The sequence below is a fragment of the Humulus lupulus genome, chromosome 9 (assembly GCF_963169125.1).
Source record: "Humulus lupulus chromosome 9, drHumLupu1.1, whole genome shotgun sequence".
NCBI lineage: Eukaryota > Viridiplantae > Streptophyta > Magnoliopsida > Rosales > Cannabaceae > Humulus > Humulus lupulus.
In genome coordinates this window covers 61,186,647-61,258,735 of record NC_084801.1, presented here as the reverse complement: position 1 = coordinate 61,258,735, position 72,089 = coordinate 61,186,647, and the positions used below count along the sequence as shown (strand labels likewise).

Below are 72,089 nucleotides of genomic sequence, written 5' to 3'. Positions count from 1 at the left end.
GCATGAGTTTTAGACAAACTTACGACTTGTGAGTTCCCTTTTTTCAATCCTCAGAGACTTAGCTTGTTTCTCAAGCGCTGGGTCTTCGGGAAGTGAGCTAAATTCTCAGACGTACTTTTTAGGTACAAGGTTCTAGATTTTATGGCACTAGATTTACCCCGTATTGGTTCCTCTTGATGAGTTCTCTAGGCTTATCAACTCTCGCCAACTTTGTGACACTAGGTTTACTCTAAGGAACCCCGTATAGGTTCCTCTTAGTGAGTTCCCTAGGTCTTACTTCGCGAGTAGTTATTCTCGTAGGATGACTCAACTCCTTGCTTATGCCCCCAAGTGATCAGAGACTGAGGTCTTTGTTTACTTGTCCGGATCTGTGAGCGAGTACATCCTCAGGTAGTAAAAATTTAACAAATAAAATAAAAATACATGCATGTTTTCTGAATTTCATCTATCGTGTTTTGTGCACACGTTTTTCATTGATTGCCCATGGGAAACATATGAGTAAAAAAAAATAGAAAAGCACATAGATGCTTACATTACTAGTAATATCGCGCGAAGGTGATTAACATTCCAGGCGTGAGGAATATATCCCCATTCAGTCGAGCCAATTTGTCTGTCCCAAGACAGATAGTGCTCTTGACTTGTTAAGGTCCTTCCCAGTTTGGGTCGAATACTCCCGCACTTGGATCTCGCGTTGCCAAGAAAACTCGTCGCAACACCAAGTCCGCGACCTCAAACTTTCAATCCTTCACTTTAGAATTGAAATACTTGGCAACCTTTTGTTGGTTAAAGATACTCTGAGCTGAGCAGCTTCTCAGAGTTCTTCAACTAGGTCCAATGATTCTAAAAGTAGATCGTGATTGGTAGTCAGGTCATACGTAGTTCGTCGATGCTTGGTGATGGCAGCCTCAACTGGGAGCATGGTTTCATATTCGCAGGCCATGTAGAAGGGTGAATGGCCAGTGGATGTCCTAGGGATTATATGATAACTCTATAGTACTCTAGGCAGCTCCTTGGGCCAAGAACCTTTTGCCTAATTGAGAGTTTTCTTTAAAGTGAATTTAAAAGTCTTATTGACAACTTCCACTAGTATGTTTGCCTACGGATGAACTACAAAGGAGAAACTCTTGATGGCTCCATGCCTTTCGCAAAAATCTTTGAACATATCACTGTCGAATTGTAGGCCATTTTTAAAGACTATCTTCCTCGGGATCCCATAACGGCAAATAGTGTTTATGATGACGAAATCTAGTGCCTTCTTTGAGGTGATAGTAGCGAGAGGTTCAACTTCACCACTTTGTGAAGTAGTCAACTACCACAATCACGTACTTTACTCCTCCCTTTCCCATTGGCAAGGAACCTATTAGGAGGAGCTCGAGAGATGTTAGCGTGCCGCTGGCATTTGTCGCATCTTTTAACATACTCTAGCGAATCACTATTCATCATGGGCCAGAAATATCCTTGTTGCAAAATCTTTCTGACGAGACTTTGCCCCCCAGTGTGGTCTCCATAGAACCCTTTGTGCATTTCTCAGAGGATGAGTTTTGCTTTCTATTAAGGCACACACCAAAGTAGTGGCAATGAGTATCCTTTTATGTATAATTTGTTGTCATTGACCATATAATAAGGAGCTTGATAGAGTAATTTTCGAGCCACTTTTTTTGTCCTACGGTAGTTCTTCGAAGACAAGATATTTCATGATCGACACCATCCAACTGTCCTGAGGCTGGATTGTGTCCACTTCCTCAGGCTCTATGATGCTTGGAGAAGCCAGGTAATCAATTGGGACCACATTGAGCATATCCACATCCTTAGTAGTGGCTAGCTTGGATAGAGCATCGACGTTGGTGTTCTGTTCCCATGGAACTTGTCGGATGGTATATTTCTTGAAGTTGTGTAGCATTTCTTGGGCCTTGGCCAGGTAGGCAGCCATCTTGGTACCTCATGCTTGATACTCTCTGAGTACTTGATTTACAACCAACTGAGAGTCACTGTATATTTTGATTCCTTAAGCATTAAGTTCTCGGGCAACTCGTAATCTTGCTAAGAGAGCTTTATATTCTGCCTTATTGTTCGAGGTATCAAATCCAAATCTCAGGGCATCGTGAATCCTTGCCCTTTGGGTGATACCAAGATTAGCCATGCTCCGACCATGTTCTCGTTGGACGACCTGTCCACATAAAGCTTCAATATAGGCCTAATAGACAGGGCTTCCTCGGGCACTTCAGTTATTCATGTGCACTCTACAATGAAGTCTGCTAATGCTTTTCCCTTAACATCAATTCTCAGGTGGTATGATATGTCGAATTGACTAAGAATGACTGCCCACTTGAGGAGTTTCCTGGAGGACTCTGGCTTCTAGAGGACTTATCTCAAAGGTTGGTTGGTGACTAATTTGATGGGATTTTCTTGGAAATAAGGTCGAAGCTTCCTTGAAGCTATCATAAAACAAAAAGTCAGTTTCTACATGAGTGGGTATCTGGATTTTTCTCCAAAGATTTGCTTCCTAACATAATAGACTGAATGTTGGGAGCGGCCCTCCTTGTGTATTAATGTCGTGTTGATGGCATGCTCCTTGATGGCTAGGTAGAGGAGTAATGGTTCTCCATCTACTGGCTTTGAAAACAGCAAAGGATTTTCCATGTGCGCCTTAAGCTGTTGGAAAGCTTGCGCACACTCTTCTGTCTACTCAAACTGCTGACCTCCTCGGCGGGTGTTGAAGAAAGGGATGCACTTATTAGTGGCCTTCAATACAAAGCGGTTGAGAGTTGCTATCTAATCAGTAAGACTTTCCACATCTTTGTGCTTCCTGTGGGACGAGATCTCAATCAGTGCTTTGATCTTCTTTGGGTTCGCTTCTATTCCTCCGGCACTCACAATAAATCCCAAAAATTTCTTGAAGGCTACATCGAATGTGCATTTTCGCGGATTCAACTTCATCTCAAACCTGTGGAGGAATGAGAAATATTTTGCCAAGTCTTTTGACGTGCTTTGAGGATGTTTTGGACTTGACCACCATGTCTTCCACATAAACCTCCATGTTCCGACCAAGCTGGTTCTTGAACATCTTGTTCACCAATCTCTGATAAGTGACCCCTGCATTTTTCAAGCCAAACAACACCACCATGTAGCATGTATGTTAGAAGAGAGAACCTGAGACTAGAGGAGAGACTAGCCTCACCACAATCTCAAGAATGGGCCCCAGACGTGCAAGGGGAAGTTAGAACAATAATCAGAGGTCCTGGATTCAGTGGAGATTCGTGAAAAGGAAGAGATCGATTCGCCCGAGAGGCTAGACGTAGCCCACCTCCTTGCACAATGAGCTTAGAATAGTGTCCCCCAAAGAGCTTTAAGGGGAAAAACGATTTGATAACTTTCACAGAGAAAGACGCCCGAGGCGTGCGCTTCCCTCACAACAATCTTCTGGTGTGGACCGTCCAACTAGCTAATATGAGAATACACCGGGTTTTAGTGGACAATGGTAGTTCGATAGATATCTTATATCACCCAGCCTTAGAGAAGATGGGCCTAGGCATCAGAAATCTGAAACCATGCAACACCTCCCTATATGGATTCACTAGAGACTCGATACAAATTTTGGGAAAGATCGAGTTAGCCCTCACCATGGGAGAGCAACCCAGATAAACCACTGTTATGTCAAATTTCATTGTTTTCGATTGTGCCTCAACTTTCAATGCGATATTAGGGAGACCTTCCCTGAGAGAATTGAAAGCAGTGACCTCCATTTATCATATGTCCATTAAGTTCCCCACACCGGGAGGAGTGGCAAGCTTGAAAGGAGAGCAAAGAGAAGACTGAGAGTGTTACGACACCTCCCTTAGGACATCTCCCAAACCACGGAAACCCATGGCAATGGAGATACACGGGGAAATAAACCTACAATAATTAGACCCCTGAGTCACAGAGGAGATCAGATTTCAAACCTATGAGAGAGAGAGAGATAGATGGGCTACGCCTAAAAAACTAGAAGTTAGAGGAAACAGTACAAAAAATGCTAGAAGTACTCAATGTCATGGCACAAGCATAGTCTGACGTACAGTTCACCATGTGCCTAGGGGAAGAACAGGGAAGGAAGGAAACAACCTTCCCCAATGGCAGTGGAAGGACACTACTTTCAAGGAGCAGTTCTATAACGCCCTGGTTACCCCAGAACAGTTACGGTGAACCAGAAATTTGACTCGCTACCCGAGTCCTTTGGTTAAAAACGTGCATCTAAGTGTTATTAACAGGCTAAGGTGGAAAACCAATGAAAAGGAAATGATATATTTTATTAAGTACATAAAACTGTTCATGGGCCCATAAATTTTTTTACAAGTTATTTACAACTCAAAAAGGTCATTACTGTTTCAAATTTACAAACCTGCCGACCTAAGCGGCAAAAATAGGGTAAACCCCCTAGTTCCTCTGAGAACTCCTTGGCTGTGGTGGTCAAGCGGCCGCATATGTACACAGCACCACTTAAGCTCTCCACTCAAGGCTAGGTGAACTTTTCTTTCCCTTTACCTGCACCACATAGCACCCATGAGCCAAGACCCAGCAAGAAAACACAATAATGCATATAGATATTAACAACTGATTATTATTATAATCACACAGAGCTTATAGCTCTTAAACAGGTGAGTGAATATCACTTGAGGCTCTGGTAAACCATAATGAGTGACTGACAAGAAAGCCACTAATTTAAACAGATGAGTGACTGCTGGGTAAGTCACTAACTTAAACAGTTGAGAGACTAATGGGTAAGTCTCTAACTTAACAAATGAGTGACTGATGGGTAAGTCACACAAGCGCTTTTAGTTTTCATCGAACTTGAGGTCGGTCCGGCATTAACGCTCTTCTGAGTGATTTAATGCAGATGTCGATTAGATCTAATCTTTATTGGTTTGCGTTGAATACGCTAAGACTCATAAGTCAGCACCGTGTGACCAGTGCCCAGTACCACTGCCGAACTTGACTAATAAGTCCCAGCTTCACAGCTCATACGGACACCTTTGCCAAATCTGACTAATTAGTCAGTACCATGCACAAGTGAGCAAGATTTGATAAGCATTCAATAATCAATCCATGTCCACATTTACACAATCAACATGCCTCAAGAATAACCATGCATGTCACATATGGGGTGCGGTTTTCTTACCTCTGATTCGAGCGAGAATGAACAAAAGAACAACCCTTGAGAACGATCTGACTTTTAGTCCTTTAGCGGTCACCTAGTCATAACCAAATATGGGACACCGTCAATAAAATGCACATCAAAGGTTGCCAAACCAAGATCTAGCCTCCGGGACATAAATCCCCACTAATCCGGGTAGTAGGAACGATCCTGAGGCCTAAAACCATGTTCCCGGGGCCAAAACACTCAAATGGGCTCAAACCTATCCAAGGGCAGCGAACCTAACACCTTGGGCCTCGGCCCCCAGCCACTCCAGGAGTAAGGGCCGCGACACCCTACACCTAGGGCCGCGGCGCCCAACAAAGGCAAAATCGTTCCACCAGCTTCTTCGAGCTAGGGCCGCGGACCCCAACCCAGAGCCATCCCCAAACACGTTCTCCTTCATCCCAAACCCTCCAAAAACATACCTAAACACTTCTAAATCATCAAATCAAAGTTTCCAAGCTTCCCAATGATCCAAAACCATCAAATCCCAAGACTCAAACGAACCAAAAACTCAAGGATTCACAAAATCCAATTCCAAGCTTACAAACTCTAAAATCTCAAAACATAAAACTTAGATTACCTTTGATTGGGTTGTTTCTCGTCAAATCCTTCGGTCAAGAAGCTTCTAATCTTTCCTAGGATCTCTATGCCTCGATCCTTGCTTGATTCCGACTCCTAGAACTCGAGATTCTTCGAAAATGCTTCGAACGGTAAAATGAACTAACGGGAAAGAACGAGAGGTTTTCTAACGTACGTTCTATTTGACAAGCTACTTCAAGCTTAAGTAACCTCAAATAAAACCTAGTGCTCGGGGTCCCGAAAACACCCCCGGGGACATTATAGTCAAACCCTCCAGAATTTCATCCTGATCTCAATAACTCACAATTTATCATCAGATAACATTCTCATTACTCAATATTCCAATAAAAGACCCCCGTCATGACAAAACCGCTAATTCATAATATAAGATCGTCTCATGCCGAATAGCTCGAATATATCTCCATAATAATGGGATCTCATTCACAACTTACAATATGCACCCAAATATACAAATATGCCCTCAACGGGCCAAATTACCAAAATATCATAAAAATCAAATGTGGACCCACATGCATGCATATAACATCATACTATAATATAATTCACATAAACATGCCTATTATCATTTAATGGCATAATAAAACAGTTATGGCCCTCCCGGCCTACTAATCCAGCCATTAAACCGCATTAGGGATTTCAGGGCATTACAAGTTCCCTACGTTAGGAGCACCACAGAGGTTCCATGCCAAAGATATGACCAAGATACTGGGAGCAAACACATGGTGTGAACACCTCCGCCTCCTAGAATACACCGATGGATGAGAAAGACATGTGTCAACATAGAGAGGATGGAGTAAAGGGAGAAAGGGTGCTCACATATTCTTTCATGAAGAAGAATAAAACACAAGCTCCGCCCACCAAAAACCTTCTAAACTCGTTAAACATGAGGAGGAAGGAGCTGGACACAACAATTAATGATCTTAGAAGAAGTAGTTGTTGCACAAAGATGAAAGCTAAGAGCCAATGAGTTCAATGAACAATCTCCACTTTCGAGTGAGATCCAAGCATAACCTCTCCCATCCCACTTCAAAGAACCACACATGGCGCCTCATGAAAAGGAATTCTTCCGGCAACACCGTACCTTACTTGACTACACGACACCCACTACAGGCCTCATCTATGTAAAGCTAGATGAAAATGAAAGTTTGAGAAAGTACATTCAACATAGAGGTAGCTAAAGTGGAAAAGTTATCTAAGGACGAGCTAAAAATGGCCATCATCGTAGGGGTACATCTGAAGAGCAGAATGTGGGGTAGAATGCTCAAAGATAAAGGACATATGTGACTTCTATGAAAGGGCTATAAAGTACATCTGTAACGCCCTAAACTCCAGGGACCGTTACGGTGTGCCTTGTAAACAGTGCTAAACTCGCTAATCGAATCATTTGGCCAAAATAGTGCAACTAAGTATAATTAGCGGTTTAGGGATTAAATTTTTTCGTCAAGATATAACGTTTCATTAGAATGTTTATTATATACATTGGGATCCCAAAAATATAATTTAAAGGACTATTACAAGAAAATATTTACAACTAGCCGATCTAAGCGGCAAAACATGGTTTAACCCTAGTTCCTCTTCAAACCTTGCCGTGGTGGTCGAGCACCTGCATATGTACACATCATCACCTAAGCTCTCCAACTCAAGGATGGTCCAACTTTATTTTGCCTTTACCTGCACCACATAGCACCAGTGAGCCAAAGCCAAGCAAGAAAACTCAATATGTTCGTGAACAGTCATATCATGACATCAAATCATAAGGCACACGCCTAGCAGATATCGCCCTATTCAAGCAGGAAAATGAGTTAACGTAATGATGAATATACAACATCAACCGATGATCATAATAATCATCCCCGGCTTTTAGCTCCAAATAGAAGAGTGACAGTTGTAGTAGTCACTAAGGTGGGTTCCGTTCCCAATACCCATGTGACGATAGGGTCACCGGGGCTTTATAGATAAGTGATCATTTCACTAGCTTAAACAAGATAGGTTTTTGATGAACTAGTCACCAAGATAACCTACCGTATGACCATAGAGTCACAACCATGGGATTCCGCTCCCTAGCCATGTGACAAGCAGTCACCTAGGCCTTTGGCCCTGGCACTGAGTAACTAGCCTAGACTAGTCAAGCGCTTATAATTTTCATCGACCTTAGGGTCGGTCCAGAATCAATGCTCCCAGAGTCATTCAACGCTGATATCGATTAGATCTAATCTTTTATTGGCCCTACATTCATGACGCTTATGCCATTTCTGACTCTCAGGTCAGTAATACGCAACTAGTGCCGACCCTGACTAGTCAGTGCCATACACAAGTAAGCAATGCTACCAAACATATATCATATGTCAAATATCCGAATATAGGGCATTCAACATGCTTACTTAACAATTGCTAGCATAATTAGGACCATGCATAAACACAGAGGCTCAAGCTCTGAATAATCTCATATTCAATATTCATAGCATGCCCTAATCACATGTTTCATGTGAAACACATGCATCACATTTACTCACTTCACATGCCTCAACAATAACCATGCATGTCACGTTCAAACATCCAACATGCATCAAGAATAACCATGCATGTCATATATACCATGCCAAATTGTCAAAACCTTCAGAATTTCCCCCTGATCTTACTAACTCCCAATTTATCACCAAATATTAATTCCCATTACCCAATAACCCGATAATGCTCTAAATACCCCTTGACTCACTCCGAGTCAAGAATAAATCCCGTTGTGACTTTCCCACAAGCTTACTCCTAGGATCGTCTCGTGCTGGGTAACCCTAGCATAACCAAAGAATAATAAAGCACCACACACATATCACATATATGCCAAATATGCCTGAAATGGCCACCCAATTACTCAGAAATTGGTTCACATGCATATTTAATACACCTAAACATGCATATTATCATTTAATAACACAATAAATCAATTATGGCCCTCCCGGCCTCCTAATCAAGGTCCTAAACCTTATTAGGAAATTTGGGGCACTACAACTATCCCCTCCTTACAGAAATTTCTTCCTCGAAATTTATCTGAACAACCTGGAATAAGAATTTCGTACAACTGATTCCAGTTCCCAGGTCGTTCCCTCAACCTCACTGATTTTGTAACATATCTTAACCAAAGTATAACTTTGTTCCTCAAAACCTTATTCTTTCATTCTCATATCTGGACTGGCTATTCTTTACAGGATATCTTAGCCACAAATCCCCAGATTCTCATAACTGAACTCATGAGTTTCTTTTAACCCATGTCCTCAACATGGAAATAGACAATACACTGTGTAAAACTAACAGTGCCAAAGATAAGGTTGATCCAAAGTCAACCTAACCGATCCTATCCAGGACTCAAATTTTCATAACAAGCTAGGGCTTAACTTGCCCTTAACTCTTCATCCCTTTCCATGGTGATAATTTTAAAGAAGATTCAATCTTCTTCCTGGAACTCCATGTTCCAACTTTTCAATTCAGTAAAACTTTTCCATTTACTCTGAGAAGTGAGCATCCAAGCTTCAACCTCTAATTGTAACGACCCCAAATTCGGTATTAAGGCTTAGGGCCTGAGATAGCGTGCCTGGAGGGCATAATGGAATTCTGTGTGGGTCTTTAATGGGTTTTATGCATGATTATGATTTAGTGCATGTCTTATGATTATGTGATTAATTGTGGTGCATGATTATGTGAATTAATATGCATGTAGACCTGATTGAGCATATTTGTAATTTGGCCATGTTGGGCATGACTATGTTGATACCTGTGATCTATGACTCGAGACGATCCTAGAACGAGCGGGTTAGCGGGAAGTCAAAGTGGGAACCTGTACCAGGCTTGGGTTAAGCTTGGGGAGTTAATCGAGGATTTGGGAATGTATTTGGTGATTTATTAGGCATTGGGTAGCGAACGGGAATTATTAGGAACACTTGAGGAATTAGTGGGAATTTGGGTATTATGACTAAAATGCCCTTTATGGACATAAAGGCTTAGAATTGATAAGAAAGGGTATTTTGGTCATTAGGCTTGCAAGAGATAAAATAAAGGAGGCCTTTATACTTAGTGGATTTAGTAGAGAAAATTTTAGGCTGAAAAGAAAGAAAGAAAGAAAGAAGAGAAAAGAAGAGAGGGAAAGCTGAAGGGTTGGCTTTGGAAGATTTGGTTTGTGGTTCTCCCACCCTTTTTCTTTGATTTTTCTTGAGGTGAAGCTCAGTGGTAAGCTAGGTTTGTGGATTTGCAAGAGATTAGCAAGATCAAATCAGAGATTTGAGGTAAGTTCTTGAGGTTTTCGGTTTTAGGGTTTTGTTGGTTTTGAACTGTGTTTTTGAGCTAAATGGATGGGGTTTTTGGGGAAAACAGGTCAAGGCTGTAAAGGTGCAAGCCAAGGAGGTCTAGGGTGCAGTTCAAGGTCGAAATTCCACCCACGGTATGATTTCTAAGACCCTATCCTTGTTGTTTGATTGATTTTTCTGGTTTTGGGGTTCATTGGGTTAGATTTTGAGTTGTGGGTTGCTTGAGCTTGGGATTGAGTTCTTGGGGTGCTTGGGATGAGTGTGTGGTGTATATATGTTTTTTTTTTGGGCTTGGGAAAGAGTTGGACAAGTTTGGGTTCGAAATGGGGGAAGAAAATCGCAAGATGCGATTTTTGGTTTTGCTGTGCTGCAACTAGCACTACAGCGCTAGGCAGGGGGCGCTGTAGCGCTAGCCCCTGTCTGGTGAGGGTGGTTCTGCTTGTAGCGCTACAGCGCTACCTTTTGAGCGCTGTAGCGCTGCACTATTCACAGAGGGGATTTTTGGGCTTTTGTGAAGGGATTTTGACCTAGGGTTCGGGGCTCGATTCCGCCACTTTGTTTTGGGGATTTAGGACTTCCCGGGGGCTCGGGATTAGTCTCGAGGCTAGGTTTTGGACTTGAGGATTGGTGATGACTTTGACTTGTGGATTTTGCTTAGGTAAGCGCTAGGGCTCGGGTAAGATCGTGCTCAAGGAGTCAGGTTGATCAAGGCTACTTAATCTAAAGGTAAGAAAACCGTAACACCCGAGTTTAGGGCATGGCCCCACTGTGTGATTGTAGGGCGTGGCCCCGGATTGTATTACGTGCAAATGCTTAACCTTAAATGAACCATGATGTGTGTGAATGTTTATTTTGAATGTACTATATGTGTTATTATGATGAAACGAGCGGCAGAAGCCGGGTACGGCATAGGCCGGGGCGGCCGTGGGCCGAAAGTAACACAGCACATGGGATGCTTATATTCAGGGTGGGACCCAAGGGATACATGAGTTATCCTCGCGGTGAGAACCGAAACTCCAGGCTTTGGTAAGGCCTTGGGAGTGGCATGGCCGTACTTGTTTATTATGGTGGTTTTCCTATGTATCAGTGAATTATTGCCAGCTATTTGCTTTGCATATGTTATGTGTTATTTGGGTTTTCTTGCTGGGCTTCGGCTCACGGGTGCTCCGTGTGGCAGGTAAAAGCAAGGAGTCAGTCAACCGGCCATGAGTATGGAGAGCGTGGAGGCGGCGCGTACATGTTCGGCCTGCCCGACTGCTTTGGTTGGGGGCATTTTGTATATGGCTGTATTTAACCATTCTTTTGATAGATGATCAAGTGTAAATCTATTTTGGTGTTGTAAACATTTTGTAAACCTTATTTTGGGATCCCAGATGTTTTATATTTAACGTTTTCAATGAAGTTGACCATTTTAAAAGAATACAGCCTTAAACTCTGGTTTAATCACACTTTTGGTTTTAGGAACCACTTTGAGTCAATTAAACGCACAATTTCTGTTTTAAACTCACTTAGTAACGGCTCTAAGGTAGTAGGGCGTTACACTAATAATCTCAATAGTCCCCTGAACTACCTCAGGATCCAAATATAACATCTCATCCTTCTCATTCCAATGAATTGGTGATAAACATTCTCTATCATACCTTATCTTGTAAGGTACCTTTCCAACACCGGATAACTCTCTTTCTTTCCCTCTCTAATTTACCATCAGTCTGAGAATAATAAATTGTACTGAATCCCATTGATATACTTATTGCCTTTCTTAACCCTTCCAAAACCTGGAAGTTGTAATAAAGTCTCCATCTAATAAGATAGACCTTGAATTTTCATGAAGGTGCACTGCCTCTTTCACATAGAGATCTGATTACTAATCAACTGCATTATTCATCCTTGCTGATAAAGATGAATTCACTTGAAACACTGGTCCACAATGACCTAAACCAATTCATGCTGACCCACTAACTTGGGAAATCCCACTGCAAAAAATATCGCGATGTTTCCTTATTTCCATTACAAAATACTCAACGGCTGCAATGGCCCCACTGATTCCTGATACTCTGTCTTGACCTGCTAACAGGTTAAGAACTTTGCCACACATTCCATTATGCCCCTCTCCGTCTCAAGCCACCACTATAAAGCTTTCAAACTCTGATACACTGATATGATGCCTGAATGAAGAGAATAAAAGAATTGCATGAGATTCATCCGGAATCTCCCAATTAACCCCAGTGTCCATCAGATTCCAAATCTGATCCTTATATCTCAATAAATTCATACCTGACACTGTTTAATCCTTAGATAATCCAGCTAAGACTTTCCACTCAATCTTTCTTATTCATGGTTCACTTAATCATCTTTCCTTATAGTCCTTTCCGAAATGATAGTTTCAAACATAAAACTGACCACCTGGCCCACTAGAAACTCTACTCTAGTTCTGGTCAGATACTTTAACCAACATGTTGCATAAGCAATCACTTCTCCTGCTACCGAGGTGTCATAACAACCTACTAACTGGTTCTGATCTACAAGAAGACTCAAAACTATTTCCCAAGGCAACTGTAATATCCTTACCACTCCAAGGAAACTCCTGCCCCTAAGGCATTCCTTGACCTTAGCAAATTTCCACAGTAAATACACCACAATACCATCGTCCAAGATGATCACAAATCCCATTCAAATAAATCTTTGAATGCTCTGTTCATCTAATTCATAAACACTTGGCATTAAACAAATTCTCAAAACCTACTCAGCACTCCCAGTGCCCTTATCTGATATAAAACAGTCTTCTACATATCCTTCTCCCTGATCTCTACCTGGTAATAACCAGATCCAAGATTCACCTTAGAGAATACCATCTTACTCAGTAATTGAACCTTAAGTTCTTACAACCCCGTTGAACCATTCAAAAAAATTCCCTAAACCTGAATCCATTCCTGCACCAATCCAATCACCATTCTATCTTTTTCACATAAAGGAACCCTGACAAATCTCCTGGAAGCACATCCAGAAACTCACAGACTAATCCAGTCTGTCCTAATCCCACTGACACAATCTAAGTGATATCCACCACACTAGCTAAGAGTTCCATGCATCCCTCTGCCATAACACTTTAGATCTCATTACAGATATCATAAGCATACCAAATCCATGCACAGTGTCAACTGTCACAATGCTTTCCATTCTCAAGCTCAAGAGCTACTATTCTTTTCTTGTCGTTTAAAATTGCCCCACATCTACTTAACCAATGCATATCCCAGATCATACCAAAGCCAGTCATAACCAGCTTTATCGAAACCACTGATGAGCCCTTTTCATCGTGATCCAACTCATCTCTTAAGTCACCAATACAGTATTGCCTTCCCATCACAACATAACCATGTGACCTGCATAACAACTCCATGTTTCTCTATATGCAACGAACAAAGAAATAGCATGGATCCAAAACCAGCCAGCATAATTCAAAAATCAGAACTAGAAAACTGACCTGCCACCCCTGAGGAACTAGTCTCAGTCTCAGACTGCCTCAGAATAAACACTCAAGCTAGAGTCGAGCTGTCCATCCCCTTTGGCTCATCCTCTCTTAGCACTGGGAAATTCTTCACAATATGCCCAACCATGCCACATGCAAAACATGCCTTTGCTCGGCATTCTCCCGGATGACGCGTCTTGCACCGAGTGCAGATTGGATAAATTTTCTTCTAGCTTTCATTCTTACTTGATCCAATAAGTGGAGGTACCACTATCCGAGTTCCGTGCTCCCTAGCACTCTTATTCTCATTTCTCCTGCTCTCAACAGCAAGAGCCTTCTCTACCATCTGAGCATAGGTAGAGATTTCATACACTGGGGCAATTCTATTGCCCTAAGCTATTCCAAGGTTCAATCCCTGAACAAACTTTTCCTTCCGAGCTACATCTGTGGGTACCATGTCTAAAGAAAATTGGCCAACCCATCAAATCTGTTAACATACTCAGTCACTGTTGCATTACCCTGAACGAGATTCAGAAACTCATTCATCTTAGCGGTCTTACCTACATCACAATAATACTTTTCATTGAACAGCTGCCTAAATTCTTTTCAGTCCATCACAACAGTATCTCGTGTCTGGGATACTACCTCCCACCACGTCTGGGCATCATCCCGCAAAACAAATGTCGAACAAGCCACCCTATCGTGACCTACCAGTCCCATACTATCAAGAATGGAACTGATCATGCCCATCCATTGCTCAGTTCTGAATGGATCTAGGCCTCCCTCGAAGACTGGAGGGTAATACTCCTGGAATCTTCCACAGAGAAATTCCCATCTGTTCTCAACCCTAGGATGATCCAATGCTGGTGCCACTCCTGGCACAACAGAGGAAGAGGTGCACCCAAACAGATTCTGTTGTTGCTTCAAGCACCTAACCTCTTCCTCATGCTTCTGCAATCTTGATTGCAAATCTGTAAGCATTTGCTGGAAACTCTGAAGGGCAGACGACGAACTCAACCCCTGACTAAGACTCCCAACCTCAGTGTATCCACCACCAAGCCTCATTATCTGCCTTGGATATAAACCTGCTAATTGAATCTGCAGTCAATAACTTGACCCATTAATCATGATGAGTGTGGATGCCGAAAATCCACCAAATAAGAAAAACACACAAAAGAAGTTTCTAGTCCCATAAAGAAGTAAATAGCTAAGGGGCACCAAGGGCGCCAAGTACGCAATGAAGGCAGAAGGTAATTATAGGCCATCGAAGTGTTAGACACTCGCAGAGCTCTAGGCCTCATGAGGTCATTCCAGGCCTCCAAGCTGCATCACCTTGTTAGACGTGTTTGTCATGCACACATGGCCCTTATCCGTGCCCCTCGGAGTTAAGGCCCCAGCCTCGCGAACACCACTCCAGCAGCACCCCGCGCATGCCAACACCTCATGCGCCTAGCCTTGCCCCGAGGTGTCCCACACTAAGGACCTCACGCCAAGAAGACATTTCGCACCTAGGATGTATCCCATGTCTCATCAAGGCATGCGCCTCGTGCCCCGCGCGCACCAGGGGCCTCGCGCCCGCGCGCCCATGCGCCTCGCGCCCCGCGCGCACCAGGGGCCTCGCACCCCGCGCGCACCAGGGGCCTCGCGCCCGCGCGCCCATGCGCCTCGCGCCCCGCGCGCACCAGGGGCCTCGCGCCCCGTGCGCCCATGCGCCTCGCGCCCCACGCGCACCAGGGGCCTCGCGCCCCGCGCGCCCATGCGCCTCGCGCCCGCGCGCATCAGGGGCCTCGCGCCCGCGCGCCCATGCGCCTCGCGCCCGCGCGCCCATGCGCCTCGCGCCCCGCGCGCACCTGGGGCCTCGCGCCCCGCGCACACCAAGGGCCTCGCGCCCGCGCGCCCATGCGCCTCGCGCCCGCGCGCCCATGCGCCTCGCGCCCGCGCATGCGCCTCGCGCCCCGCGCGCACCAGGGGCCTCGCGCCCCGCGCGCCCATGCGCCTCGCGCCCCACGCGCACCAGGGGCCTCGCGCCCCGCGCGCCCATGCACCTCGCGCCACGCGCGCACCAGGGGCCTCGCGCCCCGCGCGCACCAGGGGCTCGCAATGAGGTATGGCCTTGCCCATGGCCTCTCCCATGGCCTCGCCCGTGGCCTCTCCCATGGCCTCGCCCATGGCCTCGCCCATGGCCTCGCCCATGGCCTCGCCCATGGCCTTGGAGGTGAGAATACTCACAAAGGGCAAGGTACATGCATGAATATGGAATGTGCCTACAAACCTAAAGAAGTCAGAGTACGGATATAGTACCCCTTACCAGACAAGTAGTGGGAATGCCAGGAGTGGTTATGCAAGAATAGGAGTTATGGTCCGTACGTCTATGGCCATGGGTCAGACCCGACACCACTACCTCCTGCGCCACTACGCCTGCCACCACGCATTAGACATGGGTACCGACAAGTAGTGGAGACATCCTCCTGACACCTGCTTCTGTACGGGGTGTACGACCACAACCTCTGAAGCCACTCCCCTGACACAGTACGTATGTACCACTTGGTCCCCTGGACCACTATGTATCTAAGGCCATTAGAGCCTACTATAAAAGGAACCCTAAGACCACCTGAAAGGGGGTTGGAAAATTCATTGTAAGGAGAGGCTATTGAGAAATATACCAGGATTTGCTCCATCATTTATCTGTGTCTACTTTTTCTTAAAGTTTATTCTTAGTTCTTACAAAAACCTCACTCGACTTACCTTTGAGTTTTCCGATCTAATTTCGTTGACGAGATTTCACCGTCAACAGTTTGGCGCCGTCTGTGGGAAGAACAAGCATCAAGCCAGTGTTCTTCCTTCATTTCCAACAAAGAAAGATGCTAAGACGTTCAAAACGCCTACGGCAAATACAAAAGGTGGAGGTTCACCGAAACGAATTAGAGCGGAGGCCTTCCAAGAAAGACCCCCCTCTGCCCGAGCATGGAGATGGACCAGAAGAACCTCTTCCCCCGGAGGAGGAGAGGGAAGCATCGTCCTCAGCTACCCAGCCCGACGGAGGTCATTCAGAGCCGCTAGTGTATCCACTTAACCAGCCCCGGTTGACCCCACGCTCAGGCCACCGGGACCCCAGTCCCTCGACGCACTGGCCAGGCAAGGGTCCCGGGGTACGCTCGGTAAGTTCCAGCTCAAGGACGCGCTTCTACAAGGATGAGATTCACGAGTTGCATAAAAAGACTAGGAGGCTGGAAACCATGATGGAGAACATGCAGAAGGTTTCAAACAACCTACGGCAAGGGAAGTCAAGCATGCCCCTCCCAAAGCATAAAGGGAAGGAGCATGAAAAAGGGGAAAACACTGTCCCCATAGACGGTGGGGGAACCCAACTTTCTGCCAGTGAAACCCCCCAGGCAAAGTACCATGGGGGACATAGGCCAACGAAGTGTCCCCAGGAGCATAGGCAGAGAGAAGATGAGGGTCATAAGAAAGATGCCGAAGTCCCCCCAAAAGGGTCACCCCCTGGCCTAAGAAAAGGGCTCCATGAGGAGAGGTCAGAAGTGAGAGACGCACCCCCCGCGGTTCCACCGAGGGACACAACCAAGGCGAGGGATCAGCCCGAGAACCCGCAAAATTCCTTATACGAAAAGAGGAGGGGACTAGACACCAAAATGCGATGCCCTCAAGGCAAGATCACCACTATACTTGGGGGGCACATGGATGGCGGAGAATTCGACCGTGATTCACCCTTCACAAGGGAGATTCAGGCTGAACAAATGCCCACTGGCTTCAGAGAGCCTCGCATGACTCCGTATGAGGGTACTACAGACCCAAAATATCACTTAGACTCCTTCAATAACTTGATGAGGTTAAGGGGGGTCAACAGCAGAGCAAAATGTCATTGCTTCGTCGTTACTCTTAAAGGAGTGGCGTACAAATGGTTCAGGAGGTTAAGGCCAGGAACAATCAAGTCATGGCAACAATTCTCTGATGAATTTCTTCAGCAACACCATGCAGCGTGTGACTACGTCATGCCAACTACCAGCCTCGCTAACATCAAACAAGGCGAGAATGAAAGTTTGAAGGACTACATCCATAGATTCGCTATAGAAGCAACAAAGGTGGGATGTTTAACCAAAGCAGAGCTCAAGATGGCTATTACAGCCGGAGTTCGTCCAGGAAGCAAGTTATGGAGTAACATACTCAAAAGAGAAGTTTCGGATTTGGACGACTTCTTCGAGAGAGCACAGAAGTACATACGTGTGGAAGAAGGCCATAAGAACTTCCATGTCGAAGAGAGTGAACCTTCCTCCAGTGGCCATACTACCAGTATGTCTGGGGATTCCATATAGAAGGGGGGCATCGTGCTAGAGGGGTCCCTGACCAAATTGGAGATCGAACGAAGACCATCTAGCCATGAAAGTCTCCACCAAAAGGGGTCTACAAAGTAGACACCTCCCAAAAGGGGTCTCCAAAGTAGACACCTCCAAAAAGGGTCTCCAAAGTAGACGCTTGCAAAAAGGGTCTCCAAAGTAGGCGCTTGCAAAAAGGGTCTCATAAGTAGACACCACCAAAAGGGGTCTACAAAGTAGACACCCACCAAAAGGGGTCTACAACGTAGACACCTCCCAAAAAGGGTCTCTAAAGTAGACGCCTCCAAAAAGGGTCTCCCAAGTAGACGCTATCCAAAAGGGTCTCAAAGTAGACGCTTCCAAAAAAGGGTCTCAAAGAAGACGCTTGCAAAAAGGGTCTCAAAGAAGACGCTTGCAAAAATAGTACTATGCCTAATGACGAGAAGGACGCTTCTCGCAAGATATAATAAGCGCGCGCGAAGATATATAAAAGGATAACTAGAACCCAAGGGGTCAATATATCCTTACAGGTGCAACTAAGACGCATCACTGAGAGGCCTACCGAACCCCCTTTTCGCGTGGGTTCCAAAGGACCTCGAACATGATAAATATATAAAAAAAAAAAAGAAGAAGAATAAGAGAATAATAAAAAGGAACAGAAGAGTCTACAAGAACGCCTAAAGGCCTCCCTATAGACTGGGGGGTAAGTGTGGATGCCGAAAATCCACCAAATAAGAAAAACACACAAAAGAAGTTTCTAGTCCCATAAAGAAGTAAATAGCTAAGGGGCACCAAGGGCGCCAAGTACGCAATGAAGGCAGAAGGTAATTATAGGCCATCGAAGTGTTAGACACTCGCAGAGCTCTAGGCCTCATGAGGTCATTCCAGGCCTCCAAGCTGCATCACCTTGTTAGACGTGTTTGTCATGCACACATGGCCCTTATCCGTGCCCCTCGGAGTTAAGGCCCCAGCCTCGCGAACACCACTCCAGCAGCACCCCGCGCATGCCAACACCTCATGCGCCTAGCCTTGCCCCGAGGTGTCCCACACTAAGGACCTCACGCCAAGAAGACATTTCGCACCTAGGATGTATCCCATGTCTCATCAAGGCATGCGCCTCGTGCCCCGCGCGCACCAGGGGCCTCGCGCCCGCGCGCCCATGCGCCTCGCGCCCCGCGCGCACCAGGGGCCTCGCACCCCGCGCGCACCAGGGGCCTCGCGCCCGCGCGCCCATGCGCCTCGCGCCCCGCGCGCACCAGGGGCCTCGCGCCCCGTGCGCCCATGCGCCTCGCGCCCCACGCGCACCAGGGGCCTCGCGCCCCGCGCGCCCATGCGCCTCGCGCCCGCGCGCATCAGGGGCCTCGCGCCCGCGCGCCCATGCGCCTCGCGCCCGCGCGCCCATGCGCCTCGCGCCCCGCGCGCACCTGGGGCCTCGCGCCCCGCGCACACCAAGGGCCTCGCGCCCGCGCGCCCATGCGCCTCGCGCCCGCGCGCCCATGCGCCTCGCGCCCGCGCGCCCATGCGCCTCGCGCCCGCGCGCCCATGCGCCTCGCGCCCGCGCATGCGCCTCGCGCCCCGCGCGCACCAGGGGCCTCGCGCCCCGCGCGCCCATGCGCCTCGCGCCCCACGCGCACCAGGGGCCTCGCGCCCCGCGCGCCCATGCACCTCGCGCCACGCGCGCACCAGGGTCCTCGCGCCCCGCGCGCACCAGGGGCTCGCAATGAGGTATGGCCTTGCCCATGGCCTCTCCCATGGCCTCGCCCGTGGCCTCTCCCATGGCCTCGCCCATGGCCTCGCCCATGGCCTCGCCCATGGCCTCGCCCATGGCCTTGGAGGTGAGAATACTCACAAAGGGCAAGGTACATGCATGAATATGGAATGTGCCTACAAACCTAAAGAAGTCAGAGTACGGATATAGTACCCCTTACCAGACAAGTAGTGGGAATGCCAGGAGTGGTTATGCAAGAATAGGAGTTATGGTCCGTACGTCTATGGCCATGGGTCAGACCCGACACCACTACCTCCTGCGCCACTACGCCTGCCACCACGCATTAGACATGGGTACCGACAAGTAGTGGAGACATCCTCCTGACACCTGCTTCTGTACGGGGTGTACGACCACAACCTCTGAAGCCACTCCCCTGACACAGTACGTATGTACCACTTGGTCCCCTGGACCACTATGTATCTAAGGCCATTAGAGCCTACTATAAAAGGAACCCTAAGACCACCTGAAAGGGGGTTGGAAAATTCATTGTAAGGAGAGGCTATTGAGAAATATACCAGGATTTGCTCCATCATTTATCTGTGTCTACTTTTTCTTAAAGTTTATTCTTAGTTCTTACAAAAACCTCACTCGACTTACCTTTGAGTTTTCCGATCTAATTTCGTTGACGAGATTTCACCGTCAACAATGAGCATATCAAGAGCTTTCCCCACAGGAACAGTCTTACCACACCACATTTACAAACCACTTGCAGTGCTAAAAAAATGCCCATGGCATTCATACATCAATCATAATTTCTGCTCTTCCAACATTCGTACCATGCCTCCAACTCCAACATGCAAATATCACAATTATATATTCATGGAGCAGGTAATCATATGATCGCATCCATATATATATATATATATATATTCACGGAGCATATAATCATATAATCAAGAGCCAGGCTCTATCAGAATCTCATGCTCCCTAATACAATGTGCAGGTAAATCATTTACATTCTATTTAAGCAGTTAAGCACATAACTACAGAAATAGTTACCATTCCTTGAGTGAAGCTATCTTCAGTGACAAGTGTACATGCCCGGCTTGTCTTCAGAAACCATAAACCTTGGCTCGCTCTGATACAAAGTTGTAACGCCCTAAACTCCAGGGACTGTTACGGTGTGCCTTGTAAACAGTGCTATACTCGCTAATCAAGTCATTTGGCCAAAATCGTGTAACTAAGTATAATTAGGAGTTTAGGGATTAAATTTTTTTGTCAAGATATAACGTTTCATTAGAATGTTTATTATATACATTGGGATCCCAAAAATATAATTTAAAGGTCTATTACAAGAAAATATTTACAACCAGCCGATCTAAGCGGCAAAACAAGGTTTAACCCTAGTTCCTCTCCAAACCTCGGCCGTGGTGGTCGAGCATCTGTATATGTACACATCATCACCTAAGCTCTCCAACTCAAGGATGGTACATCTTTCTTTTGCCTTTACCTGTACCACATAGCACCCATGAGCCGAAGCCCAGCAAGAAAACTCAATATGTTCGTGAACAGTCATATCATGACATCAAATCATAAGGCACACGCCTAGCAGATATAGCCCTATTCAAGCAGGCAAATGAGTTCATGTGTAACGCCCTACTACCTTAGAGCCGTTACTTAGTGAGTTTAAAATAGAAATCGTGCCTTTGGACTGACTCTACGTGGTTTCTAAAACCAAAAGTGTGAATAAACCAAAATTTAAGGCTGTACTCTTTGAAAATGTTTAGTTTCATTGAAAACATTAAGTATCAAACATCTGGGATCCCAAAAATAAGGTTTACAAAATATTTACAACTCAAAAATAAATTTACACCAGGTTAACTATCAAAAGAATGAGTTAATACGACCATATACAAAATGCCCCCAACCAAAGCAGTCGGGCAGGCCGAACATGTACGCGTCGCCCCCACGCTCTCCATACTCATGGTCGGTTGACTGACTCCTTGCTTTTACCTGCCACACAGAGCACCCGTGAGCCGAAGCCCAGCAAGAAAACCCAAATAGTACATAACATATGCATAGTATATAGCTGACATAATCCACTGATAAATAGGAATACCATCAGACTAAACAAGCACGGCCATGCTGCCCCAGAGGCCTTACCAAAGCTTGGGGTCTCGGTCCTCACTGTCAGGATAACTCATGTATCCCTTGGGTCCCACCCTGGCTATAAGCACCCCTTGTGCTGAGTGTTACTTCCGGCCCCAAGGCCGCGCCCGGCCTTTGCCACTCTCGGCCTTAGCCGTTCATTTCATTATAATTGCACGCATAATACATTTCGAAATGATCATTCAAACATATAATAATTCATTCAAGGTCATACATTTGCAAGTAAAACAATCTAGGGCCATGCCCTGCAATAACACTGTGGGCCCATGCCCTAATCCCGGGTGTTACGGTTTTCTTACCTTTAAATTCGATGGCCTTGATCAACCTGACTCCTTGAGCACGATCCTACTCGAGCCCTAGCGCTTACCTAAGGAAAATCCATAAGTCAAAGTCATTACCAAACCTCAAGTCCAAAACCTAGCCTCGGGACCAATCCCGAGCCCCCGGGAAGTCCTAGATCCCCAAAACAAAGTGGCGGAATCGAGCCCCAAACCCTAGGTCAAAATCCCTTCACAAAAGCCCAAAAATCCCCTCTGTGAATAGTGCAGCGCTACAGCACTCTAAAGAGGGCGCTGTAGCGCTACAAGCAGAACCACCCACCAGAAACAGGGGCTAGCGCTACAGCGCCCCCTGACTAGCGCTGTAGCGCTAGTTGTAGCCAGACCAAACCCAAAAATCGCATCTTGCCATTTCCTTCTACCATTTCAACCCCAAACTTGCCCAAACCTTTTCCAAGCCCAAAAACAAACTTATCAACACTTCACACTCATCCCAAGCATCCCAAGAACTCATACCCCAAGCTCAAGCAACCCAAAACTCAAAATCTAACACAATGAACCCAAAAACCAGAAATTGCCTCAAACAACAAAGATAAGGTTTTAGAAATCATACCGTGGATGGAAAATCGACCTTGAGTTGAACCCTAGACCTCCTTAGCTTGCACCTTCACAACCTTGACCTGATTTCCCCAAAAATCCCATCCATTTAGCTCAAAAACACAGTTCAAACTAGTAAAGCCCTAAAACTGAAATCCCCAAGAACTTACCTCAAATTTCTGATGTGATCTTGCTAACCCCTTGCCAATCCTCAAGTCTAGCTTAGGATCCTTGATGCTCAGCCTACCCTTGCTCTCCACTGAGCTTGACTCCAAGAAAAATGAAGGGAATATGGTTGGGAGAGCCACAAACCGATTCTTTGGAACAAACCCTTCAACTTTTCTCTCTTTTCCCTTCTCTTCCTTCTTTCTTTCTTTTCAGCCTATAACTCTTTTCTACAAAATCCACTAAGTATAAAGCCCCCCTTTAATTCATCTCTTACAAGCCTAAAGACCAAAATGCCCTCCCTTAATAAATCTAAACCTTTATGCCCATAAAGGGGCATTTTAGTCATATTACCCAAATTCCCACTAATTCCTCAAGTGTTCCTAATAATTCCCGCTCGCTACCCAATACCTGATTAATCACCAAATATACATTCCTCATCATCAAGATTAACCTCAATATATTTCCAAATTCTCATTTAAACTCCCCAGGCTTAACCCAAGCTGGGTATAGATTCCCGCTTTGACTTTTCTGCTAACCCGCTCATTCTAGGATCGTCTCGAGTCATAGATCACAGATATCAACACAGTCATGCCCAACATGGACAAATTACAAATATGCTCAATCAGGTCTACATGCATACTAATTCACATAGTCATGCATCACAAATAATCAAATAGTCAAACAACGTGCATTAAATCATAATCATCCATTAAGCTCATTAAAGTCACACACAGAATCCCATTATGCCCTCCAGGCACACTACTCAAGGCCCTTAAGCCTTAATAGCGAATTTGGGTCGTTACAACTATCCCCTCCTCATGAAAATTTCATCCTCGAAATTTACCTGAACAACTCGGGATACCGCTCCCGCATATCCGACTCTAGTTCCCATGTCGCCTCTTCAACCTTGCTATTCCTCCACAATATCTTAACCAAGGCGATGGTCTTGCTCCTCAAGACTTTGTCCTTTCTATCAAGGATCTGAACGGGCTTTTCTTCGTATGATAAATCTCTATCCAACTCCAAGTTCTCAAAGCTCAACACATGAGTAGTATTCGATACATACTTCCGAAGCATGGATACATGAAACACGTCATGAACCCCTGATAGAGCTGGAGGCATTGCTAACCTGTAAGCCACCTCCCCAACTCGCTCTAGAACCTCAAAGGGGCCAACAAACCTGGGACTCAGCTTGTCCCGAACGCCGAATCGTTTTACTCCTCTCAGGGGTGAAACCCTGAGAAATACATGATCACCAACCTGAAATTCCACGCTCCTGTGTCTCTGATCTGAATAACTCTTCTGGCGACTCTGGGAGGCGAGCATACGAGCTCTAATTTTCTCAAGTGCCTCATTGGTCCTCTGAACCATCTCAGGATCTAAATACCTCCTCTCACCTGCCTCATCCCAGTGAATCGGTGATCTGCACTTCCTCCCATACAACATCTCATATGGAGCCACTCCGATAGTCGCCTGATAACTATTATTGTACGAGAACTCAATCAGAGGGAGATACCTACTCCAAGATCCCCCGAAATCCAACACACAAGCTCGTAACATGTCCTCCAGTATCTGTATTGTCATCTCAGACTGTCCATCCGTCTGAGGATGATATGCAGTACTAAACCGAAGCTGTGTGCCCATTGCTTTCTGTAGGCTCTTCCAAAACTTGGAAGTGAAAGTGGGGTCTCTGTCGGATACTATCGACCTCGGAGCCCCATGAAGTCGAACAATCTCTTTCACATAAAGCTCTGTATACTGCTCCACAGTATAAGTTGTCTTCACATGTAAGAAGTGGGAGGACTTAGTATACCTGTAACGCCCTACTTCCTTAGAGCCATTACTAAGTGAGTTTTAAATCAAAACTTTGTGCAATTAACTCGCTAACCGAGGTTTTTTTTTAAAACAAAAGTGTGACTAAGCAAAATTTAAGGCTGTAATCTTTTGAAAATGCTTTACTTTATTGAAAACTTCAAGTATACAACATCTGGGATCCCAAAATAAGGGTTGAAAACTATTTACAACTTAAAATAAGTTTACAGTTGATTAGTTATTAAAATCATAGATTATTACAGCCATTTTTTGTAAATACCCCTAACCAAAGCAGTCGAGCAGGCCAAACATGTACACGTCGCTTCATGCTCTCCGTACTCATGGCTGGTTGACTCATTCTATGCCCTTACCTGCAACACAGAGCACCCGTGAGCCGAAGCCCAGCAAGAAAACTCATACAGTTCATGACGTGTGCAAATTAAATAGTTAACATATCCAGTAATCCACAGATAAACAGGTCAGCCATCAGCTAAGCAAACACGGCCATGCCGCCCCAGAAGCCTTACCAAAGCCTGGGGTTTCGGTCCTCACCGTAAGGATATCCCATTTATCCACTGGGTCCTACCCTGACTATAAGCATCCCATGTGCTAAGTGTTACTTCTGGCCCCGCTGCCGTTCTCGGCTTCCTTGCCGTTGTCGGCTCATTAACCGTTCTCAGCACCTTTGCCGTTCTCGCTACTATAATCACATATAGTATAATTCAAATAACATTCAAACATATAACAATTCAATAAAAACTATACCATAATCATGTAATACCATTTAGGGCCGTGCCCTGCATTAACACTATGGGTCCATGCCCTGTCCTACGGGTGCTACAGTTTTCTTACCTGTATCCCGAGCTTCACAATGCACCAAAGTCACGAGCACGGTCCTCTAACTTGAGCCTCGTCGAAACCCTAGTCACAACACATACAAAACACTCTTTAATACTAACCAATTCCAAAACCACTTTCCGGTACCAATCCCGTACTTTCGGGACTCCCAAAATCCTAAAACAATTCATTGGAAACATCCCCCGAGCCCCCGAAACAAATGCCCAAAATTGCAAAATTTCCCATCCTGAAAAAGGCGTAGCGCTGCGGCGCTACCCGCAAGGGCCGCGGCGCCCAGAGAAGTCAGAAAGTTCCCCTGACTGTAAACAGCCTCGCGCCGCGGCGCCCAAGAACAGGGCTGCGACGCTCCTTCGCGAACCCAGAAATCTGGGTTTTTCCTCTGCATTTCTCCGAGCCAATACCCCTCCAAATCATCCCAAACAAATACTTAAACCCCAAGATCAATTTAAAACCTCAAATGAACCACCTAACAACCCATAAACACTAGCATCAAGATCAAACACACAAACACACCCAAAAATTCACCCCTTGATTTCTAATTTCAGCAAACTCAACACAAGACTTGAAAACTTAACTCATGCTTCAATTTCTCAAACCAAAACAGAAACAAGCCTTAAATTACATAGAATCCTTACCTCAAGTGGAGAATTCACCCTTAAGCTTCCTTGATTCATCTCCTAAGTCCCCAAATTTCAGCTCCTTCTACTCCTCTTCTTCTTCTTCTTCTTCTTGCCCTAGGTTTCCTTCTAGCTTTTTTTTTCTTTTCTTCTCTTCTAATTTTATCAAAACCAAGCAATGACAAGCCTAAACCGAGTACCCCATATAACCCAGCTGCAATTTGTCTAAACCCCTTGCCAAATGTCCATTTTACCCCTCCTTACCTATCCTTTCCTAACTAAACCTCAAGGGCTTACTTGTCATTTCCTACCCATTACAATTCTACCATTTCTCCATCTAAACCTGATACTCTCTATGGTTACTAATAGTTACATAAGTTACCAAATTACCAGTTACCATAATCTCTCAAGAACTAAGTTACAAAATCCCCGAAATACCCCTAGGCTCCTCTCGAGCCGGGTATAAAATCCCGTTGTGACTTTTGAGTTAACTAGCTCTCCAGGACCGTCTCGGCACGTGCATCACAATAATAACACCACTCTCACGTGGTACAAATCACATAATACAATTACACATATATGCCCTCAGCGGGCTAAAATTACCAATTTACCCCTATCATACAAACGGGGTCCACATGCATATTTATTTCACCTAAACATGCATACTAACCACATAATCATTTAAATTCACATAAATTAATGCAATATAACAATTATTGCCCTCCAGGCACACTAATCAAGGCTCGAAGCCTTATTAGCAAATTTAGGTCATTGCAACTATCCCCTTCTCATAAAAATTTCGTCCTCGAAATTTACCCAAACACATCAGTCAGCAAACCCGCATCTCTGACCATAATTTCCAAGGCCCACCGCCTTTACTTTACTTCCCAACAACACTCTTATAGGAGTAACAATCTTGCCCCACAAGATCTTGTCTAACAGCCATACTCTCGTTAGCCCCTCATTTACACCGCAACCCCGCTGAAGCTTCAGGGTCTGCTTAGATTACAATGACCACTACATTGTCTTATTCCTGATTCCAGAGATACCCAAAAGTCATCACCTCTACTAGGTGGGATCAATTGGTAGGCCCCGCTGGCCTAACCCTTGGTACAACTTCAGAATTTATGTTGAATCAAGAGTCAGAACTCTCCCTTCTTTCTCTAAACACCATACAAATCCTCGTTTGTTATTACGTAGAGAGATGCAAATCTTTCCTTCCGGAACTTTATTTCTCTAAATTTAACAATTTACAAGCTCTTTTATTCTTCCAGATAGGCAGACACTCCTGCCTTAAGAATTCTAACAACCTCTTTTGGCTTTCTCTTCGAACCAATGTCAAATCGTAGTATTCACTATCTTTCACCTCTTACCATGTCCCATGTCGTGTTACCTTAACAAGACGCCAGCATTGTCACCATGACTAACTCATCAAGGATTGCACGTCTCTAAATATCTCAAGTACTCGCATACTCAACGCTTAACTCCTTAAGATATCTGATAAGCTTTCAGACTGCTATTCCACTTGCAATCAACTGATTATTCCAGATTCCCACTCTGTTCTCTTTATTCTCTAGTTCCTTTCTAAAATTTAGAATACTATAGGGTCTCAGTTCAGTACCATCGACGTTCTACCCTGATACCAATTCACCTGAACTAACTACATTAACTCATTCAGTTGAGTTAAAACTTTTCATTTCCAAACACCTTACTTAAAGTCTAATGTGGTCTATTCCTACGATAGACCACCACATCACTTAACCCCTCAGTGTCCAAAGAAAACACTAAATTCTGTCACCCGTTCAACCCTCCCGGTACAACGTACCCCAGGAGGTGGAATGATATCCATTCAGAATTCTCATTCATATGCCAAATTCTAACTGGATCCTTCACTCGATCCTGGTATCCTAACTTGTACCACCATGGCAGGGTCCTTCCCTGCTTCAACCAAAGCCAACACTTTGGATTCCATAGTTCAGTGACACTCACCAGCTAATCATTACTTACTAACGTTATGCCAATCTCAGTCGTTGCCTTGTCCATTCCATTACAATTTATAGTGTCATTCCTTGACTGCCACACGCCTCCCAGCTAGGAGTTTCGCCTCCAATTAAATTTCCCCTCGCTCAATCGAGGATTTCAAACACCGATCACCCGTCTGTTACTTTTCACCACATCTGGGTCTCAACGTTATCTTTCTTCCTAATACCCAACACTCAAGTACCTTATGCCATGCATAACTGTCAACCTAAGGTTCCAAGTATATCAACCATGTTCCATTCTTTCACCTCCCGCAAGGTTCGATCCATCCTCGCGTCAATTTACGCCTGGGCATGCCCAATCCGTGATGCACTCCCACATTTCCATATCCTCATCATAGATCAGGTCCGTTAGGCTATTCCTTAATATTTAACTATAACTCACCCATATATCTGCATCACCAGGTACCAATCAACTCTTACCTTATCTACTGAACTCTGATTTAACACCATTCATTCCGTCTAACTTCAAGTTTTACTGTTCTTCCCGTCTCTGATGTAGCTGTCTGCGAAGATACTTATGCGATAGATGAGGCGCTTGCCAATTCTATTATGCTTTTTGTTCTTCAAACGTTCTTCATTAGCTTCTTTGTGACTTCAGATCAAATCTTCTCATACCTGTCCTTTCTTCTTGTAGCTCTACTTTGAGTACCCCTCACGAAACCCAAACTGACACTTCATAGAACCTTACCTGTGCTGCTGTAGCTTGAAACAATCTAGAATCTTTGTTACCAACTCCTCACACCTTACTCAGTACAAAATAAAAGTTCCTAAAATGTCTCTTTCTTGATTTCCAGCTGTTAATAACCAGGTCATAGATCAACTCCTGGAGACATTTTCCCATCTTGTACCCAACATCAAACTTTTTATTCTTAACCGACGATGCTAACAATCCCCGCAGTATAATGCTCTGGCTACTCCAATGGTCAAATTTCTTCGATTGCTTCACTAGATTTTTCTGTCAGCCAATAACATCTTTTACAACATTCCTGATACCAATCCTATCTGTAGTCCGACCTTGAAGTACCCCCAATCTTTCTTTACATACCCATATAATTTTACCACTGGTCAGCTCAGTTCCACTTAGTCTCATTAACATCCTCCAGATGATATCCTCTACAATCCATGGTTGTCCCTTAACTGATTAACTCTCTCACTGTGACTCATGCTGAGGCTCCCATAAGACAAACTCTGTTGTTATTACTATGCACTTCTTGATCACTTGCATCCCAATTCATCTGCCAGAAGTTTCTAATTCCTTTTTAATAAGTGTTACTACCTTCAGCCTCTCATATAACACCCATGAGGAAAACTCTCTATGTCTAACTCCCTCTCGGAACATTCTCAATACCGAGTTCTTCCAGTTCGTTACATGACCAAAGCATAAACCAGTCAGCTAATACTCATCCTCGAGGAATCCGCCTCGAACTTTGAATGTATCGATGCATTCTAGTTCTCCATTCCCTCACCATGGGAAATCCACCCTAACATGTCGAGTCATCCTATGTAGAAGTCATGCCCTCACCTGGCCTCTTCCCAGGTGGCATCTCCTGCCTCTGATGCATAGCAGATAAATTCCCTGGTTCCTGTCACCATCTTGATAACTACCTTTTCAATCAGGCTTCTTTCTAATCTCAAATTAGGTGCCCTAGCACTGTCTGGGGTCCTTCTACCTTGAAAATTGAGAATCAGCCCTTGCTGCATTCTATCAATAAAAGTACCATCTTATCAATCAGAATTTTCCCCCTTTTTGGCAAAACCAGAAGCCACAGAACTATCCAGGGTTCTTTTATCTCGATTATCAAGAATCTATCTTTACTAACTCCATCAAAGGAAGCACTACATGTAATCAATGCACATCCTAAGCGACCCATCCTTCTTCTTAACAAGTAGCACTGGAGCACCCCATGGTGAGAAACTCGGTCTAATGAACCCCAAATCCAGTAGCTCCTGTAACTGAATCTTCAATTCTTTTAACTCTGCCGGAGCCATTCTATAGGGTGCCCTGGAAACTGGCTCCACCCCCGGTGCCAACTTTATGATGAACTAAATCTCTCGCTGTGGTGGCAACCCCGGCAAGTCCGCTGGAAATAAGTCTGGAAACTCACATACCAATCTGGTTTCATTCGGTCCCACTGTCATCACCTTAGAGGTATTTACAACACTCGCTAGGAATCCTATGCAACCTTCCTGCATCAGGTCTCTAGCCTTCAGTGCTGAGATCATAGGCACTCGCGGTCCATTCACTGTCCCCACAAACACAAAAGGTACCTCACCTTCTAGTTCAAAAATCACCATACGTCGCTTGCAATCAATCGTTTCTCCATACCTCGTTAACCAGTCCATCCCTAATATCATATCAAAGTCATCCATGTCTAATTCAACCAGATCAACAAACAATTCTCTACCATCTATCTCTACTGGTAATGCTATAACCCACCTCCTAGAGACTACCAGTTCTCCTGTTGGCAACAAAGTCTGAAAACCCCTAGCGTACACAATACTAGGTTTACAAAGCTGGTCTATCACCCTAGAAGATACAAATGAGTGGGTAGACCCTGAATCAATCAATGCAGTATACAAGGAACCAGCGCTAAAAATCTGACCTGTCACAACTGAGGGACTAGCCTCCGCCTCAGTCTGAGTCAAAGCGAATACCCTGGTAGGAGCGAGGCTGTCTCCCTGCTTTGGCTCTTCTTTCTTAGCTTGTGGGCAGTCTTTCTTCAGATGGTTGGCACTCCCACAAAATAAAAGATGCCTTAATCCGGCACTCACCCTGATGTTGTCGCCTGCACCGAGGACACACTGGAAAACTCCTCCAGTTGTCACCTCCGCCCTAACGGCCACCAATAAAACCTTGTACCCTCTTATCAGAACCAGGAGGAGCAAATGAATCTGGAACCCTTCTTTTCTGCTCACTGGGGCCACTGCCCCGACTAGACCCAACAAAAGGAGGCACTGTCTTCCTGGCATCGTGCCTAACAACGCTGTCCTTCCATATCTGATCCTCAACCCTCTCTGTAGTAAGGGCCTTATCCACTGCTTGAACATAAGTAGTAGTCTCTGGAATCAACGTAATATTCACATCACGGGCGATCATCACATTCAACCCCCGTATGAATCTATCTCTCCTGGCCGCATCCGTCGGCACTAAGTCTGGCGCAAACTTCGCTAGTCTGTCAAATCTCAGGACATACTCAGTAACTGACAACCTATTCTGAGTCAGGTTGATAAACTCATCAACCTTCGCAGCTCGAACTGCTATGTTGTAGTATTTCTCATTAAAGATACTCTTAAATTCTTCCCAAGTCATGACTGTAACATTCCTCTGCTGACTCACTACATCCCACCAGATGCGGGCATCCTCTCTAAGCATGTAGCTAGCACAAGCAACCCTTTCATTTCCTTCGACCCTCATAAAGTCTAAGATCATGGAAATCATATTCATCCACTGCTCTGCCCGCAGTGGGTTCGATCCACCCTCAAAGGTAGGAGGTTGTTTCTTCGTGAATCTTTCGTACAAGGGTTCCCACCTGTTCTCAATCACAGGCTGAACCGGCACTGGCGCCACATTTTGCTGAATTGGTAACCCTGTAACCTGTGAAGGGGCCTGTTGCCTCATCTGACGAAGTTCTTCCTTTGTTCTCTGCAATCTAGCCTCCATTTCGGCTAATATCTATTGCCAGTTCTATGGGGAAGGTGAAGGGTCCTGATTGTCATCCTCGGCCCGACTGCCACGGAGTCTAGATGATTGCTGAGGCATTATAACTATATGCCTGCAATCAGTGACACCACTCATCAGGCATGATAACAAGATCCAATTCCACCTCCCAATCTCAACAACAAACCAAGATCAATAATCCAAATAACATACAGATAGCATATAGCACACAACGGGCCTTTCGCTGACATCGTGCATATGCTATTTCATTCATCATGCTCTTTATAAACTAAGCAGGCAAACAAGGCATTCAAACACATATTCAAGTATATTAATCAACCATACCAATCAACCCTGAGTCGATCTTTTCAATGGCAGCGTGCGTACATGTTCGGTCAATCTCCAGAACCAATAAACCTTGGCTCACTCTGATACCAAGTTGTAACGCCCTACTACCTTAGAGCCGTTACTAAGTGAGTTTAAAATGTGCAATTAACTCGCTAAGCGAGGTTTTTGGAACAAAAGTGTGATTAAGCAAAAAGTCAAGGCTGTAATCTTTGAAAGTACTCTATTCCATTAAAAGTTCTAAGAGTTTAACATTCAGGATCCCAAAGCGAGGTTTTTAAAATATTTACAATTCAAAAAAGGTTTACAGATGACTAATTATCAAAGGCATAGTTTAATACAGCCATTTCTCAAAATGCCCCAACCAAAGCAGTCGGGCAGGCCAAACATGTACGCACCGCCCCCACGCTCTCCGTACTCATGGCTGGTTGACTTTCTCCTTGCCTTTACTTGCAACACAGAGCACCCATGAGCCGAAGCCCAGCAAGAAAACTCACACAGCACATAACATACGCATAACATATAACCATTATGTCAGATAATCCACAGATAAATAGATAGTCTATAAGATTTAAACACATATACGGCCATGCCGTCCTAGAAGCGTTACCAAAGCTTGGGTTCTCGGTCCACACCGTAAGGATATCCCATGTACCCATTGGGGTCTCACCCTAACCATAAGCACTCCATGTGCTAAGTGGTATTCCCGGCCCCACTACCGTTCTCGGCCCTTCACCATTCCCGGCTCCTTTGCCGTTCATTCTGTTATAACCACATATAGCATTCTCAAACAACAATCAGACATATAATAATTCATTTAAAGCTACACCCTAACAATAATACAATCTAGGGCCGTGCTCTGCTCTACGGGTGTTACAGTTTTCTTACCTGTATCCCGAGCTTCATAATGCACCAAAGTCACGAGCACGGTCCTCTATCCCGAGCCTCTCTGAAGACTTCAGTCAAAAAATCAGCTTGAATTCTCCTCAATCCTAGCTTCAAGTCACCTTCCTCTTGATTACCCAAAGTCTGAGTAGTCCTAGCTTAAATTTGACCTTGGTTGTCTCCAATACCTCTTGAATTTCTTCCTAGGTCTCAAGTTTCAGCCTTCCTTCTTGCTTCCCTTTCTCTCTAGCCTTTTCTTCAATTTCAGCATAAACCAAAATAATAAAGTGTTGAATGTGAACCATCTTTCCTTCAGCTGAAACTTATCTACCCTTAGCCAAATAACCATTCTACCCTTCCATAAAAATTCTTTTCTAACTAAACCTCAAGGGCACTTTTGTCATTTCATCTCTATTACTATTCTACCATTTTCCCATCATAACTTGTTACTCTCAACAGTTACTAATGGTTACTCAGGTTACTCAATCACCAATAACCATTAACCACTAATTCTCAACTCAACTTACGAAATTCCCAAAGAACCCCTAGGCTCCTCCCGAGCCAGGTATAAAATCCCATTGTGACTTTTAAGTTAACTAGCTCCCTAGGACCGTCTCGGCACGTGCATCACATTAATATCACCACACTCACGTGGTACACATCACATAATACAATTATCACATTTATGCCCTCAGCGGGCTAAAATTACCAATTTACCCCTAACATACAAACAGGGCCCACATGCATATTTATACCACCTAAACATGCATTCTAATCACATATTCATTCAAATTCATATATCATCATGTTAATTCACTTATTGCCCTCCACACACGCTAATCAAGCTCCAAACCTTATTAGCAACTTGGGGTGTTGCACACCAAATATTAATTCCCATTACCCAATAACCCGGTAATGCTCTAAATACCCCTTGACTCACTCCGAGTCAAGAATAAATCCCATTGTGACTTTCCCACTAGCTTACTCCTAGGATCGTCTCGTGCTGGGTAACCCTAGCATAACCAAAGAATAATAAAGCACCACACACATATCACATATATGCCAAATATGCCCGAAATGGCCAAAATATGAAAATCACCCAATTACTCAGAAATGGGTTCACATGCATATTTAATACACCTAAACATGCATATTATCATTTAATAACACAATAAATCAATTATGGCCCTCCCAGCCTCCAAATCAAGGTCCTAAACCTTATTAGGAAATTTGGGGCATTACAACATCCGAGTGGAAGATGGTCATGACCACCTGAGGATAGGTAGACCGTAGTTTTACTTTAAGCTACACTCGATAAAAACCCACAAACACTCTAGGATACAAGAGAACGCTTCAACATCCTGCTACGAAGATTTACCAAGCCCTAAAAGCTCATGATGTCAATGGTTATGAGGGCGAAGAGACCTACAATGTAGCCCAAGTAATTCCCACCAACACACACACACACCTGGGAGGGAATATCTGGTAAGGTTTTATGTTTGGTATGATGAATCAAAGAGGTTACCCTAGTTAACCTCCTAACTTAGTAGTAAGTCCTCCCTGTCGAGGTAGTTATGAATCACAGAGGTCACCTAGTTTCCCTCGTGATGTAGTAGATGCATTATTGTCGCGCATACCTTTGTATTCTACTCATCATAATTGAAATATGTTTCTCATTTATGCAAGCACGTATCTAACTCTTGTGCACCCATTGCCAATTGAAATTGTCAAAGTGTACACAAGAGCAAAATGATCAAAGTACACGATGAGATAAATCCTGCCAACCACTAGGGAGGTTGGATACATATCAAAAGCAAAAGAAAAAAAAACCTTACAAAGCATCTCTTGAATTCATGAGTATTAGCTATCCTTATGAATATCAAGGGAGTAAAAAGGTTCCACATGGATAACCTCCTGATAAAGGCTAATACCTCCACAGGGGGTAAGGCCTCAAGGAGGACATCCATCGATAAGCCTAGAGCGGCCACCAAGCCGTCTAGCCTAAAAGAGTCCTAAAAGAGACGCTTGTAAAAATAGTACTATGCATAATAACGAGAATGATGCTCCTCAAAAAAATATAACAAGCGTGTGCAAAAATTATAAAAGGATGGAAAAACCTCAAAGGTTTAACATGTCCTAACAAAAGAAAATATAGTCAAGGTGCACCAAAAAGACTATCGTCATCATGCCAAAGAAGACATAAGGAATTCATCATAAAGTAAGGGCTTATCAAAGTCCCTCACACACAATATCAAACGAGGATGATAAAGGATCAGGAGGCCAATGCATCCCTAGAGCCACAACAAAAATAAAAAGGGGTTCCAAGCATAAAAGTTATACACATGATGGCAGACTTAAAAAGTTCCACACATGAAAGCGGACTTAAAAGGATCCCAAACATAAAAATTCCACACATGATAATGGACTTAAGAAGTTCCATACATGAAAAAAAGCATAAATAAAAGAGCTTAAGATAAAAAGAAAAGGGTCACGTGACACCTGTTGATGCTCAAAATCTCAGGCATGTAAAAGATCTAAAGCACGCGCTTGGGCCCCAATGCGCCAACGCCTTTGTTAGATCCTATGCCTTTCACTCTCTCATAGAGGTCGCGAGGCGCGCCCATACGCGAGGCCATCAAGTGCTTGCGCCCACGCAAGGCTCTCGGACCTTCTACCTCTCGCGAGGCCGTCAGCGGCGCCCATGCGCGAGGCCACGCGAGGCCCTTGCGCGCGCTCCCGTGAGGCTCGTTAGGCGTGCCCCTGCATGAAGCCATGCTAGGTTGATGGAGGCTGGCATCACGCGAGGCCCTCGGACCTCCTACATCTCGCGAGGCCACCAGCGGCACCCATGCGTGAGGCCCTTGCGTGCCTACATCTCGCGAGCCTGTCAGCGGCGCCCATGCGCGAGGCCCTTGCGCGCGCGCTCCCGTGAGGCCTGTTGGGCGCGCCCCTGCGCGAAGCCATGCTAGGCCGACGGAGGCTGGCATCACGCGAGGCCCTCGGACCTCCTACATCTTGATAGGCCACCAGCGGCGCCCATGCGCGAGGCCCTTACGCGCCTACATGTCGCGAGGCTGTCAGCAGCGCCCATGCGTGAGGCCACGCGAGGCCCTTGCGTGCGCGCTCCCGTGAGTCCTGTTGGGCGCGCCCCTGCGCGAAGCCATGCTAGGCTGACGAAGGCTGGCATCACGCGAGGCCCTCGGACCTCCTACATCTCGCGAGGCCACCAGCGGCGCCCATGCGCGAGGCCCTTGCGCGCGAACTCCCGAGAGGCCCAACAGACCATCATCTCCTCAGGAGGCCGTTGCCCCGTCGCACCACGCATCTGGGTCCAAGCCACACCGTCAGGGGGCCACGTAAGGGAGACCACGCGAGGGAGGCCCCGCGTGGGAGGCTTGCGGGGGAGGCATCTAGCCTCACACACTTAGACATCTGGCGAGGCCACGGGCCTATCACCCATGCTGGTGGGTGGCTTCGGGGTGCTTCAGGAATCTCGTGTCGAGGACCCGAGAGCCCCCCACTTCGCACCATGACCATTATGTGCACCAAGTGCCCCCTTCCTCATACCTTGAGACACCAATGCTTAGAGGCTCCAGTACGAGTCGAATGGGACATACTTGTACGACCTAGTACTGAGTACGGATACCAGTGCCAGTGAGGCTGCTGGGGTAAGAGTCATGGTCCGTACGTCTACGGCCAAAGGTCAGAGCCGACACCACTACCTCCTGCGCCACTATGCCTGCCACCACTCATTAGACATGGGTACAGACAAGTAGTGGAGGCATTCTCCTGACACCTGCTCCTGTGCTGGATGTACGACCACAACCTCTAAAGCCACTCCCCTGACATAGTACTTATGTACCCCATGGTCTCCTGGACCACTATGTACCTAAGGCCATTAGAGCCTACTATAAAATGAACTCTAAGACCACCTAAAAGGGGGTTGGAAGTTTTACTGTAGCAAAGGCTTGAGAGTTAATGAAAGATTGATTGACCTCTCCATTGTTATTCTGTCATAATTCTTGAGTTATTGCTTTGATTTTTATAGCTTTCCAATTAGTGATCTTGATTTGATAGTTTTTTCCAACTCAACTTAGTTGACGAGTTCTCACCGTCAACAGTTTGGCGCCATCTATGGGAACGTTAGTCTCAAGCTACAGTTCCACCATTGTTTCCGACAAGAAGAAGATGCCAAGACGTTCAAAGCGACTGAGGGAACCACGAGAGGTAGAGGTTCACCTGAACAGAGTCCAGCTAAAGGCCTCCATGAAGGACGCTCCTCCACCTAGAGACGTGGAGCCCCCTAAGGACCCTGAGGTTCACGGAGGTGATAGAGTGGCCTCGTCACCGGCCGCTCCACCTGGAGAAAGTCCTCCAAGAGCACCACCGGGAAATGCTGATGAGTTCCCTCCTCCAAAACCACCGCGGGCCCCGACCTCCGGCCGGCAAGACCCAAGCCCTTCTGCCTGTAGGCATGATAAGCACCCCCGGGTCCACTCCGTGAGCTCGAGTTCGAAATCCCGGTTTTACGAGGAGGAAATACGTGAGCTCCACCATAAGAACCAAAGGTTGGAAACCACCTTGGAAAACATGCAAGAGGTCTTGAACGACCTGCTGCAGGGTAAGTCAAGCGTAACCTTGCCTAAGAGGAAGGAGAAGGGCAAGGATGGGGTGGAGACCACTGTACCGGTAGATGATGGGAGAACCTGACATTCAACCAGTAACACCCCCCGAACGAAGCAACGTGGTCACCCTGAACCACCTAAGCAGGCCCAGAAGCCAGCGCCGAGGACCAATGCTGCCCCTCGCAATGAGGACGAGGTCACCTCTAAAAGAGCACCCTCAGACTTGCGGGAGGAGCTCAATAAGAAGAGGGCGGGCAAAGGGACCACGCCCCCTGTGGCACCTCAAGAAGGCAAGGGAAAGGCGGATCTTAGCCCGTCCGCTTTGAGGGACACCCTCAGCAAGAGGAGGCAGGACCTAGACACGGAGATGAGGAGCCTGCGGAGCAAGATCGTCACTGCGTCAGGCGGCCAGGCCTTTGAGGAGGACTTCGACCATGAGTCGCCCTTTGTGAGAGAAATTCAGGCAATCCAACTCCCTGCCAATTTTAAGGAGCCCAATATGACCCCCTACGAAGGGAACACGGATCTGAAATACCACCTGGATGCGTTTAATGATTTGATGAAACTGAGGGGGATCGGAAGTGGTGCCAGGTGCCATTGCTTCGCTGTTACTCTGAAAGGACCCGCCTACAAGTGGTTCAAAAGACTAAGGCCGGGGTCCCTCAGGTCCTGTCAGCAGTTTTCTGATGAATTCCTCCAACAGCACCATGCCGTGCGGGACTACACCATGCCAGGTACCAGCCTGGCCAATGTGAAGCAAGGGGAGAATGAGAGCCTGAAGAGCTACATTCACCGGTTCAATATGGAGGCCGCAAAAGTGGGGAGCCTAACGCACCGAGAGCTAAAAATGGCCATTACCGCGGGAGTGCTCCCAGGAAGCAAGTTGTGGGACAACATGTTGAAGAGGGAAGTCACCGACTTAGATGACTTCTATGAGAGAGCGCAGAAGTACATCCGCGTGGAGGATGGCCATGCCAACCTGAAGGCAGGAAAGGAGGAGCCCCACGCGAAGCCCCCAACTAACGACGAGTCGAATGTAGCAAAGAAGAAAAGGGCATACGATGGATCAAGATATGACCACCAGAGGAAAACCAAACAGGGGAATGATCACAGGCAAGCGGCTTACACTTACTACACAGACCTCACAGATACCAGGGAGCACATTTACCTCACCAACGAAGATCGAGTTCCTTTCAAAAGGCCCCCACCAATGAGAAAGGACCAGTCCAAAAGGGACCCTAGTAGATACTGTCAGTACCACAAGGATACCGGTCACACCACGGAAGAGTGTATCCATTTGAAGGAAGAAATTGAGGAACTCATCCGCAGGGGACATTTGGGCAGGTATGTGCGCAAGGATAACCAGAGGCCAGAAGGAGGAGTGTCCCTGCCGCGGGCACGTGAGGTGGCCCCGGAAGTGCAAGGAGAGGTCAGGACCATCTTTGGAGGACCAGGATTTGGAGGCAATTCTAGGAAAGGGCGAGACAGGTAGGCCAAGGAGGCCCGACGAAGTCCACCACATTGCGTTTTGAGTTTGGAGCAACGCCTCCCGAAGAGCTTCAAGGGCGAGAATAACTCAATCACTTTCACTGAAGAAGATGCGCAGGGGGTTCACTTTCCTCATAATGACCCGCTGGTGCTAACCGCCCAGCTAGCTAACATGAGGGTACATCGAGTCATGGTGGATAACGGGAGCTCCGTGGACATCTTGTATCGGCAGGCGCTGGAAAAGATAGGGTTGAGCCTCCGTCACCTAAAGCCTTGCACTACGACTTTGTATGGGTTTACGGGAGATTCGATGCAACCCCTGGGGACAATCGAATTGGCCCTCACCATGGGGGAGCAACCCAGGCAAACCACCATAATGGCTAACTTCGTCGTGGTAGATTGCACCTCAGCCTTCAATGTGGTATTAGGGAGACCCTCCTTGAGAGAATTGAAGGCGATAACTTCTGTGTATCACCTAGCCATGAAATTCCCTACCCCTGGGGGAGTAGCATGTGTGAAAGGGGAGCAGAAGGAAGCGAGGGAATGCTATAACATGTCCCTCTGCACAGCCACCAAACCATCCATGTCAATGACGATGGCTGTGCATGATGGAGCGACTCACACAAGTTAGATCCGCACAAGATGGGACAGGTCACGGAGCCTCTCGAGAAGCGCTACCAGCAAGGCTTTGGCTCTTAATGCCAAAAGAACCTATGTTTAGCTTGTTCTTCGTTATTTTAGCTTAAGTAAGAATCAAAGAGGCTGCCCTAGGTAGCCTCCTAGTTAGATGTAAAACCGCGTGCTATGAATGAAACCGTTTGCTACTTCCCATGTTTACTTTCTTCGCTGCACAAGCATCAGCCAAAGTGCCTGCCGAAATAAATTTCACCAATCACTTGGGGGGCAGGACAGGGGGCAAAAACATGCAGCCAGCAAAAGGGCTCCTAAAAAGGGACCCTCTAACAGAGGATCCTAAAAAGGACCCCTTGCCCTCCTAACTCCTAAAAAGGGACCCTCTAACAGAGGATCCTAAAAAGGACCCCTTGCCTCCCTAACTCTTAAGGGAGACCCTCTACCAAGAGGATCCTGAAAACAACCCTCCATCAGGAGGACCCCCAAAAAAAAGGACCCTTCAACGGGGATCCAAGAGGGACCCCCTATATCAGGGCCTTAAGCGAAGTCCTTACAAGGCATCTCTTGGGATCACAAGGATTAGCTACCCGTGTGAATATCAAGGAGGCCTTAGGGACTTACAAAAAAAATATATGGTAACAATGATATTAAGTCTAGAGCGGCCACCAAGCCGTCTAGCCAATAATGAGTCTAGCCAGTATATGGTAACGACAATAATAAGTCTAGAGCGGCCGCCAAGCCGCCTAGCCAAAAAGGATCCCAAAAGAGACCCTTGTAAAAATAGTACTATGCATAATGACGAGAAGGACGCTTCTCGCAACAAATAATAAGCGCGCGCAAAAATATATAAAAGGATAACTAGGACCCAAGGGGTCAAAATATCCTTATAGAAGCAACCAAGAGGCACCAAAAGAGGTCCCAGTGAACCCTCTCGCATGGGCTCCAAAGGACCTCCAGCCTGGTAGATAAGAGAAGGGAACCAACCAAACCCCATCATGCAGGCTTAAAAGGGCCTCAAATGCAGTAGAACAGGAAATAAACAGCAACACATATATTTATACATTAAAAAAAAAAGAGTTCTTGAGATAGTACAAGAATTACCAAAAGAAAAGTAGCAGTGATAATGGTATTACAAAGTTAAAAAAAAAAAAAAGGCAAGACTACTTCAAGGCCTCCTATAGTGGGCACTCAACAAGGCCGCTCGGGCAACGACCTGTTCACCAAAAGAGGAGAAGTCGAAGTTAGGGTCCTGCCTCCACACATTGTAAAGAGAACGATCTATAGACCTGTGCTCGGTGATGACCCTCTCCGCCTCCAAGGAAGCGTTCTTCTCCTGCGCCAACTGTAGTTCGGCCCTAAGGGCCTCGGCTTCGATCTCCAATTGGGAAACCCTCTCCTGCGACGCAGCCGCAGTAGTTTTGACCCCCTAGAGCTCGCGCTCCAAGCGTCTAGCCTTGACCTTTAGCTCCTTGATCTTAGCCTTCGCTTTCTCCTTCTTTGAGAGAAAGTTGGCAGACTTAGTCCGGGCCTTTGACAACTTGACCTTGGTTTCGTTAAGCTCATTTTCAAGCTCCTGGACCCGAGCTGTAAGACAGTCTCTCTCAGCAGTAGATGCGGAGAGGGTGCTGGACGTGTCGGAATACCGAAGAGACACAGTGTAGATCTGCACAAAAAAGTCAATGGCGTCAGCAATAAGTAACAAAAAGAAAAACACATGTACATCTATACATAATACTAATCGACGGAAGGTGCAAGAACTTACCCAGGCCGCGGCGCGCCTTAGGGTGTCCCCAAGGTCTGGTTGAGTCACATTCCCTAGACCCCTCCAGTCGGAGACAGGGAGGCCCGAGGCAATTTGAATGTAACGCTGCGCATAAGATGAGGCCATCCTAGTCACCCAAGGCTCTGCCTCCGTACTGGGAGCATCTTGTTGGACAGGGACGGACGACCCGCTCACCGAAGCAGGAGGGGGCGCAGGGAAGGAGAAAAACTGAGACTCTGGTAGATTAGAGGGGGGCTCCGCGAGGTCGACGAAATCAGCCCCCGGTAAGCCAATATCATGAGGGACCTGAGGGAAGGCGTCACAGCCATCAAGGCTAGGGGGAACGTAATATCCCGCTGCGTCCTGCGGGTCAAGAGATTGAAAGGCCATGTCCTGGTCATAGGAGCCATAGGGGGGGCATCCCCCGGGGGACAGGGGGCGCTGATGAGATCCCCACATTCAAGGGGGCATCCCCTGGCTCCCCCTCGGCCTCACCATCATGTGGGAACGGCCCAGCCGTAGTCTTCTTAGACCCAGTAACTGACCACAGGAGCTTGGGGTCAGAGATCGGGGACAGCTGGTGGCGGTTGAGGTTCGCCATAGTAAATAGGAACGCCGCCTTCTTCAGGGCGGAGTCTGCATCAATGAGGTTGTTTATAGCCACCGCCTCTGGCCCAATGACCGAATGATCAGCAAATTTCTCTACATGATCCACGCCAATGTCAGTACAAGCAAGAGTACGGAACAGTAAGTTCTAATAAGAAGAAAAGAAAGACCAGGGCACTTACTAGGACCGTCGCGAAAGTCTTCACGATCTCCTTCAATTTGTTCGTAGACACATGTGACACCAGACTGGATGCCAGTAGAGGGGTGTCATCCTCTTCCTGGACGGACACCTGTCTGCGTGCTTTCGGCATATCTGCAAAATCAAAAGAAAGATGTGAGGAAGAGGCAGAACACTTAACCCTCCATTTTTTCTTCCTAGCAAGAGTTTTCCATCGAGGGAGCGATGGTGGAAGCACTAAGCTAGGATAAACTGAGACTAGGGGCTGGGGAGAGGAGCTAGCAGCCCCATGACCGTCATCAGGTGAGGAGGGAGTGGGAGGTTCTGGCGGAAGGTGTCCCTCCATAAATTCTAGCTCCCACCGCAACTCAAAAAGGGTCGTCCTAAGATGCACTATATGGTCACTAAGGTCTTGGGGTGAAGGTCCTCCATCTCCTCTCGACACCGAGTCAATTTCGCTCTCCACAACCCAAATTTTACGCCTAAGTTCAGCTATGCACTCAAGGTGGCGGATGCGGGCTTGCCTTAAGGAGTCATAGTCCTGGTGAGGGTTGCCCTCGAGGGACTCTGAGTCTGAGGACAGGTCAATAAACTCAGCCCTTGGGGGTATGTCGGACGGGCCGTCACTGGCCATGAAACCACGTCCCAACAGCAAAAAGGGGTTCACGTGTAAACGAGGGAAAGGCTACAAAACACAAAGGAATAGGCTTAATATCTCTAGATGCAAACGCCCTAAATGGCCCACTACAGGGTATAAAAAAAAAAGAGAGGAGGGGCTTGCATATGGTCAAACTCACTACAAGCTTAGACTAAGGTACCCCATCCCGAGTACTGCAAGTTTGGACCCGATAAAAAATAAAAGGAAAAAGGAAAGAAAATATACCTCAAGCGGTTAAGAGAGCGAAGTTGGGGTCAAAAAGAGGTCGAGGAGCGAAAAGCACCAAAGGGTTGAAAATGCGCGTCTGCAAGAAGGGACCAGAAAGATGTGTTAGTCACAAAATAGACACACCAAGAAATTAGCCCATATGTAAAAAAAAAAAATGATGAAATGAAGTGAAAAAATATATAAAACAAATAAAAGGAACTATGGTGAAAATGAGGTTGTGAGGGATTGAACCCCTCACCTCTTGAAAAAAGAAGGGCTCTCCAAACCAATAAGCCAAAGGAGTAAGATGAAAATATTAGGCCAAGCATGAGGGCCTATTTATAGGAATCAAGGTGAATAGTCTACAAGAGCACCTAAAGGTACTCTCCTAGACTGGGGGGCAAGTGTTGATGCTCAAAATCTCAGGCATGTAAAAGATCTAAAGCACGCGCTTGGGCCCCAATGCACCAACGCCTTTGTTAGATCCTATGCCCGTCACTCTCTCATAGAGGCCGCGAGGCGCGCCCATACACGAGGCCATCAGGTGCTTGCGCCCACGTAAGGCTCTCAAACCTTCTACCTCTCGCGAGGCCGTCAGCGGCACCCATGCGCGAGGCCCTTGCGCGCGCTCCCATGAGGCTCGTTAGGCGTGCCCCTATGCGAAGCCATGCTAGGCCGACGGAGGCTGGCATAACGCGAGGTCCTCGGACCTCCTACATCTCGCGAGCCCACCAGCGGTGCCCATGGGCGAGGCCCTTGCGCGCCTACATCTCGCGAGGCTGTCAGCGGCGCCCATGCGCGAGGCCACGCAAGGCCCTTGCGCGCGCGCTCCCGTGAGGCCTGTTGGGCGCGCCCCTGCGCGAAGCCATGCTAGGCCGACGGAGGCTGGCATCACGCAAGGCCCTCGGACCTCCTACATCTCGTGAGGCCACCAGCGGCGCCCATGCGCGAGGCCCTTGCGCGCCTACATGTCGCGAGGCTGTCAGCGGCGCCTATGCGCGAGGCCACGCGAGGCCCTTGCGCGCGCACTCCCGTGAGGCCTGTTGGGCGTGCCCCTGTGCGAAGCCATGCTAGGCCGATGGAGGCTGGCATCATGCGAGGCCCTCAGACCTCCTACATCTCGCGAGGCCACCAGCGGCGCCCATGCGCGAGGCCCTTGCGCGCGCACTCTCGAGAGGCCCGACGGACCATCATCTCCTCAGGAGGCCGTTGCCCTGTCGTACCACGCATCTGGGTCCAAGCCACACCGTCAGGGGGCCACGTAAGGGAGACCACGCGAGGGAGGCCCCGCGTGGGAGGCTTGCGGGGGAGGCATCTAGCCTCACACACTTAGACATCTGGCGAGGCCACGGGCCTATCACCCATGTTGGTGGGTGGCTTCGGGGTGCTTCAGGAATCTCGTGCCGAGGACCCGAGAGCCCCCCACTTCGCACCATGACCATTATGTGCACCAAGCGCCCCCTTCCTCATACCCTGAGACGCCAATGCTTAGAGGCTCCAGTACGAGTCGAATGGGACATACTTGTACGACCTAATAGTGAGTACGGATACTAGTGCCAGTGAAGCTGCTGGGGTAAGAGTCATGGTCCGTACGTCTACGGCCAAAGGTCAGAGCTGACACCACTACCTCCTGCGCCACTACGCCTGCCACCACTCATCAGACATGGGTACAGACAAGTAATGGAGGCATTCTCCTGACACCTGCTCCTGTGCTGGATGTACGACCACAACCTCTGAAGCCACTCCCCTGACATAGTACTTATGTACCCCATGGTCTCCTGGACCATTATGTGCCTAAGGCCATTAGAGCCTACTATAAAATGAACTCTAAGACCACCTAAAAGGGGGTTGGAAGTTTTACTGTAGCAAAGGATTGAGAGTTAATGAAAGATTGATTGATCTCTCCATTGTTATTCTGTCATAATTCTTGAGTTATTGCTTTGATTTTTATAGCTTTCCAATTAGTGATCTTGATTTGATAGTTTTTTCCAACTCAACTTAGTTGACAAGTTCTCACCATCAACAACACCCCTTCTAGGGAGATAGAACATAAGCCTCGAACATGGCCCTATGGCTTCCCACCTCGACCTCTCGATTAAATAACCTTCTTAGCAACATTGTCACCCAAGGGAGACATTTTAACATTGAGGTTGGTCGCTTAAAAAGCATGCAATGTTTGCTCAACTATGTTGTTCTCGACATTCACCAGCTTAACCTCAAGAACACCAATTTTCTCATTGAGGGACTAGATGTTAGCCTCAAGCCTAGTGTTGGATCATGAGGTCGATGCCGCCTTAGTTATCGCCACATCTCTCTTGTGAATAGCTTCAACAAGTTGGCCCTCCAAATCATTAACCCATACAGTCAGCTCATCATTCTCTGTCCAGCCAAGGAAAGGTCCCTCATCGCCACCTCGAGCTCGAACTACAAGCATTGCGTTGAGGAAGAACTTAAGGCAATGAATGATGTACCAAGATGGAAGCTTGAGTAAAAATAAGAAAATAAAACAGAATGTGAACAATTAGGTGCTAATAAAAATGAAAGTCATATACTGATTGTATTGATGCATACCTTGCCCAACTCGGTATCGGAGACATAAAACATGGATTTCCATCCATCCTCAAGAATCCTCCCCATGTGATGGCTCATAGTTTAGGGTTGCTAGAGGATGCCCCCAAGAGGTGGAGGTACACGCCTGATGAGGTGAAGCGCGCACACATGTGGATGCGTGCCTAGACAGAGAAGGGTACTGGCAGGGTTCAGACCCATCAATAGAAGCGCAGGGGGGGGGGCGGAAGTGCGAGGAGTCACCTCCTTGAGAAGTGAGGTACCCGGGGATCCCCATCCCAAGTGCATCCTCGAAGGCGGGAGAGTATCATTAAAATAGGGCAGGAAAAAGTTCCTCTTTGTGATAGAAGAAGAAGGAGGAGGAGCGACGAAGATAAACTCAACACTTGTTGTTGATGATGGGATTCGAGAGGCAACATCATCGGCACATCAATCATCCACAACCTCCTTACCCCTATTAGTCGAGGACCTTAAGCATGAGTAGTTCTCTGAGTCCACCTCAACCTCATATCTCTATATCCATTAGATCGTCCGAAGAATAATGATAGTCTTCATTTTCCTCATCGTCATCTACACCCTCCAGATAAGAAAGAGTGGACGAGACAGAACATAAGGAATCCGTCTGATCAAGAGACAACAACTCATATAACTGAAGGTTGCCCTCAGTGAAGAGACTAATGGCATGCTTGCTTGTGGATGGCTCGGCCAGGACCCTCGCTACACGCTCGGATGCTGCAGACCCAAGTCAGGGTCAACTACCCCCTCAAGACATGAAAAGAAAAGAAAGGAAAAAATCACCCTTCCATGAACCCCTATTGGAGATAGAGCCCTCCACGAGGGGGTACCCCATGAGGGATAAAACCTTTTGGAGATGGTAGAAGCTGGGGGCCGATAGGTTTTCCCTCATAGTGAATAGATGGTGGACCTCCTTCATCGAGGGTCTGTGCTTGTGCATTTGGTTGTACAAAATATACAAAAAACTCAACATGACCCATGAAATGGGTGAAAACTGAAGATTTGCTAGTATGAAGTGGTTGAGTTCCTTCACAAAGAAAGGGTGAAGTGGCAAGCCCCCCCAGATCTGACCACAGAATTACTAAAAGCCACAAACCCCTCCAGCAGGCTATGCGCACGACAGTCGCGAGTAAGAAGAATGTAGTTGATGTTAGGTGATAGTTTGTGAGCTTTCAACATATTGGAAAGCTTAGTCCGAGTCATGGTAGGATTGATGTCCATGATCTCAAAATCTTTGGGGTTCCTCCTCGGCAAGTTTGGTACCTGAACATAAACAAGATGTGGTTTGTGAGAAACTGACTTCGTCAATTCCCTAGAAGGCTCCCTGTGTGTCCTATGTCTACCCGCATGCCGCATAACTCTATAATGTCTGGCCATAGACGCTGGGGGAAGAAAGAGGGAAAGACCATGGAAAGAAACACATATTCATATGGATTTCCATCAACACCCCTGTGGGCAGGGGCCCCGACATCAGGGGCACCGGCGCCATATTCACCACAAGGGGATGAAGGCTCCAGAGGTAAGTTTTCTTCTTAGTAGGCAATCTCAACTAATTTTTCTTGAAGAGTCGATTTTACCTGAGAAATGTATGACTCATGCCAAGAGGAGAATTCCGAGCCCTCATTCCCAGTGAGTAATTGAAGATCACTCTCAAGGCTCAATACCTTCTGCCTAAGGTCAGATATCAGTTGCAGGTAGCGCATTCGCGCACATGCACTCGCGGGAGGTTTGTGGGTATCGGGTTTGGAGTCAAAGGATGAAGGCTCGATAGGTTTGACACTAGGAAGGACCTTAAAGGACCGACCAGATGCCATGGGCATACTAAGACTCAACGGATGTGTGTGCATGTAAACAACCCTATATCTACAAAATAAAAAAGGTGAAATTTAGGTAAGATAATACCTTACACATGCACGCCTAGCACACCATGGGTATAGGGAATTCTCAAAGAAAAGCTAAATACGAACCTATGACCTCTACCTTCTTATAAAAGAAAAGAAAAGAAAAGAACAACATAAGTCATCGACAAAGAGAAGCATACCTAGAAGCGTGTAAGTGGATCCTTGGGTATGCGAGGGTGAGCCTTTGGATATGCGGAGACGAGTCCCTGGATATGCGAGGGGAGTCCCTGGATATGCGAGGGCAGACCTTTGGATGTGTGGAGACGAGTTGTTGGAGATGCAAGGGCAGACCTTTGGATGTGCGAAGATGACCTCGTAAGCGAAAACACCTTACACCCCCTACAAAACTCCCATGGGACAAGGAGGAATAAAAAAGAAAAAACAATTAAAGGGGCAAAAATTACCTCAAGAGTGCTCCTATGGAGGATAAAACCTTTGAGCTCTTGGAAATGATTTAGAAGAAATACCACTAGGCCAAGTAAGTTTTGGTGTGAAAAAATGGGTCCAAGCCTTGAGGTATTTATAGGGAACGCCAAGACTTCCTAGCCTTTTGATCAAATCTAAAATGAATGGTGGAGATCAAAAGTATTGGTAGCTTTGGGATCTGCACTTGAAATTTTTGGCCCTCATTCAATTACAAGGATGCACTTGGATCACCACCCTACAAAGTAACACACCAATCAAATGCATTTTGTGTTTCTTTATACACCACAAGATAACACACCAATATTGAGCCTTCCAATGTCTTTTGAAGAATGACAAGACACAAATTCCATATATGTCACAAGAAGAACATATCAAGGAGTCTACAAGAATACTTGAAAGTATACTCATAGACTTAGGGGCAAGTGTGATATGGGAAAATTATCCCATAAAGCATAACACACAAAGCCACGAAGTTCAACCTTTCTACGCCTAAGGGCCTTGCCATGTGAGGTCGAGTGTACAAGGCATCCCAATGTAAGGTCCTAGAATAGGTGCACAAGGCATCCCTGCCTAAGGCCCTCACTATGCGAGGTCAGGTGCATTTGAAACACCCCTTGCAAAGGTCGAGCGCCTAAGCACCACCGAGGGACTTAAGGGCATCACTATGCAAGGCCGTCCCTATGCAAAGGACTCGTCGGACTTAAGGGCCTATTTATCTGAGGTCGTCCCTACACCAAGTTCTCGACGAACTTAAGGGCCTCACTATGTGAGGCTGTCCCTACACAAAGGCCTCGATGGACTTAAGGGCCTCGCTATGCGAGGTCATCCCTATGCAAGACCCCCTCGCGTCTCGCCTAAGTGGTCCCACGAGACGTGTGTCTCTCCATTCCTTCCATCATGCCATGAAGCCTCGTGAGACCTTGCGAGAACCCTCGCATCTCGCCTTAGTGGCCTCGTGAGATGCCCATCTCACCATTCCTCACATTATGCCGCAAAGCCTTGCAAGGCCACACGAGACCCACTCGCATCTTGCCCTTATAGATGAGACCATAAGAGACCGCTCATGACTCGGCAATGAAGACTGCCTACCGAGACCGTTGTTTCCCAACCCCCTTTTTTATGGAACACCTACTTCACTGATGAGGCCCTACCTTACTCTCTAAGACAGGTGTCACCATCGAAGTACGTCTCCCATATGTGACTCAACCAAGGACGTCTCTTACAAGACACGAAGTTGGGAACATCATAAGTATGCAAGGGCCTGTTTCCTACATAGACCTTTGGCGTTAAGGAAACCCACTCTACCTTAGTGTGAAACTTGCAAGCTTTCCAACACTTAGTAGAATACAAAGAAGCATGGAGAAAAGGCATTTCTTGGAGGAACAAGAACACCCATGATGTACGGGGCATACGTACGCGTACGAAATGTACCAGATTGAAGAGGTCAGAAGCATGGTCCTAACATCTGTATAACACAAGTAGTGGTGGTAAGAAATAGTATATAGAGTGATGGCACTACCTGCATCACAAATACGATCGTGCCACTACCTTGACAATGCACCTATATACTATCTTGTCCCTTGGGACCATTATGTATTAGGAGCCATTAGAGCTCCACTATAAATAGATCCTCACCCTCAGATTGAAGGGGTGGGAAAATTTATTGTATACTCAGGTTATTAAGCAATATACAAGTTCTTGCTCCATTGTTGGTCTGCATTTTTCTTCTTCAATTTATCTCTAAGTTCATTCTAAGTTATTTTCTTACTAAGCTATGAGTTTTCCAACCTAACATCGTTGACAAGTTCTTACCATCAACATTTATTATTATTATTTGAATAATATTATATGAATATCATAAAATTTCTAAATTCGTTATTGTGATTACAATCTTGTATTGGTACGAGAGGATTAAGATTGTAGGGGAATAAATTTAAATAGTTCACAATAAAACAAAGTTATTTGGAATCTTTGGATTAAATATTGTTAGTACGGTTCACTACTATTATGAATACATGTAATTTAGATCCGGATTACTGATGCAGTAGGACATCTTAATGGAGGTACTTTGTATAATGTGATTAATACTTAGTTATATACCGTTTTGTTTTATAAGTATTAATTAAACATAAGATGATCATATACAAATTGATCTCAATCCTGAAGTTACTATGAACTCCTATTTATGTCATTTAAGTCATTTGATTCACTCGTTATGGTATGTCAAAATGATCAGGCTGGAAACTTTATTTTTGGGTACTCATTAATGTAAGTTGTTGGGGACATAGTCTATAGATATAGAATCTATACCTTTTTTTGAGAGGAATTGAATAATGGTTCCCTTAAGGGTTAACTTTTGGAATTAAAAGGTTATTGAGTTCGAATTCATTAATCAGTTTACGAATTAACCATCACTAGTAAAGTGAATGGTACTTAAGGAAACAAGAAATAATTAAAGAGGTAAAACAGTGATCTTATCCCAACTTTAATTATGAACCATTAATAGAGGATTGAATTATATGTAATGATTAAATCAATGGACATTTTTGCAAGAGTGCAGTCTCATATTTTTTAGTGGAATAATATTGAGATTAAAAAAATTAAGGTTATTATATTAAAGAGATTTAATTAAAAAATATAAATTTATTGGAGCTTGAAATTATAGGTCCATAGGTCCCTGAGGTGGCTCTATCAACACTATTCAAGATAAGAGTTAAAATTGAGATTAATCAGTGAAAGTAAATATTTGGAAGAAATTTGTTCTTCAGAGCAAATATGTAATTAAGATTAATTAATTATTAATTTTCAAAATTAACTAATTAAGTACTTAATTATTTATTTATTTTTTATAATTTTTGAAAGTATTATTAAATAATAAAAATAATTAATTAGTTTTTCTTTATTTAAAATGTGAAAAATAAATCTGATAATTCAAATTTGATTTAAATTAGTTCAGAAATTCATTCTGATGATTAAATTATTTATCTGATAAGATTGATTATCTATTTTAAGATATTTTATCACTTTTCGAATAAATAGATTATTAAATAATTAATAAATAAAAAGGGAAATTTCACTCTTTATGCATAATAGTCTATATTATTACAAAAAAATACCACTACTATTAACTATTTCATTTTGATGCTAAACATTCCCCATATACCCAAAATACCCCTCCCATTTTTCTACCGATTTTTTTTTACATCTCATTTATCTCTCTACACTCGGTTTCTCTCTCTCTCTCTCTCTCTCTCACACACACACACTCACACACACACACACACACAAAACCCCAACTTCCCATCGAACCCAACCCCCGTCAAGCCCCAACCTCATCGATCCCCAACCTTTGTCGAGCCCCGATCCCTGTTTATCCCCAACCTTTGTCGAGCCCCAGCCACTGTCAAGCCCAACCCCCGTCGAGCATCTCAGGCGATGTTGGGAAAACTTATAAAGGATCTTTATTTATTTTCATGTAGATCTAATATTAAATAAATTAATATGAGATAACCTAGAACATATTTCTAAAATTGAATTCCAAGAGAAATAATGATAAGAATACTTACAATATATGCAGCATAATAATAGAGTCATGCCTTCAGTTTCTCTGACCCTTGTATCCTTTCTATCGCAGAGTATTACCAAGAAAATGAACCGATTTTCAATTTTCTTCACAACCTTCAAAAGTATCCTTAGAATCACCTAGACTAGAGTGGGAAATTCTCATCACATGAGATAGATACAGAGAGAAGAAGAGAAAAGAATAATAAGGTTTAAAAAAAGACTTTTGTTTATAGAGAATCTAAAACCTATTAGAAACTTGTGTTTCAACTTGTGACTTGACTTGTTTTTTCAACTCTCTCTTAACATTCCTTTTATAGACTAAATTATGTCATTTATTTAATTAAAAAATCAATAAAATAATAGCCAATTAACAACCCTAGGTCAAAATTATCATGGGCTTTAGGCCTGTGAAATTTCCCATTTGATTATAAGCTCATTGAACTTAAAATCAAGGCTTGTATTATTTTCTATTGATTTAATTAATTAAATAATTATTTAAATCCTTTATCAAATTAATTATTTATAATTTGAACCTTGATTTAAGCTTATTTATTAATTTAGATACCAATTTATCTTAATTAATAAATCTGCCCTAATTACTCTTTTCTTCTCAAAATTACATAACTGTGAGAAACTATCCAAAATTGACCTGGTCAACTTTGATAATTCTAATTGATAATTAAATCAATTAATTTAGACTATCTAGATGATTTTATCCAAGGTATAGTGGGGACCATGGGCCTATGAAATCAAGCTCCAATAAGTTATCATAAATCTAACAAATAAATTTACTAACTTATTAATTCCTCGTGACTCCACTAAAGACTCGAAATTGCACTCTTGAATTCATAGAACGCTCTATAACAAATATAGATACGCTATTAATTATCCATTGTTACAACCATAATTTTCACTCAATCCTCTATAGACGGTCTACAATGAGATGGGACTAAAATACCGTTTTACCCATCATTGTATTTTATCCTTAAAACACTTAGTTCCTTGTAAATGATATTTCAGTAAACTAATATTAATTACTGAAATGAGATCTCTATCATTTAGCACCTTGAACCAAACTAAAAGGAAACCATCATTTCACTTCGTCATCAAAAGCTATAGATGTTCATATCTATGATTAACACACCCACTCAATTATAATACCGAGTTCCCAAGATGTAAGTATGGGCTAGTCCGTAGGGTAAGCTGGTAATGAACAAGTCCAAGAACTCAAATAATATAACAAGTTAGAATACTAACCACTCAGAATTGAGATTGAATTGACCTGTGGTCAACTATATGATATGAATAGAATAGATAATAACAGTATCACTACACCAAACACCCATTACCATAACACATCATTATAATACTATTTAAAAAGAGTTATTGTATATTAGGAAAGTTTCAGGCGGCAAGGGAAAAAAAAATAGCGCCAAATATGCGTAAGTTTTTTCTACAGTAGACTCCCTTTTCTCGTGTACCCATTTCCCGTATACCCATTTCCCGTCTCATTTTCTTCTCTCTTTCTCTTCTTGGTATACTCTCATGTGTCTCATTTTCTTCTCTATTTCTCTTCCTGGTATATCCATTTCCCGTGTCTCATTTCCCATTTCCCGTGTACCCATTTCCCGTATACCCATTTAAATGAGACCTATCTTTCTCGCTCTCTCACTCCCCTTCACGAAAGACAAATCCTGAGAAGGGCTACACCACATTCGAAGGCGATATAGGAGTACTAGTTTGTCGGCGGTGGCAGAGAGGCGACTTCTCTTCGGCTCAATCTCTGTGGCTTCGCCTCATCGGCTTCTTTGACTCTCCCATTTCCTAGCCCGCCTATAACTCCCCCGTTTTCTTCTTCGCACCCATCTGTGCCTCTCCCTGCATCGAATCTTCCATTTACGCAATACCCACCATTAGAATCGACCAGTCCCTTCTGAGGCTAGGAGGCACGATCTTCCCTAGAGGCTTTGGTTTGAAATCAGGTAATGTTCTCGTCACCATCACCAAATGCTTTCCCTTGCTCTCTCTCTAGCTCCCTTTCTTCTCTCTCTTCTTCTTTCTCGTTTCTCCATTTATTTAGAGGCTTGAAAGAACCCAAAGAGTAATCAATTTTAAGAGGGTTTTTCTCTTTCATAATTGAGCTACTATTATTGGTATGTAGTTTTTTTTTCTTTTTTGATTTCCGAAACCCCCAAAATTGACTCTCGAATTGGTTTGTGTTTCCCCTAGATATTAAAAATCTCTTGCATTTTATTTTTTAGATTTCTCTTTGCAGTTTGGGTAATGCATTGCTCTATTTCTCATTTTTGTGAAATGAGATTGACTGGTTCAGGCATTCACATAAATAATTTCTTTCGTTTTGTTCCTTATACAATTTTTTGTTTTTGTTTTTTTGGTTGATTCTATCTCTTGTGGTTTTACGAAGTATTAGACTTGCAGATATAGGTGGGTTATCTTTTACACTTGTGGCTCACTATCTTTATGACTCTCATTAGGTGGACACATAATTTCTGGGAATGTTTTTGAACCTCGGGCATTAAACGAACTTCTTCCTCAGTGGAAACAGGAAGAGGTAATTGATTGCTCTCCTTGATTTCTTTTATTTTAACCGAGTTCTTTAGTCATGTATGTAAATTATTAATGTAATACAGTAAAACTTTCGGGAAGTGATCCTATGTTAAACTAAGTGTGTACATGAATGTCTCTAGACATTAGATAAGGAACAAAATCTACCTCGGCTTGTGCTTAAATTAGTAATATGAATAAGGACCATGCTTTCACTTTTAGATGAGATAATTCACCCACTGTGACTCTCACTGCAGTTTAGCAATTAAATCCGGCCTCCCCCGACCTCTGCTCTCACACTCTCTCTCCATATTTATCGGCAACAGACAGTCCAACAAGCCGAGCAGCGGAGGAAGTAGAGCACCCACTGACGGCGACTTCTCCAACAGGCTCTCAGCTCGCTCTCTCTGACTAGCAGCGGCGCAGGAAGGGACTCCTCCAACAGGTTCTGTCAGCTCTCTTCTTTCTTTGTATTCAAATTTTTCTTTGTTATTATCGAATTGATTGAAAGCTAAAATAGTTATTATTGATAAGATTGAATGCTGAAATAGATAATATAGAATTGAGCAGTGGGTTTATACTTTATATTTTTGTGAGTAATTGATGTGGTTACTGGTTTATATATTGCTTAATATCTTGTTTCCACTTGAGAAGATTCATTTGGACATTTGGTTTCAAATCTATTATTTTGCTCAGCTTTTCATTTTTAAAGCACACAAGTGTTTGGCAAATGTTTCAGAGAATATTAAAAATATTTGATGTTTTGAACTTATTGTTTGTTTCACAAAATGTCTCAGAGAACTATAAGCATATTTTAAATGATTGTTTGTTTGAATGGTAAGAATGTCTCAGAGAATATATATATATATATATGTCATGATCTTTGTAATCAATCTCATTTTTACACACTAGAAAAAACTAAGATCAGTTGGGTAGTTTACAATTGGATTTTTGCCACCCGAAATATACATTGGTTTGGTTGAACACTATAATATACATGTGCACCTATAAGATACAAAATAAACATATAAGAATCTGATCTCACTTGGCTAGTGGTTGCTCACTTATTTGTTCTGTTACCAGAAAAAATATTTGGACATAGAAATAGTGTGTTCGAAAGTTTCAAACTTTGGATTCTTTTGGCTTTTATTGATTGTTGCTTTTACTAGTATGCAGAAAGAACATTTTTAAAGAGAGACTGCCCCAGTCTGATGCATCCACAAGCAGTTGTTGCTGATTCTGATCTTCATCTTGAATTTATAGCTGTTCAAATGTCTAACTAATGGTGTTGGTTCCATTCCAAATTATTTACATTTTTTCCTTTACATTTGTATTCGACATGAATTGCAAATTTCTTATGGAAAGCAGACTGTGGTTCATTTTTTTTCTTCTTCCAAAATCATTTCTATATAGTATGTACAATAAAATAACAATTAAGATAATTCCCTGGATTGGAAGAATAGCTGACAAATGAAAGTACATTTAAACTAATTTGGAATGTGTTCTGTACAGAAAATGTATTGCTACATTGGCTTTTGTATTCAAGCCTTTATCTTTCATTCTTCATTGCTGGCTGGCAAAAACATGAAAAAAGAAGAAAAAGAAGAAAGCTGCTATGCTTGAGTACTTTGACGTCATCTTTGATTTGCATCCATATGAATGCAAATAATCTCCATATTTTTTTCTTGTGTAAAATTATTCCTCCCAGTCTCATTTATTGGACCAAGTGTGTGGAGCTATTTATTGATTCCTAGTCCAATTCATTAAGAATAAGTAAACAAACGAATTGAAACAATGATGGTGCTAAAGGTATTTTCTCAGTTTTTCTTTCATGGCCATCATATTGATATATTTATTGATTACTTTTTCCAGGTTGGAGAGAAAGACAGTTAAGAGGAAAAGAGTTTTTGCTCGAACATATTGTTCACCTTCTTGCCAATGAGCAATCACAACTTCGTGTCTTGAAGAAGCTGAACCCGTAAGTTTAATCTCTTTAATGTTCATTAATGTTTGATATATTTTTCTATGCGAGTATGTCCTTGTATTGTCTTTAGATTTCCATTAATCATTATGTGTTGTACCTAAATATTTTATACTAAATTGTCTTATTCTGAAGTGAGATTTGTGAAATGTATTTGAGATTATGTTGATTTGGTTTCACAACTAGCTATGTAGAGTTTTTCTTTTTCTTTTAAAGCTGTTGCTTAGTTTATTATTTGCATAAACTTGTGAGGATGAGTTCTATGTAGAGGTAGAATTACGTATTTTATGGAAATTTTATGTAATGTTCATGTAATTTGTTGGTAATAGTGTAAACTATTAAACACTTGACATAAGGTAGAGTAGATTATATATATATTTAAAGTGACTGGTAGATTATATATATTTAATGTTCATGATCATGACTATACGTTTAATAGGCCCTCTCTTATGCATTTCAGAAATAGTGACTTTTGGCTGTCTAAACTGTTGCTTTGAATATCAAACTTCTTCTGATGTGGCCCCCAGGTTAGCAAGAATATATACAGAAAATTCAGATTGTATTTTACTGTTCAGAACATATATATTTCACATGGAAAAAGTAAACTATTTCTTACTTTTGAACTTGGGAGTGGTACAAAAATACACACATATGTTTAAACAGTTCAGAACATATATATTTCACAAAAAAATAGATAATATGATTTTGTGATTTCTTATATTCATGATTTTAGATTACTACTCCAGACCTCTTTGATTTAATTAAGTCTTTCTCATTAATATTGCATTCCAAATCCTTAAACTTGTTCTTGGATAGTGAATTACAAGAGGTATATATACACATAAAGAGGCTGATAATAGTGAATCATTCTCTTCTGCTGTTGCTGCTTCTTATGTACTGCTTTTTCAGCTACTTTTTTTTTTCTTTTTTTTTACAAGTATATTGATAACTACTTATTATTAGAAGCAACATTTGTCTTTGTATCCATTAATATGTAAAACAAAAGGGTATTTCTCTTTTCTCCAGCACTTAGTGTAAGTACAAGTATTTTTAGTCATGATATATTCTTTCTTCACTTTAATACAGTACATTTGTCACAAATTGAAGCAGGGCAGGTGCAAAAACAATACATTGCAAGAGTTATTGGGGCATTTCCCGAGCATGAGGTATGTAAAGCTGTGTAATCTATGCATGAACACATATATCTGTGTAAATATTGTCTTGTTCATAACTGGCTGCAAGGCAGGGCTGGCTTACCTTTGCTTGTCAATTTGTTGGTTATCTTGAAGACTTAATTTTAAAATTACCAAAGTTGAGAACTCATTGTTATTAACTTTTTATTGTTGTTGTATTACCACAATCTAAACCTCCTTATCGAGGGGTTTCCTTTTGAAAAACAAAAGTAAATGCATTGAGCTTCAAATTTCAAATTCACGATTCATAAGTCAGAAAAGTTATTTTTTACAACACATATTGATATCTAAGTGCATGCTTATTTTGAATTCTGATATCATCATTTAATTAATTTGTTTTTTTCCTTCTCAGAAAGTTGTAGATGCCAATATAAATTATAATGCCCGGGAAGGAAAGAGCACAGCAGAGGTTAGTTTGATGCTACATTTTCTATAGCTTTCATATGAAAACAGTCTGTTATTAGTTTGTTTTGATGTCTGCTGAGAGGTATTCCAGTGTCCCTCATTTTCTGCATTTGAGGTCATTGTCCTTGGGCTATGCAGAATGTTCTGGAACTCCTACGTGACATGCTACAGGCAGTAAATCCTAGTGATTCTGCGGTATGAGCAATGAATTTTTTTCATCTCTATGATCTATGATATGAGCTACTTGTCCCCTTTTTTTAATCTCTATGAGCTACTTATCCCTGAAACTTATGTGGTTCTTTTGCCATTCTGTTCAGGCTGTAAAAGATGAAGTGATAGTTGAGCTTGCCATTCTGTTCAGGCTGATGCACGTTTAAGAGAAGAGCTCAAAAAAGGAAAGTGGCTATGGTAAATCATAAACTGATTGATTTGGCAATATCAAGTTTCCTTTTTTGTAATTGTTATTACTTTTTATAAAGAAAATGCATAACAGAGGTTGTATGTATAATGTGTTAAATCAACTTCCTTCATGTTGATGCAGGGGGATTCCCGAGACATTTTGCATCTTAGAAAAGGCCTCCTGAAAGCAGTTTTGGGTCATCTTGAGTGGCAGGTCTGTTTCTTGTTTTGTTATGCCCGGGATGGTTTTGAAGGGGTTGAGACACACACACAATATTTTTTTTTATACATAACTAGAGAAATATATGACAAGCAGTCCTTTCCAAAAGAAAATAAAAATACTATTATAAGTCTCGTAAATCCAGCAATGTAAAGATTAGATGAAATACTGTGAGTTCCATTAATAAATAAATTGTAGTTTGGAGTTTTGATTGTTTAATGGTAGTTTATGCTGGTCATTCTGATTTCTATATTGGTTAATGTAGAGGACGAGCTGGAAAAACTTCTTTGCTTATCTGGGTCCTAGATTTCTTGTCTCTATTGCATATAGTCAAGTAAAGCATGCCACCCTGTATGCACCAGTTTTTTCTGGCTGCATACTTGATATTTCTTTCTGTATGTAATGAATTAGATGCTACTATGAATGACATTGATCCAAGGTATTTGTATGAGGTCCGAGTTTATTTTTTCGTCTTAAGAGATAAAAAAATATTGAATTTTTTTAATTAATGGCATATTTGTGAAGACTTGACATGTGTTCATGTTTTGAGGTTTTCTATCAAGTTTTTGCATTTTTAGTTACTATTTGGATAGCCTCATTTAAATAACTTATCAAATTACAAAATGTTTGAATTTTTAATTTGTACAATTTAAAAGTTCCTATTGTTAGAATATACCAAAGTAATGGAGGAATGGACATAGATTTCATCTTTCATTAAATATTTCGTACTTGTATTGATGGTGTACTCATTGCTTGCTGTGTAGGAATGGGCATCTGAGCATTGTTCAGCACCTTTTCGAGCTCCTGAGTTGTGGGATTGTCCAAGTAATGCAGATATCAATGAGAGAGCTGATATTTGGTCATTAGGATGCACTTTATATGCGATAATGTGATAATGTTTTTTACCATGTGATTTAAGATTTATTGGTTTAAGTTTTCGGGTCTTTGTCTCCTGAGAGCTATAATATAATTTGATGACAGTGTTGAATGTTTTGAACTAATTTGTGGATTGTTAATACAATGTTGAATGCTTTTTACTTTTTGTTATTTGAAAATCAAGTTCATTTGATGTGCTAGTATATATTAGAAAGCTAATTTTAATTATATAAATAAAAAATAAAAATATAATAGAATAAATTAGTGTTATATAAATGAATATATAATGAGAATTTAAACTTATCTAAATATTAAAATAATACGAAAAATGTGTTATAATATCTATTACAATAACACTTTTTATAAGTAAAGAATTTTGTTATGCAAACTTCATTATATAACACAAAAAATGTGTTATACTAAAGTGTAGTATAACACAAAAAAAGTGTTATACTAAAGTGTAGTATAACACAAATTTATAAGTATGGAAATGTGTTATATAATTGACTTTAAATAACATAATTAAACACTTATCTATAAATTAAAATAACACAGAAAGTGTGTTATCGTTGACAGTACAATAACACATATGTATAACACTGATAAAGTGTTATGTAAAGTACCCTGACCTACGATAACATAGTCGGTATTAACACATCATAAAGTGTTATCGTATGTTTTGATAACACATTTTCGGTGTTATTAAAAGCATTTTTTCTTGTAGTGTATGTTTACTTATCCTATCAATTGTCATTATTGGTCCAGTCTGATGTAACAAATACATCCGATCTTATCTACTTTGTTAATGTTCTAGAAGGAACATAACACTACAATGTGTAAGTAGATCATATTGTAGATTGACAAGTCATTGTAAATCCTGTGCACTGACTAATCTTAGGACTAACTTATTTTTGAACATATAATCATATTTATATTCCACTGTGATTACGTCACTATAAATACAATTAGTTATATGCTCGGGATTTAATAGAAGTTTATATTAAACAAATAGTCATGAAAAACATGTGAACAAAGTGATTGACAAAGTCAAAAATTATTTCTATTCTTTTATTGATAATAAATGAGATTACAAAGAAATTGGGTTTTAATTAGGGCATAAAACCCCCAACAGGTGACCCATCTCCCTCAACCCGAAACCCACGGCAAAATAATCCTTTGGAACTCGAGATCGACGACGCCGATTTCCTCCCACGATGACAAGGTAGGTTCTGTGATTTGTGGAATGGGTTCGTCGATATTGTGGGATTTTTTTCTGGGTTTGAACCAGTGGCTCAATAGGTTCGATACAGGTTCAATAGTAGGCTCGATAGAGAAGTATGAATGGTTCGATAAATGCTCGATATAAGCTCAATAGGATGAGTGTAAATTGCTCATAGGCTCGATAGGTTCGATACGAGTTCGGTAGTAGGCTCGATAGGGCAATATGAATGGTCCGATAAATTCTTGATCTGAGCTCAATTGGATGAGTGTAAATTGCTCGATAGGTTCGATACGGGTTCGATAGTAGGCTCAATACAGTAGTATAATGTTGGAAAAACTTATACAGGATCTTTATTTATTTTCATGTATATCTAATATTAAACAAATTAATACGAGATAGCCTAAAACATGTTTCTAAAATTGAATTCAAAGAAAAACAAAAACTAGAATACTTACAGTATACGCAGCGGAATTAAAGAGTCCTTCCTTCAGTTTCTCTAACTCTTGTATCTTCTCTGTCGCAGAGTATTATCAAGAAACTGAACCGATCTTCTATTTTCTTCACGATCTTCCAATGTATCCTTAGAACCACCTAGACTAGTGTGGGAAATTCTCAACACATGAGATAGATATAGAGAGAAGAAGAGAAAATAACAAAGTGGCTTAGAAAAGGACTTGTGTTTAGAGAGAATATAAAACTATCAGAAAATCTGACGTGTGACTTATCTGTCTTCTCTTAAATCTTCTCTCTAAGCACTCCTTTTATAGACTCAATTAGGCCATTTAATTTAATTAAAAAATCAATAAAATAACAGCCATTTTGAAGCCCTAGGTCGAAATTATCATGGGCTATAGGCCCGTGAAATTTCCCATTTGATTATAAGCCCATTGGACTTAAAATCAAGGCCTGTATTATTTTCTATTGATTTAATTAATTAAATAATTTATCAAATTAATTATTTATAATTTGAACCTTGATTTAAACTTATTTATTAATTTAGATACCAATTTATCTTAATTAATAAATCTGTCATAATTTCTCTTTTCTTCTCAAAATTACACAACTCTGTGAAACTATCCAAAATTGACCTGGTCAACTTTCATAATTCTAATTGATGATTAAATAAATTAATTGAAACTATCTAGATGATTTTATCCAAGGTACAATGGGGACCATGGGCCTATGAAATCAAGCTCCAATAAGTTATCATAAATCTAACAAAATAAATTTACTAACTTATTAATTCCTCGTGACTCCACTATAGACTTGGAATTGAACTCTTGAATTCATAGAACGCTCTATAACAAATATAGATACGCTATTAATTATCCATTGTTACAACCATAATTGTCACTCAATCCTCTATAGACGGTCTACAATGAGATAGGACTAAAATACCGTTTTACCTCTCATTGTATTTTATCCTTAAAACACTTAGTTCCTTGTAAATGATATTTCAGTAAACTAATTTAATTACTGAAATGAGATCTCTATCATTTAACACCTTGAACCAAAATAAAAGGAAACCATCGTTTCACTTCTTCATCAGAAGCTATAGATGTTCATATCTATGATTAACACTCCCACTCAATTATACTACCGAGTTCCCAAGATGTAAGTATGGGCTAGTCCGTAGGGTAAGCTGGTAACGAACAAGTCAAAGAACTCAAATAATACAATCAATTAGAATACTAACTACTCAGAATTGAGATTGAATTGACCTATGGTCAACTATATGATATGACTAGAATAGATAATAACGGTATATTTACTGTAATGTGTCCGATGTAACAAATACATCCGATATTATCTACTTTGCTAATGGTCTGGAAAGAACATAACCCTGTAATGTGTAAGTAGATCATATCGTAGATTGGCAAGTCAGGGTAAATCCGGTGCACTGACTAATCTTAGGACTAACTTATTTTTGAACATATAATCATATTTATATTCCACTGTGATTACGTCACTATAAATAAGATTAGCTATATGCTCGGGATTTAATAGAAGTTTATATTAAACAAATAATCATGAAAATAAAACTTGTGAGCAAAGTGATTGACCAAGTCAAAAAATTATTTCTATTCTTTTATTGATAATAAAATGAGATTACAAAGAATTTGGGTTTTAATTAGGGCATAAAACCCCAACAAACTCCCACTTGCACTAATTGAAACTAATGTCTTAATTCTACTAATCCCATCTCCTTGATATGCTTATCAAATGTAGCTTCTGGCAGTGTCTTTGTAAACGGATCTGCAAGATTGTCTTCAGTTGTAATCTTCATAACCTTCACATCTCCCCTGGCCACATATTCTCGAATAATGTGATACTTCCTTTCTATATGCTTACTCCTCTTGTGACTTCGAGGTTCTTTTGAGTTGGCTATCGCTCCTGTATTGTCACAAAACAACACAAGCGATTTATCCATTTCTGGAATAACACCAAGATCTAAATAGAACTTCTTTAGCCAGACTATTTCCTTAGCTGCTTCTGACGCGGCTATGTACTCAGCCTCCATGGTGGAATCTGAGATTGCAGACTGCTTTACGCTTCTCCAAATCACAGCTCCACCCCCAAGAGTAAACACCATTCCAGAAGTAGACTTTCTGTCATCGACATCAGTCTGAAAATCTGAATCGGTGTAGCTTACAGGGTTCAGAACACCACCCTTGTAGACTAACATATAATCCCTAGTCCGTCTCAAATACTTCAGGATATGCTTAACTGCTATCCAATGTTTCAGTCCTGGGTTTGACTGATACCTGCTCACTACTCCCACTGCATAGCAGATATCTGGTCTAGTACACAACATGGCATACATCAGACTTCCAACTGCAGATGCGTAAGGAACTTTTCTCATTGCATCTTCCTCTTCAGAAGTCTGGGGAGATTGCTTCTTTGAAAGATGAATTCCATGGCGGGACGGTAGACGCCCTTTCTTGGAATTTGTCATTGAGAAACGTTCAAGCACTTTATCAATGTAAGCTGCTTGAGATAGAGCTAAACGTTTGTTCTTTCTATCCCTGATGATCTGGATACCTAGAACATAACTTGCTTCACCCAAATCCTTCATCTGGAATTGAGTGCTCAGCCAATTCTTCACATCTGATAATTTCTTAACATTGTTTCCAATGAGTAAGATATCATCTACATAAAGAACCAGTAATACCACTATTTGATTTGCCTTCAGTTGGTAAACATAGGTGTTATCCAGATTTCCGGATAGCGTTTAGATGGATAGCCTCGGGGAAGCAGAATTATCAAAGTCTTTCACGAAAAGTGACCAGAGCTCGCGGATGGACAGAAAGGCTTCGCCTCTCCCGTTTAGTGTCAAACTTACTCTTTCAAGCAACCAAAGGTCACGGAAGCTTGTCAATTCTCCCGGACTCCCGAAGGGATATCCTTCGGGGAAGGTTCTTCCAGGAGAAGCTCTTCAGGCTACCTTCGCGGATACAGTCCCGTGCCTCGCATGAAAGAAGACCAAGCGGCCGAGTCATGGAGGAGGCATAGTTGGAATGATCTCCACCTGACACAGGATCCCGCCTGACACGCCTGACAGGTCGAGGCCGCACACATCCTAGCACGCCTAAAAGTACCACTTCGCCTACTGTTCCGCTGACAGCCTGGAAAAGACAGCTGCCTTTGTGCATTCCCCATACTTTCATGTAAATATACCCACATAGAGTCTGGTAGCCAGGCGACTACGGTAATTGTATCCCCTATTTATGGCTGGTGTAATTAAGGCTCAGGGGGGCAGAGTGAAACCCTAATCCAAAACCCTAGCTATAAAGACCCCCTCATTTCACGATAGAGGGGACGGCCAAAAAAGATTACATAGCAAGAACTCTGCTGAAATCTCTCTAGCTTCATCTTCTTCAAGAGAACCCGAGAGAAACACTGTGAGTTTGTGAGGTTCTTGTACACCAACCATTTTACTGTAATTCTCTACAAGTATAATAACATCGACTCGTGGACTAGGGCTCGTTAACGCCTGAACCACGTAAAAAACTTATTTGTCTATTTATATTTCTGCACTTCTACAGTTCTTATCCTTTTATTAGTTTGTTTGTATTCGTTTCCGAAAAACTTGGTAAACATTTTGGTGCTTTCATTGAGAGCTGTAGGGAGTTGTTAGTCAGCTCTTTTTCTGTGTACATTTTTTGTATTCGCTCCGTACTGAAAAGATGGTGACTACGAGAAAATCCGCAGTTGACAAAAATGCTAGGGTCAACCCCGATACTATGATGGAAGATGCGGTACAAAACGAACCCTCGGACTACCAAGGTGAAGACCCGACATCCCGCCAGGATCGGGTCAGTACTGAAGATACGACATACTTAGAAAGCGAAGAAGAGTATGTCCGAGACGGTTACTACAAAGACGGCTACTACTACGAGAAGGATCCAGAACTGGTCCAAGTAGCCGAAGAACTGGTAGTCGCTAAGGCCAAGCTTGCTGAGCAGGAGCGCGTCTCCGAAAAAATGCAACGCATGATGGAGCGCCTCCAACGCAAGTTCGGAGATCTAGGCGACTCGGACGAGGACGCCTCTGTTTTAGGTGGTGCTGATGCCACCATGCCGGATCCAGCCGCTGCTGGACCATCCAAAGCCGCCCTTAACAAGGGCAAAGAAAAAGTTGGGGAGCCTGTGCGCACTAATGCCCCTGCACCTCCTAAAGGCGTGAATCACCAAGCCGACTGCCCCCCCCCCCCCCCCCGAGCACAGAAGGTCTCTGGCACTCCTAAGCCCAGACGTCCTTCAGCCCCAAGGGGGCACTCTGTGCCTAAAGGGCCCGGTGCTAAGGCATCCAGGCCTAGGGGAAGGAACAACCGCCCCAGTGATTTCGTCAACCAGGACGGTCGGGCTGCGGACACGCACTCCGAAGATAGCTGGTCCACGGTGGACCTAAGAAGAAGGTTGGAGGCCAAGTATGAAAAGGCCAAAGGAGAAAAGGCCCGGCCTCGCGGAGATGACCTGCGAAATCATCTCAACGACAAGCTCCGGGGACGTGACCTCCCGGAGAGCGATACAAAGAGGCTCGAGGAACAGATCACTGCCTTGACCAAGCTGGTCCGGAAGCAAAGTGGGGCCCTGTCAGACTCTGAGGAGGAAGACCCGGAACCATGTATTCGGAGGATCACGGAAACGCCCCTCCCGGAGAACTTCAAAATGCCTCATATAGAATTATATGAGGGGAGGACAGACCCGCGCACCCATCTAGCTAAATACAACAAGATGATGCAAGTGGCGCGTGTCAGTGAGGATGCCAAATGCATGTGCTTCTCACTCACCCTTACCAAGTCCGCGGAGGACTGGTGGAAAAGATTAGCTCCCGGATCAATCCACAGTTGGAAGGAGCTACAGTCTGCATTCAGGAGGCAGTTCATTGCTGCCCGGGACCACGACATGGAGGTTGGTTCCTTAACCAACATCAAGCAGCTACCCAATGAGAACCTCAAAGCTTTCATTCAAAGAATGATGGAAGTTGCTGCTAAGACCAAGGTCAGCGATGATATGAAGCTGATCGCCCTTCAATCGGGGCTTACCGTCGGCTCCCTGCTGTGGGGGGAAATGCAAAGGAGACGGGCAGAAACTCTGTCCGAATTCATGTCAAAAGCTCAGGGAATCATCAACCTTGAGGATGCCTACCAACAGGCCTTTGGAGTTCCCCCGGCTCCGACGCCTTTCGTGACTGCGCCGAGCTTTGCTTCGCAAGCTCTCGCACCAGCCCTCACACTTCCAGGAGCCCAATTCACTCCAAGCGTGTATGGGCCTTCCGCGTCTGCTCAGACGCCGAGTCAAACCCATTTCTCTGGGTACGGAGCTGTACAAACCGGATGTAGTATCGCTCCTGGCCCGTCGCAGCCACAAGCGGAAGGCCCAGAACGAAATCTGAGCCAATCGCGGAATAAACGAGGCGGAAGAAACTCCAACCGGGGAGACCATTCAAAGAAACCCCGGAAGGACTATGAGCCCCAAGTTCACGGAGTACACCAGTTTGATAGACTCACGAGAGAATGTCTATCGGGCGACCTGTAATATGGTCAACTACAGGAAGCCCCCGAAAGTGTCTCACGGAGGAAGGCGTCCGCGAGACTCCAATAAGAGGTGTGAGTTTCACGGAGACGTGGGGCACACCACAAACGAATGCCTTCAGCTGAAGGATGAGATCGAGTCCCTGGCAAGAGCGGGACACCTCGGTCAATGGGTGAGGATACCCGTAATCTATCCCGGACAAGGAGTAGTTCACGGAGCTGCGTACTCTCCAGGACAGAGGGGGACCGCTAGCGCTCCTGGAGCCGGTCACCCCCAAACTCCTGGGTCTCAGTTCCCAGCGCTTCCTGCTCCGACCTCTCCAGCACCCATTGCCTTGTTGGCTCCAGGACCCGGCAACCCATATCCGCCCGGCCATGCTCCGCCACCCGTTGACGGACACGTAGCCACCATTTCCGGAGGACCGCACCTTGCCGGAAGCACCCGCAACTCCCAGAAAAGGTACTTGAGGGAGTTAGAACACACCGGAGAGATGTGCGCCTTGGTTCAGTCACCTGCTCAGCGTCCCCGAATGATGGATCTTCCCATCACCTTCATGGAAGATGACGCCCGACATGTGCACTTCCCCCACAACGATCCCCTCGTTGTGGAAGCTCAGATCGCCAATAAGAAGGTGTCACGGATCCTAGTCGATAATGGAAGCTCCGTAAACATCCTCTTCAAAGCTGCCTTCCACGCGATCGGATTAACCGAGACAGACCTGACCCCATGCCCCATCCAGCTTCAGGGGTTCAATGGGGATGCACTCATGCCATTAGGCAAAATTCAACTTCCAGTCACCCTCAGAGGAGAAAGCGACGCTTGTGCCTTCAAGCACTGCACATTCGTGGTGGTCGACTGCCCCACGGCGTATAATGCCATCCTAGGCCGACTGGTCCTAATCGATTGTGGGGCCATAACCTCGATACGCCACTTATGCTTGAAGTTTCCATGCGACGACGGGCGTATTGGCACCCTCCGGGGAGACCAACGAAGTGCACGAAGCTGTTATAACGTCTCCGTCCGATCCGTCTATACAGTCCAGGAGATGGTTGCTGCCGCTCCTTTGGCGGAGGATTCACCAGAAACTGGGGGTGCCCAAGGAGCATGCGTTGACGAACTCGACCCTAGAGTGGGGGTTGAGAGAACGATAGAGCCGATGGAGGAAGTCGAAGAGGTGATCCTCAACTCGGAAGATCCCACCAAAGTCATTCAGGTGGGGAAAAACCTTCCATCGGCCATTCGAGAAAAGATCATGGCCACTGTGAAGAATAATCAGGATATCCTGGCATGGTTCCACGCTGACATGACGGGGATTAATCCTAATGTTGCGTGCCACGCACTCAACATAGACCCATCTGCAACTCCGGTTCGCCAAAAGAGGAGGCCGTTAGACCCAGTGAGGGCCGAAGCAGTCAAAACTGAAGTGGACAAGCTGATGTCCATAGGCTTTCTCCAGGAGTCACACTATCCCGTGTGGTTGGCCAACCCGGTTCTTGTCCCGAAACCCAATGGGTCCTGGAGAATGTGTATTGACTTCACGGACCTAAACAAAGCCTGCCCAAAAGACTGTTTCCCTCTTCCGCGAATCGATCAGATGGTAGACGCTACTTCCGGGTATGAACTCTTATCCTTCATGGATGCATACTCTGGATAAAACCAGATCAAGATGCATGTCGCGGACCAGGAACACACCAGCTTCCTCACAGACAAGGGTGTTTACTGTTACGTGGTCATGCCTTTCGGTTTGAAGAATGCTGGGGCGACATACCAGCGTCTAGTAAACAAGATGTTCAAGGACCAGCTGGGGAGGAACATGGAGGTGTACGTAGACGACATGTTGGTAAAATCCAAGACCTCCGGGGATCACAGTGACGACCTTGAGGAGGCTTTCGCCGTGATCCGAAAGTATGGAATGAAACTGAATCTGAAGAAATGTACTTTCGGGGTCTCGTCTGGGAAGTTCCTCGGTTTCATTGTCAGCTCCCGCGGAGTGGAGGCCAACCCTGAGAAAATTAAGGCGTTCATAGACATGCCTTCTCCCCAGAAGCATAAGGATGTCCAAAGTGTTACCGGAAGGATAGCGGCTCTCAGCCGCTTCGTATCTAAGGCCACTGACAAATGTGTCCCCTTCTTCAATGTGTTGCGGGGAAACAAGAGGTTCGAGTGGACCCTCGAATGCGAAGCAGCCTTCCAACACCTCAAGGAACATCTAACCCGAGCTCCCATTCTGTCCAAACCTGTCGAAGGAGAGGCGTTGTTCTTGTACTTAGCTGTGACAAAGCACGCCGTGAGTGCCGCTCTCGTCCGGGAAGACGGCCGTATCCAGCTCCCTGTGTATTACGTGAGCAAGAGGTTACTGGACGCCGAGTCCAGATATTCAATGATCGACTGCTTGCTAATCGCTTCGAGGAAGCTAAGGCCCTATTTCCAAGCGCACACCATCAGAGTAATCACCAACCACCCTCTCCGACAAGTCTTGCAGAAGCCCGAGTCTTCTGGCAGATTACTTAAATGGGCCATGGAACTGAGCCAGTTTGACATCCACTACTAGCCACGTGTTTCCATAAAAGGGCAAGCTCTCGCGGACTTTATTGTGGAATGCTCGGGAATGAATGACCTCCCGGAAGATCCTATCCCGGAACTTCCCACATGGAAGGTCTATGTAGACGGAGCCTCAAATGAAAAAGGAGCTGGAGCGGGGGTCATCCTAATATCTCCCCAAGGACATCAGCTCCAGAGCGCCATCCGTTTCGCGTTCCCAGCATCCAACAACGAGGCAGAACACGAAGCCATGCTAGCTGGATTACAACTGGCCAGAGAAGTCGGAGCCCAAAAAATCGAAGTATATAGCGACTCACTACTTGTGGTAAACCAAATATCTGGGGAATACCAGACAAAAGGCGAAAAAATGGCTGCCTACGTGTCTCTCTCCCGCGGCCTCCTGCAGCATTTCAAAGGCTACCAAATCCGCCAGGTCCCCCGGGACCAGAACTCACTCGCGGACACGCTGGCCAAGCTTGCAACAGACCCGGAGATTGAACAATATGGCCTAGTGCCCATCGGGCACTTAGAAGCACCTAGTACCGAGACACAGAGGGTAAATTCCATCATCGACCATTCCCATTCCTGGATAGGACCCATCCTCAGATTTCTCACCACCGGAGAGCTCCCCACTGATAAAGCTGACGCAAGAAAGCTCCAGTATCAAGCTCCCCGATACGTGGTTATGGATGGAAAGCTTTACCGTAGGGGGTTGTCCATACCCTTCCTTAGGTGTGTTGCCGGAACCGAAATCAGCACCATCGTCCATGAGATTCACGGAGGCTTCTGTGGCGACCATACCTCCGGTCTGAGCCTCTCCAAGAAGATCCTTCGTCAAGGATACTTCTGGCCCACCATGAAGAAGGATTGTGTGGATTATGTCAGAAAATGTGAGCAGTGCCAGAGGTATGCCAAGGTTTCGCGTGCGCCGCCTACAGAAATTACCTTAATGACCAGCCCCTGGCCGTTCGCCGTTTGGGGCATTGACCTAGTAGGTTCCCTCCCAACTGGGAAGGGTGGAGTGAAGTATGCCATAGTCTCGGTAGACTACTTCACCAAATGGGTTGAAGCTGAACCTATGAACACGGTCACCTCTAAGAAATCACTGGAATTTGTCATCAAGAATATAGTGTGTCGTTTCGGGCTTCCGGGAAAAATTGTGTCCGACAACGGAAAGCAATTTGACAGTCAGCATTTCACGGACTTCTGTGCTTCGCATGGAATCATCAAAAGCTTTTCCGCAGTCGCCAGACCTCAAGCCAATGGGCAAGTGGAAGCAGTGAACAAAATCTTAAAGACCACGTTGAAGAAAAAACTCCAAGCATGCAAGGCTCACTGGCCAGAAGAGCTTCCGCGAGTACTTTGGGCCTATCGCACAACAGAGAGGACTTCGACGGGGCACACACCTTATTCCATGACCTTCGGTTGTGAGGCCGTCATCCCAGTAGAAACTATGATCCCCTCTCACAGGCAGGACACCTATGACCCTACCCGGAACCACGCCCTTCTCCAGGAGTCCCTGGACATGATCGAAGAACTCCGGGAGCAGTCACAGGTCCAACTCAAAATGTACCAAGGCAAGATAGCCCGACACTTCAACACAAGAGTCAAGAGCCGTACATTCGAAGTTGGGGATCTTGTCCTACGGAGAGTATTTCCTGCTACGCAGGATCCGGGAGTGGGAGTCCTCGGACCCAACTGGGAAGGCCCCTATGAAGTCCAAGAAAAAGTGGGCCATGGGATGTATCACTTAAAGAGACTCGATGGATCTAAAGTCCCGCGCGCCTGGAACGCGGAGCACCTCCGCCGTTACTATCAGTAAGCCCCGGACCATCTAGTCGAAAATCCTTGGTGGACGCAGCAAAAATGTAAAATATGGAGACAATCCTCCCAGCTGTAAAACACATGCCTCACAGGCTAATTTAATGAAACACGGAGAGATTCACTCCACTTTTACTGCATTTTTTATCCCTTTGTTCCAAGCTGCGTTTTAACAAGTGACCACGCGGTCCGGAGACGTCCGGACCCCACGCTCACTTGGAGGGGTATACATGGCTAAGGCATAGCCATACGCCCCTTGAACAAAACATACAGAGAACACCACTTATGTGTTAGCATTGTGTTTGAAAATTTTAAATTGTTAAGCTTAGGTTGATTTGTCGCCATGAGCATATTTGCATTACGTGTCATATGTGCATTATGTGGTTATGTGAAAATTTCCATGAAAATATCTACCATTATGCATCATGAAAATGATTTCCCGTGTAGCCTAGCGATGAACAGGACCGGAGGTTGGGGCGCACTCAGAGAGCTACGCCGAAACACCCCCAACTTCCTGACAAACCCTTCGCAGGATGTTCCGCGACCGCTGTGAGCTTTGCTTCGCAAGCTCCAGCTCCAGGTCCTGCAAGGCGAAAGGTGGCAAGATCCGCGACCGCTGTAAGCTTTGCTTCGCAAGCTTCAGCTCCGGGTCTCATAAAGTAAAGCATGGCAATATCCGCGACCGCTGTAAGCTTTGCTTCACAAGCTCCAGCTCTGGGTCCTGCAAGGCGAAAGATGGCAAGATCCGCGACCGCTGTAAACTTTGCTGCGCAGGCTTCAGCTCCGAATCTCAAAAAATAACACATGGCGAGTCCCTCGACCACTACAAGCTTCGCTTCACAAGCTTCAACCCTGGAAGCAGATACAATCGATCCCCCAATTACAGCAGACCTTGCTTCGCAAAGCCCCTGCTCCAGAATCGCACATGGTAGGTGTGACGTTTTCCCCGACCGCAACGAACCTTGCCTCGCAAGGCTTCATGCCAAGTCCCTGAAGTCGGCCACCGTGGGTTCCGCGACGACAGTTAGTTTTGCTTCGCAAAGATCTAGCCCTAAGTCTAGCGACGCTCACCAAAAGAACTCCCGTTCCGGCACCATCCCGCGGAAACGTATTAAGTGTTTGCCTCGCAAGCTTTGTAAAGATCGCAATGGAGAGATGGAACGGGTCACCCTAGCCATCCCCACGAACGGTA

At 44.4% G+C, this 72,089-nt stretch overlaps 2 long non-coding RNA genes across 2 annotated transcripts; both read left to right on the top strand.

Annotated features, from left to right (window-relative positions):
- The first annotated feature begins 53,097 nt into the window (after positions 1-53,097).
- Positions 53,098-56,973, top strand: LOC133800993 (uncharacterized). The gene is made up of 4 exons (XR_009876688.1): positions 53,098-53,618; positions 54,132-54,208; positions 54,459-54,646; positions 56,074-56,973. It is a non-coding gene; the product is annotated as an uncharacterized LOC133800993 (long non-coding RNA).
- Positions 56,974-57,908: 935 nt separating this feature from the next.
- Positions 57,909-59,468, top strand: LOC133800949 (uncharacterized). The gene is made up of 4 exons (XR_009876665.1): positions 57,909-57,975; positions 58,098-58,188; positions 58,322-58,393; positions 59,164-59,468. It is a non-coding gene; the product is annotated as an uncharacterized LOC133800949 (long non-coding RNA).
- The last annotated feature ends 12,621 nt before the right edge of the window (positions 59,469-72,089 follow it).